Source organism: Pinus tabuliformis, chromosome 5_1, assembly GCF_031772625.1.
Source record: "Pinus tabuliformis cultivar Carrire ecotype Pingquan chromosome 5_1, CPIR1, whole genome shotgun sequence".
Taxonomy (NCBI): Eukaryota; Viridiplantae; Streptophyta; class Pinopsida; order Pinales; family Pinaceae; genus Pinus; species Pinus tabuliformis.
Window position 1 is genome coordinate 608925121 of NC_142305.1, and position 72089 is coordinate 608997209.

General features: G+C 40.2%; 1 protein-coding gene across 1 annotated transcript; it reads right to left on the minus strand.

Moving 5' to 3' along the window:
• Window positions 1-3235: 3235 nt before the first annotated feature.
• Window positions 3236-48674, minus strand: LOC149166405 (uncharacterized). The gene is made up of 5 exons (XM_089430154.1): window positions 48123-48674; window positions 47735-48036; window positions 42720-42852; window positions 3643-3758; window positions 3236-3498 (listed from the first exon to the last, which is right to left on the minus strand). Exons 1-5 carry the CDS (start codon window positions 48551-48553, stop codon window positions 3236-3238), a joined length of 1245 nt encoding a protein of 414 aa, XP_089286280.1. The 5' UTR covers window positions 48554-48674.
• Window positions 48675-72089: the final 23415 nt, after the last annotated feature.

Below are 72089 nucleotides of genomic sequence, written 5' to 3' on the forward strand. Positions count from 1 at the left end.
TAGATATTATTTTTTCCTAAAACATAATCCACCATGACTTTGGAATCTCCGAAGATTGAGACTGCCTGAATGTTAAGGAAAAAACAAAAATTTAGAAGGCCTGCAAGAGCCATCGCCTCAGCTTTGCTATTAGAGCCCATTCCCCCATTCCAATAGATGAGATATTGTACATTATAATTCACTATGATCTGTACTCCACAACCACAGGAACCATTTTGCGCAGCTCCATCGAAGTACGCTCTTGGAAGCCTTGATTGAGCTTGTGTATGCTCTTTAAGGCCATCCTTTTTTTGCTTGTGAGTCTTTTCCGGTAAAAAGTCATAGAGGGAAATGATATTAGGTAAAATTTCCATGAAAGGCTCTTTTCTATCATTGAATATAACATTGTTTCTCCATCTCCATATGCTCCAGAGAGTGATAATAACTATCGGCCTCCAGGACTCCTTCTGCTCGCTCCACCAAAGAATCGCTTCTTTTGTGGAAGCATGAGAAATATGTGGGATTCCATAAAGATTTTCCAGAGTTTGCCATAATTGCTGAGTTCTCTGGCAGTTTAAAAACATGTGACAGTTACTTTCCTCAGCAGATTTGCATATTAAACAAATACTTGGACCATGCCATCTCCTCTTTTTCAAATTTTCCCATGATAAATTTTTGTTGTGAAAGGCCAACCATGAAAAGTAAATCATTTTGGAAGGACATCCAGATTTCCAAAGAACTGTTGGGAATATAGGACTGGGAAGAGCATACTTTAAACCAATCATATTTAGATAAATGTCCTTTACATGAACCAGGTTAATCCCTTTTGAATCCTTCCAGATAAGAAAATCAGTTTCCGAAGAGCGGTATATGCCACAATTCCTCAGGCAGTCTCTTATGTTTCTCCACTTCCGAGCTAGAGCATCTGGCATCTCCATGTTGTCTGCCTCTTTCCATAGAGGGAATGGGCCCTGCCAATCTGAAATCAGTTTGTCCCAATAGAAAAAACCTTTCCTATGGAAAAAATTTAGCAGTGCTTCAGGCACAAAGATTTCCTCCTGACCGCTCAAAAAATGATCTATTCCGATAAGGATCTTGTTACCAGATTGGAAATTCTTCAAGAAATAACCTTCTATCTTGCGGAAGCTCAACCATATTGCTGACCCATATATGGAACCAATCCTTCCCATCCTGTACCAGTGTGATATATCCTTACTGCCCATATATTTCTTTTGAATTGTGATGCTCCATGGACCTTCTCCATAAATTCCTCTCCACAATGACTTACATAAAAGTGCACTTCCGAAAGTCCTCAAGTCTAGCAGACCCCATCCGCCAAGGTTCTTCGGCAAAGAGATATCAGATAATTTGGATAGATGAAATTTCCATTTTTTTGATTGACCGCCCCATATAAAATTTGCAGTTAACTTATTCATTTTTTGAATGATACTTGCAGGAAGAAAAAACAAATGAGCCTAGTATACTGCAAGTTGTGTTAGAACTGATTGAGCCAAGATCACTCTTCCTACCAATGATAGGCATTTGTATTCCCAATCTGATATCTTTTTATAGTACCTATCAAGTAACCACTGCCAGTCCATTTTGGAATATCCCTTCGCTTTTAACTGAAAACCTAAATATTTTATCCCATGCATGATGGGCTGCGCTTCTATCCCAAACAGAGAGGATAACCATTCTATTGTTTCCAAATTGACATCATTATGGTAGATCGCTGACTTTGATTTGTTTATTTGCAGTCCTGTGGCCTTTTGAAAGTTTTTTAGGATGTCATATAAACATAACCAGGTGAGTCTGCACAGCATTCCAAAAATGAGAATATCATCTACAAATAAGTTATGTGAGATGTAGTTATTTCTGCATAATTTCAATGGGCGACACTTGTTTTCACTGACTGCCTTATTGATGTGGAGGCTAAGAGAATTCATTGCCAAGATAAACAAAAGAGGAGACAGGGGGCAGCCTTGGCGAAGACCTCTGGAAGCAAGAAAGTAAGAAGATGGAATCCCATTTATAATGATAGCATAGTTCACCTTCTCAACACATGCCATGATTCAGTTTATCATATTGGCTCTCAATCTAGTCTTTGCGAGCAAGCATCTAATGAAATCCCAATCCAAGCAATCGTATGCCTTGTGGAGGTCGATTTTGAGAATAACAACTTCACTTTTTTTATTATGCATGGCAAACAGACTTTCTTGTGTGTTTGCAATTGCATCCAATATGTTTCTTCCCTTTAAAAAACCGTGCTGATCCTTTGTTATGAATCTTGATAGAGTTTCTTTAATTCTTTCCGCAATAATTTTCGAAATGATTTTGAAGGAAATGTTACATAGGGATATCGGCCTAAAGTCTTGGAAGGATTCTGCCTCCCATTCTTTTGGAATGAGAGCTATATGAGTGGAGGAAGTTCTCTGATGTATGCTACCTAATATTCTGGATCCTTCTACCATCCTTAGCAAATCAAATTTGATAAGATAAAAAAAGTGGATGAAAAATTCGATCGTCTAGCCATCTGGGCCTAGACATTTATCCCTCTTGAAAGGTTTCATTGTTTCTAACAGCTCTTCCTCAATTACTGGCTGGAAAAGGCGCTCATTCAGCTCCTCATCAAACATTTGAGGGAATAAATTGATGCCCCATAAAATGTCCTGAATCCTGCAATCCTCAGCTCTCTTGTACTGTTTTTAAAAATATCTCATAGCTTTGTTTGAGATGTCTTGTTGAGAGTATAGGAAACCCCCTTTTCCATCACTTATTTTGCATATAGAGTTCTTTTCACGCCTGGAGTTCGCAAACTTGTGGAAGAAATTTTTGTTCTTGTCCCCCTCCTTAAGCCAGATAGCCATACTCTTTAAACTCCAAAAAGCTTCCTCTTGCTCCAAAATTTTTAGTTTTTTCTTTTGAAGTTCCTTTATACGACATCTCATATTGAAAGTGAGTAGATGAGTAGCCAGGACTCCAAAGATGCTGTCCAGTTCCATTTGTATTTCTCGGAGGGTTGTTCTATTCATTTGCCTTTTCTTAAATTGCCAATCCTTAACAACCTTTTTAATGAAAGCAAGTTTGTCCCTAAAGGTCAAAAACGGGGGCATATTCTCTGTTGATGACAGCTCTTTCCATGATCTTATTATAACATCATTAAACTCTGGTTCTTCCAAACATGATCTGTTAAATTTGAATGAATAACCTTTTCTAAAACCCTTTTCTCTCCAACTTAGAAGTATCAGTCTATGATCTAAAATATGAATACATTCCCAATTGTTGAGAAAGGCATGCCCAGGCTATCGATTATACTAACATGAAGGATAAATCTATCAAGTCTTTTGGCTATATAGGCCTCTTCGATCCTTCCATTGTCCCAAGTCGAAAGCATTTTGGGAGGGATTATATCAACCAGGTTCCTGTTTAGAAGCTCATATCTGATGCGGTCTGCAAGGGGATCCTTTTTCCTTCTGTTGCCCCATGTTTCATCTGAGTTTAAAGTGACATTTAAATCTCCTGCAATCATCAAAGATTCGATGTCAAAAATTTCTGAAGCAAATAATTTCTCCTAGAATGGCAATTTGTTTTTGTAAGGAGCGTAAATATTCAGTATGTTGATCGGACAGTCTTTCCCCCTGATTTGTGTCGAGATGAGAATACCCGCCAAGCACCTATATGCCTTTGCTCTGATCCAATCAAGATCCCATAAAACCGCCAGGCCCCCAGAAAGGCCATTTGCTTCCGAAGCGGTTATATGCCAAGTGGGAAACATTTTCCTGAAGTAGGAAATAGATACAGTAGTGTTATGCATGGTTTCTTGGATTAAAATGATTTTAGGCTGTACTGAATAGAAAAGATTCTTTAATGCCAAAAAATTTTGGTCTACCCCTAGACCTCTTACATTCATGGATATGATGAATGTCATTGAGTAGTCTTTTTGGCCATGCTTGCTCTAAGGGGCCTTTCTTCTGACATATCAATGATAGGGACATCTATAAGAGAAAGATTACGTACTCCTCTACCTGCACCATCGACCCTTCCCCTGAAATGTCTACTACCCCTGTTATTTTTCCTTCTCAGCGTAATGTTTTTTGCAGAATTTGGGCTTATTTGAGGAGAGGATTGTTTCCTCGATTTATGAATAGTGAGGGGTCTAAGTTCAAGTGATTTCTTGTTTAGAAGATAGTCCAAGTCGCTGCCAATTGAATTTGTGGGAGAAGAGACTGGGGAGTTTAAAGGAGTAGCTGTAACCATAGGTTCCTTTCCTTTTCCAAATGGAGTCCCTTTCTTCTTCAAAAGGGAAATGCTCATTGCGAGCCTATGTTCTATTCTAAGAAGACCCTGAAGCCTGTCAAAACTATCCCCCCACCTGCGGCCATCAAGCTAGAAAGTACTTACCTGACGAACCACATTGCAAACCTCCATGAATATGCTCTAGTTGGCAGATGGCACTTTCTAGAGATGGATGACACCAAGATGAGAAATTGGCTCGAACTGCAAAGGAAACCTCTGATTGGCTATATGCCCATTGTGTCTAGACTGTTAAAAGAATGGTATTGCTTTCATTTTCTGAGTGCTAACGACTTGGAAGCCATTCAAAATCGCCCATGGGTTTATGGAAGGAGTTTTCTTGTGCTATATAAGTGGTATATTGGTTATAACCCGTTGAAGAATACTCCTACCAATAACTTGATATGGGTTAAGCTTCCCGGACTTTCCCTGGAGTTGTGGTCAAAGGAAACCTTAGCAGAAATAAGAAATTCCATAGGAAGATGTGTATATGTTGATCCTAGATGCCTGGGGGAAAAAGACAAACATGTAGCCTGGATACTCATAGAAAAAGCCTACAGAGGAGGGTTCCCTGACCATATTGAGATATTTTGGAGGGATTTAAAAATAAATTAGAGGTTGGATTTTTGGGGAGTACCCTTCAGAGGCTCAGCATGCCATAAGATGGGACACCTAATCAAAAATTTCCCTCGACAACCTATCCTAAAGAATAGAAAGCATCATGGATTTTCACAATTTGCAGCAAACATATACAGGACGAAGTCTCCATCCCCGGGAGTGGTGAAGCTAACACCATCTAAAATCTTGTCTCCATCAGAATCTGGTGATCAACAAAAGGTTATTAATCTTGAAGTATTTCCTCATCAAACTCCACCTTCATTTAAAAATCCAAATCCTTTGGATATAGTTTCTCCATCAATGCCTCCCCTGGAACCTACCTCTGATAATGAAATTCCCCTCCCTCCTCCAGTCCCTCGGCCCTTCAAAGATTCTAATATGGAGGCCCATATTACCTTTAATTATGGAATTTCACCCCCACATGTAAATAGACTATTTTTCCTATGTATAATGTAAATAGACTTTATTACAATACCATGGATTACTAATACTATATGTTCAAAAACCATAACTTGTTGATATGACATTTTTTTTAATTAATCAATTTAATTAAAATATTATGAAAGACTACTATTAAAATATTCTATAATATTTCATGAAAGTTAAATTTATATCAGCCACTTTAAAATAAATGATAATTAAATTAAAATTCTAAAATCCCTATTCCAAAATACAAAAATCTATCGACATAATTACAATTACATGAGCATTTAAAGTTTTTTTATAATAATAAAATAACATACATCAAAATAATTAAATAAAATGTAATTGATTATCATAAAAAAATTAATAAAATGTGACATAAGTCTATACTTTTTTACTTTTATTTTGTTGGTTTGACTGCATGGATTAAAACATTGACTCTCATGGTTTACATAGTACTTCATAACAAGGTGATTGCCAACTGAGCTGCCCCTATGAACAAGTCTATAAAAATAAAATAAAAAAACTATTTTTTTTTTTGGAAATCTTTAGGTAATAATCACATCAAAATGAAAGTTCTTGATGTGATTATTACCGAAATATTTCCTAACATTCATAATATGGATAACAAGTGCCTGCAAAAAAAAACCTACTTTTTTGTTAGGTAAAAAAAAACAATATTGTACAAGTTCCTAATTATTTAGTGTAACAATATTTTACAAGTTCCTAATTATTTAGTGTAACAATATTTTACAAGTTCCTAATTATTTAGTGTAACTACGTATATTAATGTATTAAACCTAGTGTAGATTTATTTTGACTACACATTTGTTATTTGTCAAGAGAAACCAAATCCTTTTAGGTGAAAATTTCATTTTAGGATGCAAAACTTAAGGAAATGTTTGCACTTCAAGGGATTTGATTCCTCTTGATGCACAGATCCGAGGTTCGATCTATTCAAGTTTAGTTGTAAGTAGCATTATGATTTTTTTAGATAATCATCATCATGTTTGAGATTAACATGATCCTAAGAATTTTACATGATTATGAACTAGATTAATAACAAAGTGAGATTTTTCAGGGAAGAAGACAATGAATACAAGCAAAAATGAATGATTTGGATATTGAATCCTTCTCAATCTACTCAATAAGGATTAATGGCATTCTATTTTCTTCAATTCTTAGTATATTGCAAAATTTTAGGATAAAAACTATGCTTGTGTGTCAGAGAGAGAGAGAGATTAATATCATCATTTTAAATTTACATAATTTCCTCTAAAAACATAGAAAGTATTATTTAGAACTATATTTCAAGAATTATACGAGAAATGAGTTGAATGAAAATAAATAAACAATGTTGAATGATGAAAAATTTATATTGAAATCAATACATGTGTATATAAATCAATGCATTGATTTTACTGTACACGTCAATTTCTATTTCTATTTTGTTTTCTAATACATGGATTTCAGTTTACATGTCACTTTCTATTTTTTAGTTAGTATAAATATACATAACTATTGATTTATGTAGAAATTTAATGTGTAGATTCAAAATTGCACTAGATCACAAGACTTGAAGCTATTCTACTCATTTACTGAAAGAAAATCACAATAAAAATCACAAATCATTAACATGCATTAAGATTCAACACACATACACAAAGATTTATCTAGGGGAAAGCAACTGCTCAAAACCCCTTACTATTTGTATTACATTAAACAAGAATAGAGAAGAAATATAATGCTTTCTCAAGCCTGAGCAACCTTTGCATTAGTAAAATCTATCTCACTACCTCACAGACTGACTCAAGCTAATACTTAGCCAATTTCTCAGCCCGTCAAGCTCCTATTTTCTTGCGTTGTTCCCTTGGGAATTAGGCCCCTATTAATTAGGAAATTCATCAATTTCTATTGCGCAAATCCTTTAGGCCCATTTTTTACTGCATGCACCACCTGTACAACTTGGAATAGTTTACAACTCATAGTACATTGCCCTTGAACTCCAATCTCAACTAGGTAAATTGAATTCTCTACATGCAGGAGTTAATTTAGGATGATTAATCATTTTAATTGGAATATTATCCAGTGTGAAAAAAGTTACACACCCTTGATTGAACCTCCACTAGTTCTACTAATAGTGAGAACTAGTTACACTGATAATAACTCAAGTTAAATGGAATAAATTGCTACAAATTAGCAATCAATCATATAGAACTAAACTCAAGTGTCTCCAACTCGAATTTACTAAGTTAACTAAGTGACAAGACCCAGGTCACCTTAGTTAAATACCTCCAAGTATTTTACTGAAGTTAAAATTTGAATTTCTCCTGATTTAATCAAGGAAAAAATAAATTATGATTTTATTGATGCATTTTCAACACTCCCTCTCAGCAAGAAAGGGATTATCAGATACCCCAATCCTGCTTCTATGGAACTCGAATTTTCCTCTTGAAAAAGCCTTTATCAAAATATCTACCTCATGTTCCTCTGTCGAAATGTACTGCAACAACATAATTTACCTCTGCACATAATCTCGTAGATGGTGATATTGGATGTTGATATGCTTGGATCGATCATGAAATACTAGATTTTCAGAGAGTTTGATACAACTCTAATTGTTACAGTAAATCACTATAGGATCCATCTTCTTACCAAATAACCCAACAAAAATATTTCTCATCCAGATAACCTCACATGTTGCTTGACTTGCAGCCATGTATTATGCTTCCACTGAGTTGAGTGCCACACATCTCTGCTTCATGTTGTACCAAGAAACTGTTGCTGACCCAAAACTGAAAATCCCTCCTGAAGTGCTCCTCCTGTTTAATAGACTCCCGACCCAATCTGCATCTATGAAGTCTTGTAGCTTCACCCCCTCTATCTATTTGTACCAAAGACCAAACTGAGTAGTGCCTTTGAGGTATCTCAACACATGCTTTGCTTCTTTCCAATACAGTTTGGTTGGCTTAACCATGGCTTGACTAAGTTGGTTAACTGCATAACACATGTCCGGTCGTGTGTTTACCAAATACATGAGCGAACCCACAATCTGCTTGTAGATGGTAGCCTCCACTTCCTCACCTGAAGTGGCATCCGCTTTCCTCTAGTTACTTGCTAGAGGAATGTCCATGGGTTTTCTACTCTCCATGCAGAACTTCTTTAATATCTCGTTGGCATACTTTCCTTGAGAGACAAAAAGTTCCCCATCTCCTTTCCATACTTCAAAAACAAGAAATAATGCACGTGTCCCATGTCCTTCATCTCAAACTCTCTTGCAAGGTCCTCTTTGCAAGATCTGATAAATTTCTCATCACCAGTAAGGATCAAGTCATCGACATATAAAACAATAATCATTAATTTACCTTCTACTACAATGTGATAAAGTTTTGCATCTGCTTCAATTTTGGTGAATCCCAAACCGGTGAGATAGATATCGATCCTGGTATACCAAGCATGAGGTGCTTACTTGAATCCATACAATGCTCGCTTGAGTTTGCACACATGTGATTCTGTGTCAAAGGTCTCAAACCCCTCTGGATGCTCAATATACACCTCCTACTCAATAAATCCATTTAGGAATGATGTATTCACATCCATCTGGTGGATCTTCCACCTCATCTATGCTAAAAGTGCTAGAATTGACTTAATGGATGAGTACCTTGCTACTGGAGCAAAGGTCTCCTCATAGATAGTTCCCTCCATTTGAGAGAACCCCTTGGCCACAAAATATGGCCTTGTATTTCTCTATGCTCCCATTTGTTTCATGTTTTACCTTGTAAAGCCATCTCAAACCAACCACTGTTTTGTCTGTTGGTCTTAAGACCACTTCCTAAACACTTTTCCCGATAATGGAATCATATTCCTCTACCATAACATCAACCAATACTAGTTGTTGCACTACTTCCTCGAATGAGGATGGTTTTGTGTAAACTAGCTCACTCATCAGAGCCATGTACCCAATGTACTGATCTAGTGACCTCCTCTTCCCGCATAGTGATGTGGGTGGTCTCACATTCTCTCTGGCATACTGCAATAATTTTTCAACTTCCCTAGTTCACTTCATTCCTTCTCTGGATGTCTTTGCTTGGGTGGATGTATCCACTCTCATCCTCTATTTGTGGCCGCTCCACAACTTATTCAGGTTCTTCCTTTGGAGCTAAAAGATCATGATTAGGCTTCAACTGAAGATCCCTCTCAAGAGAACATGACATTGCCTTCTCCTCATCAAACCTCACATCCCATCTGACCACTGTCATATTGAGGGATGAGAAGAACACCCGATAGTTGTGAGGTGTATAAGGATACCCCAAAAATATGCCCAACTTTGCTATCAGCTCTAGCTTTTTCCTTGCTTCCTTGGAAGCGTGATAGTAAACTGATGATCCAAAGATCTTGAAGTGTGACATATCTTGTTTCTTCCCTAAAATAGCTTCTTCTGGTGTACTCATGCCAAGAATATTGTGGGGACAGATATTATACAAATAAATCGTTGTGTTTCATACCTCAACCCAAAAGTGTAGATGTAGGTTTTGGTCATGGAACATCACCCGTGTTTCTTCTATGATACTTATGTTCTTCTTCTCAGCCACCCCATTATATTGTGGGTTATGAGGTGTTGTCAACTCCCTCAAATGCCTTCCTGTGCACATAAATTTTTAAACTCATTCGACACATACTCACCACCGTTATCGCTCCTTAGAGCTTTCACTTTCATGCTAGTATCTTTCTCAACAAGTGCCTTAAATTCAACAAATTTGACTATCGAATGATAGTCAAAATGGATGATCGACTGGGGATGGAAGTACCTGCATATGAAGGTAATTTGAACGTTGATGAATTAATCAATTTAGTTAAATTCCATGGCCAAGTAATTTGATTATGAAGAAGTAGATGGGGCAAAGAAAGTGAAGTTTGGTGTCACAAGACTGAAAGCACATGTAGCTCTGTTGTAACAACCCCAATTAAAAATCCATGTAATAAAGTTAATAAAGGAAAAATAATAACCAAGGTAATGGAACACATCTTCCAAGTTGAATGCTGGTAAAAAACATAGTGATGGGGATCATTTGTGATTAATTAATGGCCATGGAAAATGACAAAGGCAAAGTGGCATTAATTGACATTTTATTTATGAAAATAATGGAAATTAGGAGAAAAGGAAGGTAAAAGTTCTCAAAATTGCATGAGGAGGAGAACTGAAGGAAAATAGAGGAAAATGAAGAGAATAGAGGACTCAATGATAAAAAGGCTTATGAGGATCAGTTCCCAGCCTTTTCCAGTTTAATCTTTAGTTAGTACATTTTTTTTTAAGCTTAGAGCTCTATTCTATTCTCTCTCTCTCATACTCTTTCACACTTAGGATTTTCTTGGAGCACTCTTGGAGTATCTTTGGCATACTTGGATTTGGAGGAAGAAGATATAGAAAGAGCAGAAATTGCAAGGGGGCAATGGGATCAACAACTACAATAGGTTTTCTTTGTAGGTATTAAGTTGCATGTATGATTTCCTTGCTAGCTTTGGCAAGCATGGCATATGCATGTGGTTGTTTGGTTATATTATGTCATTAGCATGGAGGATTGCTTGGATTGACATTTGTTTGCCTAGCCTTGCGATTTCTTGGATAACCATGGTGTTGTGGATTTCCCACTTGAATGTTTCTAATTGGTGCTCAAGTTCCTTATGGTTGTGGGTTGAGTTATTAGTTCTTGGAGCCTTGATTCGACAAACGCTCTGGAATCCTTGGAAAAACTTGGGTTGAGTTACTATTCCTAAAAGCCTTGGTTGGACAAACGCTCTAGAGCCCTTGGTGGGTTGAGTTACTAGTCCTGAAGCCTTGGTTGGAAAAACACTTTGGAGCCCTGCGACAACTTTGGTTTGAGTTACTAGTCCTGGATCTGGGTTGAAACAAATGCTTTAGAGCCCTAGACAACTTGGGTAGAGATTGATCTAGTGATGATTAGTGATGTCCGACTGTGAAGTGGAATCACTGGTTGAGGGTTGAGGTGGTTTGGCCTCTGGAAGCTCTAGTTTGGTTTTGGTTGGTTTATTCCATGAGATCCCACATTCATGCTTGGAACATGGCACAGAGGTGATTGGCTGAAAGAGATATTTGGCTCAGCCCAATCTATGGTCAGGTGGTACGGGGAAGTCCCTGACTTGGTTGGTTTTGCATATGTTAATAATATCTCTTTTCCTCTTGTATTGGATGAGTATTTATACTGCTTATTATGTTTTTGTAATGGTTGTTCTATTATGGTTATTATTTTGGTTATAAGCATGGTTTTATGACAGACTGTAGCTATGGATCTCATCATTTTTTGATTAGTAAATGAATGGTTAATGAATGTATGACCTAATAGATGATAATGCAGCTATTGTGAGAGGGCATCATACCTTCTTGATGATTTTTAGATAAGTATGAGACCCCTATGTTCATATATGTAATTATGACATGTAGACTACATGTTCACTATGTGTTTGACAAAATGCTTGTCATGGTTAGACCTTGTTAGGTCAATTTCTTGTCTAATTTTTGCATTAATGGATTTTTCCTTGTGTCATTCATCATTCTAGAAAGTTATATCAAGTTCTGGGCAGAGGTTTGGATCCTAGCCCTGAAAAAGTGGCTCAGATCTGGGGGTTGCCTGCATATAACTGGGTAATTTAGATTGCAGTTGTTGGGAGGTAGGGTTACCCATGTGATTGGAGGCTTACAGTGATTGGCTTGCCTTGTTATGCAAGCGACTCGAAGTCTGGGCCAGTAAAAAATCAATTTAGCTCAGGGTTTGGGCACCTGGAGTGGTTGCTTGGCTCCCAGGGGTCCTGCAGCTCCTCAAGAAGGTCAAAAAGATTTTAGCTTATCGATTTCACTTCCTTAGGTGTACCTAGCTAGTTGAGTCACCCCATAGTAACTCTCTGTCACATATTTACCTTGGTGGACCGATGAACTTGGGTAAGTATGGGAGGAGGGTGTTACAGAGTGGTATCAAAGCTCTTAGGTTCAACACTTGGATTGGATGGGCGAAATGTGTTTTTCATGCATGCATGTCAGTTGTATATGTATTTTTTTATCCATTTTAGTGTCTATATGTTTGTTATGCATGCATTGTTATGGTTATGGTTGTTGTGCATGAGGTCATGGTATGTAGTTGACATTCTTATGCATGATGTCGGCATATAACAATGTAAACTTTGAAATGGAACTATAAACTCAAAACGAGAACTCTAGCCAAAAAACCCAAAAAAACATGAAAAACAGTGCTAAAAACGAAAAGTGTTGATGCTGGAATAACGCATTTTTTTTTTCTAGGGTAAATTTTCAACATGTTTTAAAAATGGCAGTGAAAACCAATTTTTTGTTCAAAAATTGTGCAAAAACACCCTCAAAACCAAAAGTGTTGATGTTGGAATAACATTTTTTTTTAACATGTTTTGAAAATAATAGTGAACACCAGACATTTGTGCAAAAAACACCCTCAAAACGAAAAGTGTGTTGAAAAGTGGGCAACAAGAAATGCTAAATTTAGAATGTGCTAAAAATAGAATGTCTAAAAATAGCATGTCTACAAATAGCAGTTTGGCCAGTGAGGTCATTGGCCACCTTGGGTGAGAGATGAAACTGCTAAAAATAGAAAGTTCTAAAAATAACATTTTTGGGTCCCTTCCTATTTATAGTAGTCCCTAGTCTATCTATAGGAAGTAAAATCCAATTTGGTCTTAACAACAATTTAAAATATTAACTGATTAATATCCATGAGTTAATTAGTTGGAAAAATTAAACTTGAAGTCTTTGTGAGAACATGCAAATTAGTTGTCCCACTGATTGAGGAATTTATCCTTTATTCTCTCCACTGATTGAGGAATTAAGTAAGACTTCTATAATTAGAGAATTAGTTGACCTAGTTCTAACTAGTCAAGTCTAGTTAGATTATTTTAACAAGTTGTTAAAATAATAAAATATAGTTTGTTAATGCTTGCATGCATGTGACAACTATTATTTTATATCACTGAGGATTCACTCATGGATAACTGTTGTATGTCAATTCTGTCAGAGACGCAGTTGAGATCAGATGAGGGACAATGTACTATTAGATTCTTGGATCTTCCCATGGAATATTCCTTACATGTAGGAGGAACTACTGTCCTCAAGGATTGCGTAGTTGGACCTATGGTTGATAGCAGGTATGATTTGGTGCCAATGCTCACATGTTATGAATTGGACCCCAATCAAAATTGCGCAAGGAAACAGGGGATTGGACGACTTGAGGCCTACATATTGAGGCATAGTGAGTCTATGATCTTCATCTTTTGATTGCAAAGAGTACATGATAGCTCTTGAGCTGATATTTTTGGTAACCAGAAGAGGATTTCCACTTGATTGATAATACAGTGTTGGGGGTTTTATGCTAGTGCTTTCCCCAGTGATATATATGTGTTATGTGTGATTATTTCTCGATCAGTTATATGTGTTTATGGTTGTTTTTTCTCATGAAATCGATTTTTCTTCTGCTTAATGTTTTGTAGAAGTAGATCACGTGTTTTGCTTTAGTACATTGCATTACCAGTTTGATCTATAGGTGAAATTTCTACATGGTATCAGAGCACAATTAATCAAGCAAGAGAAAGAAAGTTGAATTTTATTATTCGGGATATAGATATCTAGTTCTCATCACAGTTCAGATTTCATCCAGATGGCCTTCACTGGGTTGAGGCTTGAGTATGCCCTTGATGGCAGCTCAAACTACATAGCTTGGAAGGATCGCATGGAGGTAGTATTGGATGATAATGGCATTAAGGACTTCATTGATTAAGATGTCCCCAAGCCTACTGATGCTACTCAGGGTGCAGACTAGAAGAAGAATGTGGCTAGAGCTAGGAGAAGCATCCTAGAGGGAGTTCGAGATCACATAGTCTCGAGCCTCCATGGGAAGGAGACTTTGTTTGCAATGTGGAAAACATTGAAAGATTTATATCAAAATAGCAGTGATCAGAGGAAGTTGGCATTGAGGGACAAGCTTCGAAAGATTAAGTGTGAGAAGGGCGATATGATCACTACATTCCTGAACAAGCTCACCAACTGCAGAGATGAGCTTGCAAGCATAGGCGTCACTACCGTTGATGATGATATGGTGAGTCTAACACTCCTTGGCCTTCCTAAGAGCTGGCATAGCTACCAGGACTCAGTGAATGGAAGGGACAAACTGCCAGATTGGCAACGACTGTGGTCGGATTTGATGCAGGAGAAGATTAGATGGAACACCAGAGATGGAGCTTCTTCATCAAAGAATGATGATGAAGAGAACTTGGCTTTAGCATCTAAAGCTAAGAAAGGGAAAGAGAAGGCATCCCAATCCAAGTCTTCTCAAGGAGGGAAGAATTTTGACAATTCGAAGGTGAGATGCTTTCATTATCATGAGTTGGGTCACTATGCTACTAGTTGCCCAAAGAGGAAGAAGTCCAAGAAAGGTTCCTCCAAGGAATCTGATGGGGATGCTCTAGCTTCACAATTTGAGATGGATTTCTCACTTATTGCATGCATGGTTTCATCCAACATGGGATGTGTTTAGTACTTGGACAGTGGAGCTTCTTTCCACATGTCAAGTGCCAAGACTATTTTCAGCACTTTGGAGGAGAAGGATCTCTAGATACGGATCGAGATGGGCGATGACGGAAAGTACTGTGTCTCAGGTGAAGGTACGGTTTTGTTTTAGAGGGAGCATGGTTCTCCCCTCTCTCTTTCTAATGTTATGTATGTACCAAGGTTGAAAAATAATCTTGTGTCCATTGCTTTGCTTAAGGATAAAGGCTATGATGTAGTCTTTAGTTTGGGAAAGGTTTTCCTAAGGCATATAGGCACTGGACAGACCAAATAGATAGGGATTCGAGTGAAGAATCTCTATAAGTTACAGGTAGAAGACTGTGCTACTTTGAGTTCCAAAGTAGAGGTGATGCATGGCCAAGATATTGGTGAGTTATGGCATAGGAGACTAGGCCACTTGCATCATGGGGCCTTGAAGATCATGCAGCAAATTTCTACCAGATTACCCAAGTGCAAGCTGGAGAAAGTGAGCACATGCAAAGGTTGCACTTTGGGTAAGTATGCAAAATCTTCTTTTCATGATCAGGATGGTAGAGTAGGAGCAGTTCTGGAGCGAGTTCATTCAGATGTATGCGGGCCCTTCTCTACAGCCTCCATCGAAAAGCAAAGGTATTATGTTATTTTTGTTGATGATTTTTCTCGTAGATGTTGGATCTACTTCATGCAAAAGAAGGATCAAACCTTCTTGAAGTTTTGTGAGTTCAAAGCTTTGGCAGAGAAAGAATCAGGGATGAAAGTAAAGGCCTTGCGAAGTGATAACGGTGGAGAGTATATTTCCCAGTAGTTTAAGGACTTCTATGCTTTAGAAGGAATTAAAAGGGAACTCACGACACTTCATAACCCACAACAAAATGGGGTGGCTAAAAGGAGGAACAGATCTATTGTGGGCGCGGCTCAATCGATGTTGCATGACCAAGGCCTACCACTTCATCTGTGGGCTGAGGCATGCAATACAACATTATATCTTCAAAACAAAAGTCCTCATCATATTTTGGGGATGAAGACACCTATGGAGGATTTTTTGGGGAAGAGACCAAATGTGAGTCACTTCCGCATCTTTGGATCACCAGTCTTCTGTCATGTGACCAAAGATGCTCGGAAGAAGCTAGACCCAACAGCTGAGTTGGGAATACTTGTGGGGTACATGGATACACCTCACAACTATTGTGTGTTTCTGCCTGCCAGTCAGAGGACTGTAGTGCGCAGGGATTTGAAGTTCGATGAGTAGTGAGTCATGCGAGTATCACTTGAGAGGGAGCTCAAGTTACATGGTGGTGATGAGGAACTATTAGTTCCTAAGGAGGAGGAGCCTCCTAATGATGCGGAGCAGCCGCATGCAGAGATTCCAGTTATGGAGATCACCACTACTGGAGAGTCTTCCAGAGAGGGGCAGAAACACTCTTGGGAAGCTGACAAATTGATGCAGGATGCGAGAGAGAATGTGGGGCAGCCATCCTCTTAGCACAGACATAGGATATCTCTTGATAGATACACTGGCTACATGGCCCTGGTTGGGGAATGTGTAGCGACCGAACCTTCTTCTGAGGAGGAGGCAGTGCAACAGCCAGTTTGGGTGGATGTGATGGTAGAGGAGTATGATACTATCATGCGGAACAGTGTATGGGATGTTGTTCCTAGACCGGGGGGCATGTCAGTGGTTACTTCTCGATGGCTTTACAAGGTAAAGCAAACAATTGATGGTAGTATTGAGAAACACAAGGCAAGGTTTGTTGCCTGTGGTTTCTCATAGGTTGAGGGGATTGACTATGATGAGACCTTTGCTCCTGTTGCAAGGTACTCATCGATTAGATCGATTCTAGCACTATCAGCATAGATGGGTTGGCAGATCCATTAGATGGATGTGAAGACAACATTCCTCAATGGGGAGATTGAGGAAGAGGTATACATAGAGCAGCCAGAGGGATTCGAGACCTTCGATCGCGGGTCACATGTGTGTTGGCTCAAGTGAGCACTGTATGGGCTAAAGCAAGTACCTCGTGCTTGGTATACTAGGATCAACATCTATTTCACCAGGTTGGGCTTCACCAAGAGTGAAGCGGATGCGAACCTCTACCACATCATGGTAGAAGGTAAGCTATTGATTATTGTACTTTATGTTGATGATCTGATTTTGACAGGTGATGATCAGTTGATCAAGTCTTGCAAGGAGGATCTTGCAAGAGAGTTTGAGATGAATGACATGGGCCTCATGCACTACTTTCTAGGCATGGAGGTGTGGCAGAGAGATGGGGAAGTATTTGTGTCTCAGGGCAAGTATGCCAATGAGATACTGAGGCGCTTCCACATGGAGATGTGCAAGCCCATGGAGACTCCTCTAGCAGGTAACTGGAGGAAGGAGGGTGCTACTTCAAGTGAGGTAGTAGCTGCTACTGTTTATAGGCAACTTGTGGGTTCACTCATGTATTTGGTGAACACACGACCAAATTTGTGCTTTGCAGTGAACCAATTGAGTCAAGCTATGGTTCAGCCAACAAATTTATTTTGGAAGGCGGCAAAGCATGTGCTGAGATATCTCAGAGGCACCACACAGTATGGATTATGGTACAGGCGGATAGAGGGAGTGAAGCTCCAAGGCTTCATGAATGCAAATTGGGCAGGTAGTCCATCAGACAGGAAGAGCACTTCTGGAGGAATCTTCAACCTTGGGTTAGCTGCAGTTTCTTGGTATAGCAGGAAATAAAGATCATTTGCACTTAGCACAGTGGAGGCAGAGTACATGGCAGCTAGTCAGGCTGCATGTGAGGCCATCTGGATGTGGAAGATTCTAGTGGGATTGTTTGGTCAGATGATGGATCCTACAGTGATATATTGTGATAATCAGAGTTACATTAAACTCTCTGAGAATCCAGTGTTTCATGACAGGTCCAAGCATATAGATATCCGCTATCATCATCTACAGGATTGTGTGCTCAAGAGGATCATGATGTTGCACTACATTTCGACCGAGGAACAGGATCCAGATATTTTGACAAAGGCATTTTCAAAAGGCAAGTTTGAGTTCCACAGAGACAGGATCGGGGTTGCTGATAATCCCTTTCTTGTTGAGAGGGAGTGTTGAAAAGTGGGCAATAAGAAATGCTAAATTTAGAATGTGCTAAAAATATAATGTCAAAAAATAGCATGTCTAAAAATAGCAGTTTGGCCAGTGAGGTCATTGACCACCTTGGGTGAGAGGTGAAACTGCTAAAAATAGAAAGTTCTAAAAATAGCATTTCTGGGTCCCTTCCTATTTATAGCAGTCCCTGGTCTATCTATAGGAAGTAAAATCGAATTTGGTCTTAACAACAGTTTAAAATATTAATTGATTAATCTCCATGAGCTAATTAGTTGGAAAAATTAAATTTGAAGTCTTTGTGAGAAAATGCACATTGGTTGTCCCACTGATTGAGGAATTTATCCTTTATTCTCTCCATTGATTGAGGAATTAAGTATGAGTTCTATAATGAGAGAATCAGTTGACTTAGTTTTAACTAGTCAAGTCCAGTTAGATTATTTTAACAAGTTGTTAAAATAATAAAATATAGTTTGTTAATGCTTGCATGCATGTGACAACTATTATTTTAGATAACTGAGGATTCACTCATGGACAACTGTTGCATGTCAGTTCTGTCAGAGACCTAGTTGAGATTAGATGAGGGACAATGTACTATCAGATGCTTGGATCTTCCCATGGAATATTCCTTGCATGCAGGAGGAACTACTGTCCTCAAGGATTGCGTAGTTGGACCTATGGTTGATAGCAGGTATGATTTGGGGTCAATGCTCACATGTTATGAATTGGACCCCAATCAAAATTGCGCAAGGAAATAGGGGATTGGAAGACTTGAGGCCTACATATTAAGGCATAGTGAGTCTATGATCTTCATCTTTTGATTGCAGAGAGTACAGGATAGCTATTGAGCTGATATTTTTTGTAACCAGAAGAGGATTTCCACTTGATTGATAATACAGTGTTGGGGGTTTTATGCTACTGCTTTCCCTAGTGATATATTTGTGTTATGTGTGATTATTTCTCTTGATCAGTTATATGTGTTTATGGTTGATGTTACTCATGAAATCGATTTTGCTTCTGCTGAATGTTTTGTAGAAGTAGATCATGTGTTTTGCTTTAGTACATTGCATTACCAATTTGATCTACAGGTGAAATTTCTACAAAGTGTTGATTCTGGAATAACACTCTTTTTTTTTTTAGGGTAAATTTTCAACATGTTTTAAAAATGGCAGTGAACACCCTCAAAAAACAAAACAAAAAATAACAAAACTTTAATAAAAATATCTATTAAAAAAATCAAATATACAAAAAAGACAAAAAAAAATTAAACATAAAAAAAATAAATTAAAAAACTAATATATATATATATATATATATATATATATATATAAAGAAATAAATAATAAGAAAAACATATTTTCAAAAAAATGTTATTGTTTTTTAATTTCCTAAACAATAAAAATTTGGAAAATATATATATATGAGATAAGTAAAAATATATATTTTTAAAAAACATTAAAAAAAAATAAAAAAAACTAGATTAAAAATAAATAAAAAATTAACAACAACAAAAAAAACTACTAAAATTAAGATTTACATTTAAAAAAAAACCCAACAAAAACAAAAATATACTAAAATAAAAAGAAAAAAAACAAAAACAAAAAACAATTAAAATTTAAAAAAATATACATAATTTCAAATTTCAAATTAAAAGAAAAATAAAAACAAATAAAAAAATATATATATTTTTCTTAAAAAAAAAAAAAACATTTAAAATTTTTTTGTAACTATATATTTCGAGTATATATATATATATATATATATATTTTTAAAATTTAAAAAAGCTATATATATTTAAAAATATTTAAAAATAATTTTTTTTAAATATATAAAAAATATTTAAAAATATATATTTTTATTTTAAAAAAGAAACAAAGTAATTGGTTGCCGCCGCCCGACCGCCTATGGGGTCACGGCCCTGGGCGGTGAAGCTGAATGCAGCTCTGCCCCCCAGGGCGCGCCCCCACAGGAGGTCGGGCGACGGCTAGCCAATTCCAGTAGCTCCACCACCCAGGGCTGCGCCCCCATGAGCGACCAAGCGGGGCAAATTGATTCCTTTGTTTCTTTTTTTTAAATAAAAATATTAAAAAAAAAGAATTTAATGTATTTAAAAAAAATTAAATGTTTTTTATATATATATATATATATGTATGGAAAAGATATGTGTTTTTTTTTAATATTTTTTATTTATTAAAAAGGTAAGTTTTAATTTTAATTTTTATTTTTATTTTTCGATAATATATATATATATATGTTTTTTTTTTTTAAATCCTAAATATATGTTTCTTTTTAAATTTAAATGTTTTTTATTTTTTTTTTTCCAGTGGAAAAATCTGTAACCTTTTATTAAAAAATTAAAAGTTACAATTGCAGATGCATTAAGCATTTCCATAAGCTGCCACAAGGGCTCGAGTGCTTTCGCACCCCTCGTAACGTTAGAGGACTAACGTGCACAAAGAATAAGAAAAGAGAAAGAGAGGAGAGAGAAAGAAAGGGCAAAAAAAAACTGAATTCCGGCTGTAAGTAAAACTCACGCTTCAAGTTTTTCTCCACTTCTTCTTTTCAACCTTGCGCCACTCTCCTTGAGTGGGCTCGATCGAAGCAATGACTAACTGTGTTTCTGCATTCTGTGGGCCTGTTTCTTTGTCTGAGTCTATATTATTTAAAATTTAAAATGTTTTTTGTATATATATATATATATATATATATATATATATATAATTTTAATTGTTTTTTGGTTTTATATTTTATTTTATTTTAATCTAGTTTGTTTTTATTTTTAGTTTTTTAATGCTTTTTAAAATTTTTCTATTTTAAGTTACTTAATTTTATAGTTTTCTTGTTATTATTATTATTTTTTTCCAAATTTTTTTATGGTTTACGAGATAATTTATTTTTTTACATTTTCATGTTTATTTTTGTCTATATATATATATATATATTTTTTTTTTTTTTTTTGTCAAAATTTTTTTGACATAAAAATTTTTAATGTGTAAAAAATGTAACATTTAAAAAAATATCCACAGCTAATACATTAAAAAATTTAAAGTGTCAAAAATAAGCTCTCTAAAAAAAAAGGTTGATGTTGCATCAACACATTTCAAAATCAGCATGAAAATCACTAACATTTAAAATAAATAAATAAAATATATAATATAATATATATATATATATATATATATATATATATTTGATACATAAGAAAATTTAAAGTTTCAAAAATATGCTTCGAAAAAAAAGGGTGTATTCTGCATTGCTAGTTTTCAAAATCGGGTCACTTTTTTTTCTACCTCTATGAAATGGGTAATCGTATCAGTTCCCATTTCAAAGTTTACATTGTTATATTGATATGATTATGTATATACATATGTATCATACTAATCTAGATTGATCTTGCATACTAGATAGCCTCCCTGAACTTAACTGAGGTATGTCAATTATGTTGTATTTGGTTTATTTGACACAGTATGGTTTCAGGAAGTAGAGGATTAAAGATTACAAGAAAAATGGTGGACTATAGTTCACATGATTCTTCATATAGATTAGATGAGAAGCATGGTGATGAGTACTCCCCTCACATAGCAGACACGTTGAGGAGTTTGAAAACAAAGGTTAGTAGTTGTAAGGTAGATAATGATATGATCATTCAATCACAGGAAAGACTTGCTTGGGCATAGGAGAAACAAGTAAAGGGGAGCAATAGATGCCAGGCCTGAGATCTCGACCGACCTGGTATGATCAATTGTTCCATTGGCTCTTGCTCGAAACACCTACTCATGTCATTTCGACCAGTGATTCCAGTCATTCATGAGAGATTTCCTTGCCCCCCGGAGGGACAAGCGGCTTCGCACCTTGCTCAGGTCTTGCCTTGTAGGGTGGCCTTCAAGGGGGAGCAAGCGAAGGCCGACCAAATTTGAAGGGACGTAGTCGCTTGTCCGCACCGGGCAAGGGGGAGAAAGCTCAGGTTGTATGGCGGCCCAGCATCCCATCCTTTTTCTTATCAGTAAGGCCCGACGCGCTTTGATCAATCGATGGCGTTGGTCGAGAGTTCGACAGGCTCACGATGGCGGCCTTAGCAGTCGAGCCGATGGCGGCCTTGCCCTATATTATTTAGGGGCGAGTGTGCTTACGCACCCTGTCGGTCCTCACCCTGCCGGACCTTATGGTCGAGCGGCCTTACGGCTCCTTGTTATGGTGGTAGTTATATATGAGCATGTGGTAGTTTAGGTTCAGTCAGTTTCGTGTCTCCTTGACTATAAGGTAAGACCCCAATGACCCCAAACAGATATTGCTGCTCTGCGAAGGCAGAATGACATATCTCGAATGACGTAATTACGTATATAATGAGAGTGATTTCCTAGCTAGGCAGCCTTGAGCAATATATAAACCCCCCAAAGAAAGAAAAGAGAGATAGATCGAGTAAGTGAATCGGTCTACATTGAATTATATATGTCATTATGCATCAAAACCTCCGCCCACGGTAAAAGGGCCAATCTCGTAGGGAGAAAGTCCTAAACCGCCGCGGGAAAAGTAAAGTGCCTTGGTTAGTTCAAACGACGCCCAAAGTACTTCTACGCGAGGTATGTAGTTATCCTTCAGAGTTTGTCAGACTTGTAGGGAAAATGACCGCTTAGGATTAGTCATGGACAAGAGGATAGGACTAATGGAGCATATGGTAGAAGGTCTCATGGTGGGAACAATTTGGATAGAGATGACATGGTCAGAGATGGAAGATTCTTGGATACACTTGATAGGGGAGGCAGTGGACATGGGATTTACTCTAGTTCTAGTTTAGACATCATGGTCATCATCACTATAACCCGTACAAGAGGAGTGACAAGGGATATTTTTTGGATGACTTCAAGAAATCAAATCCACCTACATTTTTGATGGAGAAATGAAGAATTCACATGATGCATAAGCGTGGTTTCTTGGGTTGAATAAGTTCTTCCAGTTGCATGATTACTTAGAGGACATGAAAACCAGGATAACTACCTTCAGTCTGAAAGATAAAGTAGACATTTGGTGGGAAGATGTGAAGAATGTCAGAGGAATTCGGGAAGAGGAGTTGGCTTGGAGTGAGTTTGAAAGAATTTTTAGGAAGAATTATCTATCTAAGAGATATTATGATGACAATACAAAGGAATTCTATGAGTTGAAGACGATATCTATGACCGATGATGAATATACTAGAATATTCTTGGAGTTGTTGAGATATGTATCTTATCTTAAGGGGGAGAAAGAAATTATTCAAAGATTCATCAGTGGGTTTCTGGTAGCGTTCAAAGACATGATTGAGTTTGTTGAGCCTACATCATTGGAAGAAGCCATCAGAAAGTTGAAGCATTGTTATGAGAAATCAAAGAGCATGTCTAAATCTAAACATGATTGGAAAGATAATGATTGCACTAAGGGAAAATGGGATAAGAAGCGACGAAGACTACAAGACACGGGTAATAAATAAATTGCAGCGCTCCACAAGAAGTTCAATGCATATGACAGAGGAGAGGGATTTTAGTCTAAGGAATAGAACAAGGGTGACAATAGGAAGCCTTTACAGTGTTGGACTTATGGGAAGGATCACTGCAGGAGAGCTTTTCCACAGTATCAGGGTGGTAGACTGCAGATTTATAGTGCTTAGAAGGCACATACTGTGGGGGATGTTGGACATAGTATTCCTTAGATTTATGCGGCGTTGGATAATAGGTAGGTGAATCACCAGTCATATATTATTGAGATGGATAGTAAGCTTTTTGATAAAATTATTTCTATTTTTATTGACCTTGTATTATAGTTATGTTAATCCTAACCTAGTGGATAAGTGTGGTTTGATTAAACAAGTGCATGCAGAATCTTTGTTAGTGAAGTATGCCTCATGTACTAAGAAAAGAGTTCATCATTGGGTAAGAGCTTGTGCAATTGAGTTGAATGGTGTGTCTACATCAACGCATCTGGATGTACTTCCATTGAGATCATACATTATGATTTTGGGTATGGATTAGTTGTATCTTCACAGGACTAAGGTGGATTGTTATGAAAAGGATACTGAGTGCTTGGATGACAATGGAGAACATAGAATCTTACAGGGTAAGAATAAGGTGACATCAGTTAGGATGGTTACAACTATGCAGGAAATGCGTAGTCATAGGAAATGGTGTATATTGTTTACAGTGCATATTTCTAGTGATAAATGTAAGGATGTTGATGAAATTGAGGTCTTGAAGAGGGATCCTATTTTGCAGCAGTTTCAAGATGTATTCCCTGTAGAGATTTCAGTGTTACCGCCTCATAGGGAAGTGGAATTTTCTATTGAGATTGTACCAAGGGTAGCACCAACATTAAAGGCACCTTACAAGATGAGCACTCAAGAGTTAGTAGAACTGAATTTGTAGTTGAAGGAAATGTTGGAAAAGGGATACATTAGGCCAAGTGTGTCTCCTTGGGGTGCACTAGTGTTGTTTGTAAAGAAAAATGATAGTACTCTCAGGTTATGCATTGATTACATGCAGTTGAACAAGATGAAGATTAATAACATGTACCCTTTGCCGAGGCTTGATGACTTGTTTGAACAGTTGAAGGGAGCGAAAATGTTCTTGAAGATTGATTTGAGATTAGGATATCATCATGTACGCATCAAAGAAGAGGACATCTACAAGATTTCCTTCTAGACCAAGTATGGGTACTATGAGTTTGTTGCGGTTTCATTTGGTTTGACTAATGCTCCAGTTACTTTTATGTGTGTGATGAATAGTGTGTTGCATCCTATCTAGACAATTTTTTGTTTGTATTCATTGATAATATATTGATATATTCTAAGAATGAGTAAGAGCATTACAATCACTTAGAAATAGTCAGGCAACAATATTGAGGTTTCTAAGAGAGAATCAATTGTATGCCAAGCTTAGTAAATGCAGCTTCTTTCAAATAGAGGTACTTTACTTGGGACATGTCATTTCCAAGGAAGTTATAGCAGTGGATCCATAAAAGATCATAACTATCATGGAATGGGAAATTCCCGGGAATGTGGATGAGTTCAAATCATTCATGGGGTTAGCAAGTTACTATAGGAGGTTTATCAAGAGCTTCTCATATATTTCCTATCATATTACATCATTGCAGAGAAAAGGAAATAAATTTGAATGGATAGAGGAATGTGCAATGAGTTTTGAGTTGTTGAAAAAGTTACTTACGAATGCTCCAGTTCTAAAGATTACAGATCCGGATAAAGAGTTTTTGGTGTGTACAGATGCTTGTAAAAGAGGACTTGGTGGAGTCCTAATGCAGGAGGGATAGGTGGTATGTTATGAATCAAGGAAACTGAATGAGCATGAGTAGAACTATGTGACACATGATCTTGAGTTGGCAACGATCATTCATGCATTGAAGATGTGGAGGCACTATCTTCTTGGTAGGAGATTTGTGTTGATGAGTGATCACAATGGATTGAGATATTTATTTGACCAACCGAATCTGAATGCCAGGAAAACTAGATGGTTGGCTATGATTATTGAGTTTGACTTTGATAATCGGGTACATTAAAGGAAAAGAGAACATGGTTGCAGATGCTCTTAACAAAAGCGCACAGGTAAATCACATAGCAACTATGAATTCATATGCTAAAAATTTATAGGATCATATCTTGCAGGAAAGACAACAAGATGAAAAGTACCAACATCTTAATCTCAAGTTACAACAATAGGGTATAGGTGAACATGATGTGGACTATCATCTCATGACATATGGTTTGGTTAGATTTAGGGACAAGATCTATGTGTTGAACAACAGTGAGCTCAAGAAGCTTATTGTTGGGTGTGACTTTTTACCTGTTTTCTGCACCTTCTTTCCTCAATTTTGACCCTCTTATCCTCTAGGCCCATGAAAATTTACATGATTAACCACCCTTGTTATCACTTATACAACATGTTCCACTATCATGTTATTTTGCCATGTTTTGCTAAATAATACGATACTTTTTTCCTTTCTGTGGCTAACTGGGGTGAGTATTGGAGGAGTATTTAAGAAGCTATTCTCTTTTTCAGGTGTTTCTCACGGAAACAAAGTTATGGAGTAAATAGGTAGTGCTGATCAGTTTTAGAGCAAGGTAGAGCAGTTCGTTGTTACACCCTGTATGTTGTTACAGTTTGTTGTTATACATTGAATGTTGTTACAGGCTGCTGTTGCACCACATGCTGATACAAAGGATCACTATTACACCAAGGGTTCTGTCGCCAATGATTGTCGTTACATCCCGAACCTATTCACTCACAGGATGCTGTTGCACTGGAGCTGGCAAGTTGTGGGTATTATTCCACATAACAGTTGTCAGGTGTTAGGAATTGTTTATTTTAGAAGCAATAGACCCAAGTGGTTGCAATATTAACCAATATATCTGAGAACAATTTGTATTTAGAAATAGGTTGTAACTACTTTTATTTTATGATCAGCATGAGAATCATGAGATTCTCATGACTGATCTATTCCTAATTTCGGGAATGTAATAATTATAAAAGAAACTCGATTTCCTATGTACAAGGACGACATATAGAAAATCATTGTTACTCTGCTCTTGTAACTCTGAATTATTTTTAATATTAAAATCACTATGGTGATGATGTTACTGCTCTTCATATGATTTGTTAACTAATCTTGTGTTATTCTTGCGCCCTTGCTAGGGAGGAAGGGCCCTCCTCTTTAGCAGGGACTGCAGCGGTAGAAGTAGTGTACATTATTGTTTCTTTTATTGTCATATGGTTTTCTGTTGTTGTTGTACAAATTGTGAAATACATTCGCTTCTGTTCCAGATTATATTATGTTGTTACATTGGTTTGATTAAACATAATGATAGTGACCAGCTGGTGTAGTCATTAGTTTACTGTGTGGCGCACCCTTACTCTGGTAATTGCGAAGTGTGATTTCAATTCTGTGGAGTGTTTTAATTTCTACATGAATGATTTGATTTTTGCAATTGATTCAGCGACATATTTTACTCTTCTTTCCATTTTTCATCCTTGGTTGTAGTGTATCAGCACAGACAGTGCGAACTCCATTGAAACAGTAACACTTACCCTGGGTTGACAATTAAATGTTGCAGGCTTGGTCAATTAGGATTGATTAAAACAAATCTACATTTTGGTGTCGTTACCGGGGATGGAAGTTGACGATACAGTCAGCTAAGTTGTTTTTTTAATGATAGAGTGTTCCTAGTCCATAATCGTTGGGCGGTAAGATGAGAGGTAAGAACCTGCACATCACTCTAACATACCTGGGTGGGCTCATCATTGTGATCACTAGGGCAATTAGGGTGTGGAATTTTGGTGTTTTGTTTAACATGTCTTCAACACTTTAGTTGTTGGGCAACAAGACGAGAGGTAAGAACCTACGCATCGCTCTAACATACCTGGGCGGGCTCACCATTGTCGAAGACTGAGACACTTAGAGTGTGAATCAATACACATAGGGTCCATGTATGCAACTATAGGAACTGTATAAATACCAAAACTACCCCCACTCTAATTAGTCACGGGAAAAACGGGTCGTAAAAAGGAAAGAAAGAGTGTAGATTTGGGAAGGAAAACATTTATCCAAGAACTAATCTCTAACTTGGAAGAAAAAGAACAATCAAGATCTCAAAGGGACACAAGGAAAACAGGGCCACAAAAAGCTGTTACTCCAATAACAAGGATAGAAACCTCTAATTCCTCTATCTCGGGGCCATATCATTCTAAAGCTAGCACCGACACTCCCAAGATTAAGAATCCAATTCAGGATTAGCAGGGGGAAGCTAGTAGCCAGAACTTTAGGACCAAGGGACAGGGGAAAACTGACGGGGATATCAAACACCTGAGATGAGAGAGCACCTATTGGTTTATCAATATCCATATTCAGGTAGTGTGGTGAAACAACCAACCCTGGAGTTACCCAAGCCACCAAATACACTTGTAAGACCATCACAAAAGCAATTTGAAGAATGTCTGTTACAAAAAGGGTTAGAAGGATTAACCATGGGGGACAACAATGACAACAACACTAAAATAGATGCTGTTGTCACCACCTTTGAGTTCCCAATTGGGGATATCAAAGGCGAAGCTCCTATAAAAAATATTCCTCTATCATCCTTACCATCCTTCCGAGGGATGACTATAGAAGACCTGGACACCTTCTTATTTGAATTTGATGTCTTATGCAAGAGTTATGACTATATCTCAAATGCTCAGAAACTTAAATTATTTCTTGCTACTTTGAAAGGGGCAGCCTTGAGATGGTTCATGGGATTGGGCTCCGCTTCTATTTGAACATGGAGCGATATGAAGGAGACATTCTTATCAAAGTACCAAGACTATTGCAGAACTAGGGACTTAAGGGAGGAAGTATTCAGAATGACACAGAAGGAGGATGAGAGCCTGGAAGACTATGTAGAGCGGTTCCACTATAATCTGTAGAGGTCTAAACACAGCGATTTAGACCATGAGATCTTGAAGACCATATTTATTAGAGGAATGAGGGACGACTACCTTGACACATTGAACCTACTAGGAAAAGGGGATATATTTTAGGAAAAATTCGTTGAAATTGTAAATATCTATCTAAGATTCTCTAGAGGATCGTCTAAGGGGAGAAGCACAATTCGAGATGCCTCTACCCGAATACAAAAATCTACAGGTGGGGGAGTAACCAGAGTAGAGATCTGTAGTTTGTTCAAAAATTTCAAGACCGATATCCTTAATACTCTATCTGCCCAGATAACAACAACGCAGATCAAGAAAACATAAGCAGAAGTAGATACACCTCTGGTTGTGTTCTGTTCGAATTGCTGGAAGAAACATCCCTTGAGGGAATGTGAATTGAACAACATCAGCTTGTGCAATATTTGTGAGCGGGAACATTCAACAAGTCAATGTCTGTAGCTTCCTAGATTGAAGGCAGTACTTAGAGAGTCAAGCGAAGAGGTGGAATCCTCTTATTTCATTGCACCAAGGAGACCATGGTAGCCATGACCTCCAGGTATGTTTCAAGATTTTTCCTTTTTCAATTCATGGAACAATGCATATAATACTCAACAATATCCATGGTAATACCCTGCTCCTTCTTTGGCACAATTTCCTTCATCTTAGAACCAGTGGTCTCCATCTCCCTCTATCCAATATCCTCCATCTCAACCATACCCTTGGAACCAAAACTGGAGAGGAAATGCCCATAATACAGATTTACCTGGATTACCAATACAACAACAACTACAATTACCTCCTTTCCAAACTATTGCTCCTACACTGCCTGTGCGACCCCAACTACCTGTGCAACCTGACCCAAACCCAAACAATAAGGCAGCTCAGAGCATAGAGGCTCTGCCTACCTTCCAGACCTATGTTATTACCTCGTGGGACTTAATGAAATTCAATTGTGATCGGGTAAGGTAATTAAACCAAATCACTCCCCTATCATTACTGAGGAGGAATGTGAACCTTCCAGAGGAGATACTGTAGGCTCTGAGGCGGTTGTTGCACCTATAAAAACTGACACAGAGTAGACTATTACATCTTTAATAGCCAACTCGTGAAGGATTGTTACTCCTGTAACAACCAACTCGAGAAAGGCTGATACACCTATAACAACTGACTCGACTGCTATAACTCAGAATCCTCCGTATCCTCGGATATTGACTGAGCTTGGAATGACCTCATAGCTCGAATCTGATTTTCGTAGGGAGTTGTAAAATTTGCATGTATGAATTCCTCTACTGCAATCTCTTAAAGAAGTACCTATTTATGCTAAAAAAGTACTCGACTTGTGCATTAAGAAACCTGGGAGGAAGCTGGAAGACCCTGTTACCATACATGTGATGGGGAAATTATCCGAATTAATGTATGGTCAACCTCTTCTAACTAAGTGTAATGATCCAGGAAACCCTACCGTTACTGTATACATTAATGATCATCCCATAACTAACACATTGATTAATATTGGGGTTGCCATTAATGTGATGACAAAGGACCTCTTTACCACCCTAGGGCTACATGGGCTTAGACACACTCCTACTATACTTGAATTAGTAGACAGATCCCATGTTAAACCCGAGGGGTGTTAGAGGACATAGTAATTACAATAGCCTCCTCGAGGTATTTGGCTAACTTTCTTATCTTACAACCCAAATCCAACTTGGGTGGATATCCTTTGATCTTAGGGAGACGTTGGCTGGCTACTGCAGATGCATTTATAGGTTGTAGATCTAGATCTATGGTGATCTCAGATGTCCAAGCTACAAAGAATCTTAATCTTTACCCCCCAAAACCAAATGTGGATTTATATAACTATTGGTGGGATGAGTTTGAGCCTAAATCGGAACTTTCCCTACCGCTCCTCACTCTGGGGAAAGCCCAATATTTCAAGGATGAGACAAAAGATGACATCATTAATGGTTTCATTAGTAACTCATTTTCTGTCGCTTCCATTAAAAATTTGAATGAGGAAGACGAGGTAGAATACATATATTTTGAACAAATGAGAACCACTCTGAATACTGACAACAGTCCAATTAAGATAGAACTAGGAAAGTTTTTGAATATTAACTCCAACCTGACTGCTGAGCAAAACCAACTGATGTTACAACTGTTACAAAAATACAAAAAGGTATTTGCATGGGACTATATCGATATGAGAGGGATCCACCCTAACTTGTGCACTCACCGTATTTATTTTAAGGATGGTTGCAAACCAGTCAGACAACCGCGCCACCGCATGAACCCTGCACTGAAGGAGGTGGTGAAGGAAGAATTACAAAAACTCCTTAGTGCTAATTTTATTTATCCGATATCTTACAATCAGTGGGTGTCTCCGCTTGTCATCGTTCCTAAGAAGAATGAAAAGTGGAGGGTCTGTGTGGATTACAGAGAACTCAATAAGGCCACTCAAAAGGACCATTTTCCTTTACCATTTATAGATTAGGTCCTTGACACCCTTTCTGGAAAAAAATTATTTTCATTTCTAGACGGGTTTAGTGGCTACAACCAAATACAGATTGCCCCAAAGGATCAAGAGAAAAAAATCTTTACTTTCCCTTAGGGAACTTTCGCATACAAAGTACTCCCTTTTGAACTCTACAATGCGCTAGCAACCTTTCAAAGGGAAATACTGGGAATTTTTTTCTGATTTGTTGAATGAATGCCTTGAAATCTTCATGGACGATTTTACACCTTATGGAGATGCTTTTGAAACAGCATTAGCTAATCTAGAAAAATTGTTGGAACGTTGTGTACAAACTAATGTTGCTTTGAGCACTGAAAAATGTCACATGATGATGACTGAAGGGATTGTGCTAGGACACTACATTTATGCTGACGGGATCAAGGTAGACCCTACAAAAATATAGGTAATTCTGAAAATTCCAACTCCCAAGATGCAAAAAGAGGTACGTAGTTTCTTGGGGCATGCAGGGTATTACATGAGATTTATAGAAAAAAATTCAAAAATTGCATCATCATTATTTTCCTTGCTCATGAAGCATGTTGAATTTTTGTGGACACGAAAGTGTGAGCAAGCCTTTTTGAAGCTGAAATGTTGTGTATCAGCAACTCTGGTTTTACGATGACCTAATTTGGAACTGTCGTTTCACATAGCTACAGATGCATCTAATATTGATGTAGGTGTTTTTTGGGCCAATTGGAGGACAAGAAACCTTATGTTATTTACAACAAAAGCAAAAATTTAACTCCGTTGAGCTCAATTATACAGTGACTGAGAAGGAATTCTTAGCAGTCGTGCATGCCATCAATAAATTCTGACATCATATCACCGGGTATCAAATATTTGTACACACTGACCACTCTGCCATTCGTTTCTTAATGAATAATCCAATTACCAATGGTATAATTACACGTTGTTATTGTTGTTACAAGAATTTGGTATCACAATTGTCGATAAACCTGGAAAGTATAATGTAGTAGCTAATTTCCTTTCTAGGTTAACTATTGATGACAATTTCATTCCTACCGAGGATTCTTTCCCTAATGAATATCTCTTTGTTATTTCTACCTACTCACCTTGGTATGCAGATATAACCAATTATCTTGCTGTAGGGAAGTTTCCACAGTATTTGTCCTCCAACGAGAAGAGAAAGATCATACAGCAAAGTGCTACCTATACCTGGATAGATGGGAATATTTATCACATTGGACCAGATTTCCAGATCATACATTGTGTTAGAGAAGATGAGATCTTTGACATCCTTAAGGCCTGTCATGAGGAACCTTGTGGAGGGCACTTCGCAGACAAGCAGATAGGGTAGAAAGTCCTTTCGACATGGTATTATTGGCCAACAATCTTTCAGGCTACCAAGAAGTTTGTGAAAGGATGTGATAGTTTCCAAAGGATGGCCCAACCACTACAATCAGATTAGATGTCGTTACAACCCCAAATCGTCTTAGAACCTTTTGAGAAGTGGACCCCAGATTTTGTGGTACCAATTAATCCTTCATCTAGACAGAAATCTTACATCTTGGTTTGCACTTACTATGTCACAAAATGGGCTGAGGCAAAGGCACTAACGAGAGCCACAGAGCAGGTTGTTTCAAACTTTCTATTTGAAGGCATCTTTATCCAATTTGGTATATCCAGGGAGATAGTCACATATGGAGGGCCCCAGTTTACATCCCATATGATCCAGAATTTGGTTGAAAAATATAAAATCCATCATAAAATCATAACACCTTATCATCCACAAGCAAATGGCCAAGTGGAAAGCACTAACCAAGTCATTGAGGGGATCCTTACCAAGACCGTAGCCAGTCACCAAAGGAATTGGGCCAAAAAAATTCCAGAAGTGATGTGGGCATATAGGAATACATGGAGGAATACCACAGGGTTCTCCCCATATGAACTTGTGTATGGTAAAAATCCCTTTTTCCCTATTGAGTTCGAAATCAAGACATTGAGAACAAAATTGCAGGTAAATTTGGATATGGCTACAGCACAAAAGCAGAGATTGAACCAGCTCAATGAATTAGAGGAGAAACGGCTCACTGCTATCCAGCAAACAAAGATTATCCAACAACAGAGAGTTAAGTGGCATGACATATTCATCAAGAAGAAGAAGTCCCAGAAAGGAGATTAGGCTCTCTTATATGACTCGAGATTCAAAGACTTCAAGGGTAAGCTCTGCACCAGATGGCTAGGTCCCTATGAAGTAGATGTAGTCTTTGACAATGGGATTGTAAATTTTGTTACCATTGACAGTGCGAGGACACCATTGCTTGAAAATGGGAACCGTCTTTGGTTATATCACAAACCTGCTTCAAGGGATTCATTTGTCAACATTGTCACAAATTCAGATCTTCAGATTACAAGAACAAGGGAAAGTCCCCTTGTGCTGCCAAAATTCTAATTTTTCAATAAGTGTAACAGTTGAAAACCAACCGCTGTTGGCAGCTGTTACACCTTCAAACTTCAAATAGTAGTAGTAGTAATAATAATAATAATAATAATAATAAAACAATCTGGCTATGAAAACCTTTTTCGAGCGCAGATAGACAATTTCTGTAGCAGTTGAAAACCACTTTGTGGCGGTTGTTACACACTTTGTAACAACATTTGTTATTTCAAGCATACTCTACAATAATGTTGTTACACGATCTTTTTCTTTTTTTTTATCTTTTGTGAAAATTAATAATACATAATAGTCGTCTTGGTTGTTACATCTGTAACAGCCGATGACTTTTAGAGATAATTCAAGTAATTATTTATTGCAATAGACAACGGGCATCATCGTGGTTTGGAAAACAGTTGTCGTGACCGCCGGAGTTAATTCCGCACGCCTCACCACCAACGTCTTCTCCCCACATCACCCAAGTATGTCATACAAAGGTAATATCATTATACACTTTTATTAAGTAATTTTGGCAATTTAACACGATATCGCTTTTGATGGCCGAGGTTGGCTGCCACATTTAGGTTGGGGAGGGGGGGTGAACTATATTGCGACATGACCTTTGCATGACCTGTGAATATTTAAAAAACCGCAATTAAAGCATGGTGATTTGGTACTCATTGTCACTTAATGACCGATCTTACCAAAAAAGGGAATTGTACCTCTCACTAGATCTCCCATAACCTAGCATTAATAAGGTAACATTACTGTGCAGTACGAACCATGATTGAAAATATTAATTTGAAATTCTCACCTACGCCACCCTACCATTTACCCTTGCTGGAGCATTTCATCCCCATTTAGAGTGCTCAGAGAAGTGGAAAAGAACAGTTGTAAGCTGAAACAGATAAGTAGTGTGCCAAATACTCTGGAACTTCTAAAGGAGGGAAAAGGAAGGAGAACAACGTTGAATTTGTGTAGCAATGGGTGGAGCAGCAATTCAGCATGAACTGGGGTCAACAGAGGCTTTGAGAATTTGCCCAAAGCATGTCAAATTTTTTAGGATGCAAGTTGGTTTGAGTTCTTTCAGAGGCTGGAGAGATGAGATGGGGGAGTTGTCATGGAATTCGTGAAGAATTTAGAGAGAAATCAGACAGAGGTTAGGGGTTTGAATCTGGAGGTCACAAAAGAGGTGATTGCCCAAGTAACAACATTACCTGGAAGGAAAAAAGGTCGTTTTACAGGAAAATTAATGACCCCTCCTTAAAGGAGGATTTCCTCCAAGAGGAGGAACAACTGGTGAAGAAAGGGAGGGGGATTAACAGTTTATCACTTCCCCAGCCATGGGCTGATGTTTCCCTTTACCTCATCAAGTACATCACCTGTGAGGAAAGGGAAATAATCATGTTCAATTACCACTTTTTGTTGCTAAACCATCTTTGACTTCGACAACTGATAAATCTTCCCTACTGCTTGATGGGAAACTTCAAGCATATGGTTGCAGCCATCAAAACTACTGCGCATCCAAAAACATGCATCACCAACCATGGCCTCATCAAACTCATTGTGTTAGACACCTTAAGCTTCCAGGGCAGGATTTGGGAGGAATTCATAAGGAAGAAGGCTTGAACTACCCGCAGGAAACAAACTTGGACATTTGAGGAAGCTCTAGTGGCAACAAAGTAGTAGCCCTAGCCTTCGAAAGTAAGGGTTGGTAAAAGGCCAGTTAACAAACCAATTGGTGATAGGTGGCCAAAGTAGAGAATAAGGGTTAGTGGGCACCCAAAGTCCCCATCCATGTCCAAGAAGAACGAGGAGGCAGTGAAGTAGAAGGACGAGGAGCAAGCTCAGTAGGAGGAACCTTCCTCACCTGGTAAGAGTGAAACTCAATCCTTGCTGTTAAAAATTGAAAAATTTAGAAAAAGAGAATAGAGAGCTAAGGGAACAACTAGCATAGGGGAAGGTAGCGACAAGAGCCCCAGGGTTAGACACTTTGGCCCAGGTCGTAGACAGGGCCAGGAAGGGAGATGTCCGAGGTGCTGTGTGTAGGACCTATGCTGAGAAGCTAGTGGCAACGGGTTTTAGAGTTTGTGCAATGGACACCATCTCGAGGGAAACACAAATCGAATACTGGGAGCTTGACACACAAAAACACGTTGAAGACGTTGTTGTTACACAAGAACCAACAACTAAGATGGCACAATCCACAGAAAGTAATTTGGTAGGGGATACAAAGGAGCCCTTGGTTGACAATGTTGTTACACAAGAACCAACAATGGGGATGAAAGCCTACCAAGGGAAAAATGACATACAAAAACTAGTGGATGACACTGCCGCTACACAAGAACCAGTAGTGGAAATGGAAGCTGACCAAGGAGAGAAAGAAACTGCTACACATAAATCCATTGATGGCGCTGCTGTTACATAAGAACCAATAGTTGAAATGGAGCAGTTTCACCCTCAGGAGGCTATTACACCCTCGATTGTTAATGAATGTGGGAGAACACTGGGTCTTGACAAAGGATGGTGTTATGAAAAGATGTTGTTGTTACCAAAGCTACAAAAATGGAAGTAGCAGGTTATCTGCTACAAAAATGGAAGTAGCAGGTTATCTCTCTACAAGAGGAGGTGATCTCGCTCAAGGAACACAAAAGGATGATGGATTCCCTCAGGGAAAAGTGGTTAAAGGAAGAATGGGAGAGAGAATGGGAAGCACAGACACATAAGGAAGCCATGAAGAAAAAGGATGAACAAATGCATCTGTTACAACGGTAGGTCCTGGATGTGATGAATGACAAGAAAAAGCTTCGTGATCTTGCCTTGAACCTGCTAGCATGCAGGCAGTCGTCCCCATCGTATCCAATGTTCCTCTCGGAATGATATTATTTATTTCAATTAAAAGCAGTTTTTGAGAATAGGTATTATTTAGGTTCCTTTACTTGAACTTTTCTTGATATTTTTCACACTTGCGATTTTGATGAACAGAGCTTGCTTTGCAAGCTATTTTTGCATAAAATCATGTGTGAGTATGTCAACACAAAAATGGTAGCAAGTGTTTTCTCCTATATGGGAGATTTTTAGTTGCGGGTCTTTCTTTCATTTATGAGAAACCAAATCGAATGGCATATGGCCATGAAATCAGTCAAAAGCAATGAAGCAAGGACAACGTTATGGGTCAGAGCAAAACCAGGGATGGTTTATGAACTCAAGCATGAGTTTAAGTTGTTCCTGAGCACCCCAGAGATCAGGGAACAATCAGCCATCTATAGGAAGAGGATTGTGAGGATTTGCCTCAATTTGCATGCATAGATGAAAATTCGAGCACTAGCATGATGCGTTAGATGCACCAAAGCCTGTAGCGTTGAGTTGCAAGAAGGGGATCCTTTTGAATATAGAAATTTCGTGGCTGTTGTTACATGGGTGCCTGAATATGCTCGGATCGTGAAGACATTGGGGGAATTTTGGGTCGGGCTTAGATTTAAATTTCCTTTGATTTGGTTACTAGTAGAAGAGTATCAGTCAGACTACCACCTATGTGATTATGAGGAAGAATCTTTGCCATGACAGATGAAGGCCACTCAGGGGTATAGAGCTCCACGTGAAGACATTGCTAGTGCTTACATTTTTACAGACTTGCATCGGGGGTATAAAAAGAGAAGCTAAGGTTCTGCATGGGGAGATGTAGTTGCTTCAGTTGGGTGGAGATGTCGGGTGTGAATTTTTACCTATTTTATGCACCTTCTTTCCCCAGTTTTGATCCTGTTATCGTCCAGGCCCATGAATCTTTACATGATTAATCACCCTTTTTCTCACTTATACAGCCTGTTCCACTATCATGTTATTTTTCCATGTTTTTCTGAATAATATGATACTATATTCCTTTTTGTGGCTAACTGGGGTGAGCATTGGAGGAGTATTTTGGAAGCTCTTCTCTTTTTCAGGTGTTTCTCGCGGGAACAAGGTTATGGATTAAATAGGAAACGTTGATCGATTTTAGAGTAGAGTAGAGTCGTTCACTATTACACCATGTATGTTGTTACAGGTTGTTGTTACACATTAAATGCTGTTATAGGTTGCTGTTACACCACGTGATGATACAGAGGACCGTTGTTACACCAAGGTTGTTGTCTCCAATGATTTTCATTACACCCTGAATCGTTATTCATTCGCAGGATGTTGTTGCACCGGAGCTGGCAAGTTGTGGGCACTATTCCACATAGCAGTTGTCGGGTGTTAGGAATTGTTTATTTTCGAAGCAACAAACCCAAATGGTTGCAATCTTAACCAATGTATCTGAGAAGAATTTGTATATAGAAATAGGTTGTAACTACTTTTATTTTATGATTAGCATGAGAATTGTGAGATTCTCATGACTGTTCTATTCCTAATTTCGGGCATGTAATAATTAGAAAAGAAACTCGATTTCCTATGTACAAGGACAACATATAGAAAAGCATTGTTACTCTGCTCTTGTAACTCTGAATTATTTTTAATATTAAAATCACTACGGTGATGTTGTTACTACTCTTCATCTGATTTGTTAACTAATCTTGTGTTATTCTTGTGCCCCTGCTAGGGAGGAAAGGCCCTCCTCTTTAGCAGGGACTGCAGCGGTAGAAGTAGTGTACATTATTGTTTCTTTTATTGTCATATGGTTTTCTGATGTTGTTGTACAAATTGTGAAATACATTTTCTTATGTTCCAGATTGTATTATGTTGTTACACTGGTTTGATTAAACATAATGATAGTGACCAGCTGGTGTAATCATTAGTTTACTGTGTGGCACGCCCTTACTCTGGTAATTGGGAAGTGTGATTTCAATTATGTGGAGTGTTTTAATTTCTGCATGAATGATTTGATTTTTGCAATTGATTCAATGACATATTTTATTGCTCTTTCCATTTTTTTCATCCTTAGTTGTATTGTATTGGCACAGACAGTGCGAACTCCATTGAAACAACAAGACCTACCCTAGGTTGACAATTAAATGTTGCAGTCTCGGTCAATTAGGATTTATTAAAATATCACTACACTTGTCTTGAGGGAATTTCATGCTAAGTCATATTCAGGTCACCTAAGGTATCATAAGACATTGACAACGGTTAAGAAGTTCTACCATTGGCCGAATGTGAAGAAACATGTGACAGAGTTTGTTGCGAGATGTTTGGATTCTCAAAAGGTAAAAGCAAAGTGTAAGCATTGAGGTGGGTTATTATAACCGATTTGGATTCTAGAGTGGAAATGGCTAGTCATTTCCATGGAATTCATTACAGATTTGCTAAGGACATCTTGACAACATGATTCTATTATGGTCATGGTTGACAAATTGACAAAGGTAGCTGACTTCATTCTAATAAATACTATGAATTCAACTAGTGAAGTAGCACAAGTATTCATTAGAGATATAGCGAGGTTGCATAGTGTTCTAAAGAATATTGTGTCAGACAGAGATGCCAAGTTCACTTATGGGTTTTTGAAGGAGTTATTTGTAGGGTTGGGTACAAAATTAGCCTTCGGTACAACTTATCATATGTAGACAGATGGACAGACAGAGAGGGTCAACAAGATTTCGGAGGACATGTTGAGAATGTATGTTATGCATCAACAACGAAAGTGGGAAGAGTATCTTCCACTGGTGGAGTTTGCGTATAACAATGGGTAGTAGGAGACTTTGAAGATAAGTCTATTTGAGGCAGTTTACGGGCAAAGTTGTAATATTCCTATCAGTTAGAGTGATCCAATGAACATCGTATTGATTGGAATGGACATGTTGAAAGAGATGGTATAGGAAATGTAGGGAAACAAGAAGAATATAAAGGTACCACATGACATCCAGAAGAGCTATGCAAATCAACATAAGGTGTTTAAGGAGTTTTAGGTTAGGGAAAAAGTGTACTTGTACATCAAGACCAAGAAGAGCTCCTTGAGGATTGGATCATGTGCTAAGATAGCACCTCAGTATTGCAGGGCTTTCAATATTCTTGAGAGGATTGGACTAGTAGCCTACCGACTTGCACTGCCTCTAACATTGAAAGTCCATGATATTTTCCATGTGTCATTTCTTAAGCAGTATGTGAAACATGTTGATCATGTGATTTCATGGTTTGTATTGCAAGTGGAACTAGAAGGATAATTCCATCTAGAATCCAGAATCGAGCAATCGAGCAAGTTAAAGTGCAATGGAATCAATTTGCTCCTGATGAAGCTACATGGGAGATGGATGATTAGATGCAGGATATGTATCCTTCTCTATTTTCTAGATGAGCAGATGTATTTTGGTATATGTTTTGATGTTGTGTTTTGGTTATGTCTATATATGCATATGTATGTAAAAACCACATCGAGTTGTTTTATAAAGCTCCAATAAGAGATATGGTGTTCATGATATGTTGCTTATGTTTTCAGTAGATGGATATGATGTAAATGTTGCATCGAGTTGTGTTATAAATCTCCATAGGAAATATGTGTTTGTTGGTTTATAAGTGTCATTGAACACCGAGGATGGTGTTCGCACAAGGGGGAGGGTTTTGTAACAACCCCAGTTAAAAATCCATGTAATAAAGTTAATAAAGGAAAAATAATAACCAAGTTCATTGGACATGTATTCAAAGTTGAATGTTTGGCAAAAACATAGCGATGGGGATCACTTGTGATTAATTAATGGCTATGGAAATTGGCAAAGGAAAAGTGGCATTAATTGGGATTTTATTTATGAAAATAATGGAAATTAAAAGAAAAGGACGGTGAAAGGTCACATAATGCGCGAGGAAAATTGAATGAAAATAGAGGGAAATGAAGAAAATAGAGGCTTCAATGATAAAAAGGTTTTTGAGGACTAGTTCCTAGCTTTTTTCAGTGTAAGCTTTTTTTAGTACAATTTTTCATTTATTTATTTATTATTATTTATTTATTTATTTATTTATTTTTTTTTTTAGCGTTGAGCTCTATTCTATTTTCTCTCTCTCATACTCTTCCACGCTTAGAGTTTTCTTGGAGCACTCTTGGAGGATTTTTGGCATACCTGGATATGGAGAAAGAAGGAAAAGGAAGAGCTGGAAAGTGTAAGGGGACACTGGTATCGACAAATATAGTGGGTTTGCTTTGCAAGTATCGAGTTGCAGATATGATTTCCTCGCTAGTTTTGGCATGCACGACATATGCATATAGTTGTTTGGTTATGATCTGTAATTGGCATGGAGGATTGCCTAGATTGAAAGTGGTTTTCCTAGCCTTGTCATTCCTGGATAGCCATAGTGTTGTGGGTTTCCCACTTGATTGTTTTTGATTGGTGCTTATGTTCCTTATGGTTGTCGGTTGGGTTATTAGTTCCCGGAGCCTTGGTTGGACAAATGCTTTGGAATCCCTTGAACAACTTGGGTTGAATTACTAGTCGTGGAAGCCTTGGACAAACGCTCTAGAGCCCTTGGTGGGTTGAGTCACTAGTTCTGGAGCATTGGTTGGACAAACACTTTGGAGCCCTGCGACATCTATTTGTTTAGTTAATATTCCTAGAGCTGGGTTGGAAAAAAATTTCTGGAGCCCTGGATAACTTTGGTAGATACCAATCTGGTGATGGTTAGTCATGTCTAGCCGTGAGGTTGAATCATTGGTAAAGGGTTGAGGTGGTTTGGCCTCTATAATACTTGGTTTGGTTTTGGTTGGTTTATTCCATGGGATCCCACACCATTCTTGGAATATGGAATGGGGATGATTTGTTGAAAGAAAGATTTGGTTCAGCCCAATCTAGGTCGAGTGGTACATGGAAGTCCCTGACTTGGTTGGTTTTGAATATGTTAATAAGAGCTCTTTTCCTCTTGTATTTCATGAGTATTCATACTTGTTATTATGTTCCTTTGATGTTTGTTTTATCATTGTTATTATTCTAGTTATATGTTGGTTATAAGCATGGTTTTATGACATAATTTAGTTATGAATCTCATCATGTTTTAATTGGTAAATGAACAGTTTATGAATGTATGACCTAATAGATGATAATGCCACTGTTGTGAGAGGGAATCAAACCTTCTTAATGATTCGTGTTGGCTTAATGGGGCCTGACCTAAGTTCAGAAATGTTTAGCCAAACAAATCCCGACACTAACGACCCTTTCGGAAATAGTCCGCGGAGCGCGGACTGAAGTCTCACTTGAGGTAGTATGGGAGGATGCTGGAACCAGGTTTCCACACCCTAGGGATGTCTTGATGTGGTCTGGGTTTGCACGGAGTGATCCTACGCGTTGTGTTGCTTCCGCGCAGCTGTCTTCTCGGAGCAACTACCTTAGTCAAGCGCGAATGCAATTTACCTTTTCTTTACTTAATATTATTATAGATCTTTTGTTACTTACGAAGGTATAGATATTTCAGTTATTATTTAACATAAACAGACATACACATAATCATAAATTAGGAACAGGTGCATAACCCAAAATCTAGAACAGATACACGATATTTCAAAATCAACTTATCTTTATTAAGGCCTTTGTCCAGTTACTATCCACTTCCTGCCCTGCGCACACAGCTGTAGGGGTCCGTGCACACAACTGCGGACTCTAACCAGGCCTTCGCGCACACAGCTGCAGAGCCTCTATCTCCTATTACAACCCAAACTTGCACTTACAGACTCAGATCTACTATCACTTTTAGACACCCATATTACTTCTATTACCAAAAAGCTGCCTTTTACACTTAGAGCCTTGCTCTTATTTATACATTCCCATGGTCCGCAGACCATGGGTAGGCCGACACATTCTAGATTAATTTATAATATTTTAGGGTGGACTACCCTTAGACTTGACCCATTACAATTCGCGCTCTGCGCACTTCGCAGAGCTTTTACAATACAATACCCAAAAATGTGGGCTTCAAGCCCCAAAACCGTTACGCGGGGGATCCGCTGCCCAACAGGCCCCCAACACAATCATCATGACTCGTCCCAAGTCACTCGTTTGTGCAGCAAGACGCGTTGCCAAGGCTTTGCAGTTCACCATCCCTGTGAGTGATGTACTACACTTCGTTGTTCCCTCCTTACTTCTTGCAACACTTCGTCATGCTCCTGCTCCATTTCCCTTACTAGTTCGCCTAACCGATGATGCTCATTCTGCTTTGCTCGGTTAACAAAAAGCGGCTCCTCATAGGATTTTAACTCTAGTTGAGATGCCAAAGCCATGAACTCTTTGTGCAAGTGCAGTAAGTTTGCAATCTCTGGTCCCGTATACTCAATATCTGCTGCAGCTTGTGTTGCATTTTTGCAAGAGAGATGTTGTTGTCCGCGAGGTCCCAATCTTCAAGGTTTATCGTAGGCACATAGCCCAAGGTTGCACTTGTCCACGATATCCCAAGATTCACCATCTCGCCCTTATCTTTTATAAATCGCTTACCCGACCACAAGTTTCGCAGTGATATCCGGACCAGTCCTGCTATTTGTCTGGGAATTTGTGGTATGTCTCTTACCATTGGTGTTGAGCTCGGCATGGTGACTTCGGCCGTCGGCATTACGCTGTCCCAAAGGTCCTGCAAATCATCGAAGTTGGACGGGTCCATATCTATCAGGTAACTCAATAACTTAAGTCTCATAGTGCCATGGTTTGTCTGGTAGATGACCAGCTGTGATTTATAAGCCAGCCAATATTCAAATTCGACCGTTCCCTCCTTTTTTGGTTAATTAATGCGATACATACTGGAGATCGTTTCAAATCCAATACTGACTTCACGTCTGCTCCTTGTTGCCTCAGATTGACCATCTTGTCATGAACAGTGACCTCAATGGTCACTTTCCTGCCTTTCTATGCAGCAACGCAACCCTCTATGTGCGACTGCACTTCTTTTAATAAACGCTTCTTACGCGGAACCCTGTTTCCACGCAGCTTTCCTGCAGACTCGTTTATAGTCCCGCGCCTTCTTTCAACTGCTTGAAGTGCTGAGACTATACTTTGGTTGGTTAGTCAGGCAGCCGACCCACTCGTGTAGAGCTTCAGGTGACTGCCATTTACCTTTCCTGGGAAGGGCTCTCCATTAAGCTTGCCGAGCTGGACCGCGCCCCCATCGGTGACCTCTTTGACTACATATGGTCCCAACCAATGCATTCAGAGTTTTCTAGGGAATTTCTCGAACTTGCTTTCATACAGTAATACCAAATCGTTGACTTTGAACATGCACAATGTGATGTGGCGATCCTGCCAAGCTTTCTCGCACTGTTTTTGTACTTGTTGATGGATGCCTACTAGAAATCGTTCTTCCTCTAGTTCTTCTAGTTGCGCGAGCCTCTCTTCCAAGGCTTCGTGGTTGGCCATGCCTATCATCACTATTATCCACAAATTGGGTACAATATATTCCATTGGCATGACTGCTTTTGTGCCGTAGACTAACTTGAACAGTGTCTGCCCTGTCAATTTTTTGGATGTTGTTCTGTATGCCCATAACATGGCAGGTATGAGTAAATCCCAATTAGTTCGTTGCATGTTACATACTTTGGTCAACACAGTCTCCAGAATCTTGTTGAATGCTTCTACGGTCCCGTTTGCTTGTGGATGGTACGGCGTGCTTCGCTGATGATACACATAAAATTCTTCAGTGAGTGTGTTGATAGTTTCATTTAGGAAGTGTGTTCTGTGGTAACTCATTATAATTTTTGGGCATCCAAACCACGTCAAGATGTTGTCAAATAAAAATTTTGCAGATGTGCAGTCCTTAACCGACTGTGCTTCCACCCATCTGGTTAAATATTCTATCGCAGTGATGATATAGTGCGCACCTATCTTCCCTTGAGTGGTGATAGGCCCCACAAAGTCTATGGCCCATTTTTCAAATGGTTGTAGCATCATCTATGGATTGAGTGGCATCTCATCCCTTCGCAATGGTTTCCCAGTCCACTAACATACGTCACAGGCCCGACAGTACGCTTTTGAGTCTTGATGTAGGGTTGGCCACCATAGTCTGGTGTGAAGAATCTTCTGTGTTGTCGCCCATCCCACAAACTGTCCTCCTGCAACCCCCCCCCCCCCATGCGCTTCTGCGAGGATCTGTCTCGTCCAAATTCAAGTACATATCTTTGTAATATTTCGTCATTTCCCATTTTGTAGAGGTGCCTCGCGATAATAGTAAAATCCGCCGCGCGTACCACCAATTCTTTCTTTTGCTGAACTGAATACCCCTGTGACGCAGTCCCTGTGGTTAAGAAGTGGATTATATCCTCGAAGTGTCCATCCGTGACACGCACTGCATAGAGTTGTGCATCAGGTAGTCCTTCCTCCAAATTTGTTGGCTTCTCGCTGTTCTCAATTCGGGACAGGTGATTTAGGCCTGCGTTTAGGCATCCCGTCTTTACAATGACCTCGAAATCATATTCCTGAAATAGTAACAACCATCTACAAATGCGCCCCCCCAACACAGGCTTTTTCACCAGGTATTTCAATGCAGAGTGATCGGTATACATTTTAAAGTGCCTACCGAGTAGATAGTGGTGGTATTTCTGGAGCACATATACCATCGCCAACTCCTCACACTCAGTAGTGGAGTAGTTCTTTTTTGCTTTAGACAATCGTCAACTTGCGAAAGCGATCGGGTGATCAATGCCTTCCGCTCCTTCCTGCGTGAGTACAGTGCCCAGCGCGATACACTACGCATCAACATGTACATAAAATTCAATGTCCCATTTTGGGAAAACCAAAATTGGGGCAGATGCCATCTTTTCCTTTAGAATCTCCAGACTCTTCTTACAGTCATCATTCCAAAAATACGTAGCATCCTTTTTCAATAATTGTTCCATTGGTGCCGTGATTTGTGCGTAGCCCTTAATAAACTTTCTATAGTAGCCAGTGTGTCCCAACGTGGTACGAAGTTTTTTGACACTGCGCAGCGCTTGCAAATTGAGTATGACAACAATCTTCGTAGGGTCCACCATCAAGCCTTGTCTGCAGACTACATGGCTAAGCTAGTTTCCAAAAGGGATGAGGAATGTACACTTTTTAAGATTTAGTTCAATCTGGTGTCGTCAACACGTATCCAACATCAATCGTAAGCTCGCTACATGTTTCTTGACTAGCCCAAATACAGTCCAATCGTCAAAATAAACCTCCAAAAACTTATGAATGAATTCTTTGAACGCGACCACTACTACGCGCGAAAATATCGCTAGCGCATTCTTCAAACCGAAGGGCATAATAGTGTACTGGAAACATCCCCATTCAGTCGCAAAGGCGGTTTTGCTCCTATCTTCCTGCTCAATCTTGATCCGATGGTACCCCGAGAACCCATCTGTGAATGAGTATGCTTCCTGTCCACCAACATTCTCCAGGAATTCATCTATAAACGGGGTCAAGAATGGGTCATGAACACAAGCATCATTCAATTTTAAGAGGTCCACGTAGATTCAAATTTCGCCCTTCTATTTTTTCTCCTGCACTATCATAGGACTCACCCAATCAGACTCTTCCACAGGTTCAATAATTCCTACTGCAAGAATTTTGTCTAATTCTTCGCAGACTTTTTCCTTATACTTCAGATTCAAATGGTAAGGACGCTACTTAACTGGCTTCACTTCCAGTTTCAGAGTTATCTTCATCATCCCCAGGTCACCGAGAGTCCCATTTAACTCTGTTATTTTGGTCGAGAATAAGTCTTGATATTCGCACAATAAATTGACGACCTTATCCACCGTGGCATCATCCCAATACTTCCCCAGGGTCGCGTACTTCGGCTCCTCATTTGTACCAATGTTCACCTGTTTCGTTTTTAGTGGCGCTGTGATGTCAGGGTCCTCAATCGACGATCCTCGAATTTTACAACTCCCTTCTATTTCCGGAATGTTAATGTTTCGGGGGTCATCATCATCATCCTCCACTTGCATGTTGTAACATTCTAGGGCATGGCTTAACTGATGTGACCATTCTGGTTGAAATATTTCTTCTGGTTCCTGTGGTATTTTGAAGATAGCGACTTTCACAATTTGTAGCGCATCGTCAATAGTATCCATCCATTGGTCTTCAAATAAGAATGTTAATAAAAACCCTTCGCATAAGATATCCCATTCGCCAGTACCATGTCGGAGTTCTATCTCAATATACCAGTTTCTAGGGATAACAATGTAAACTTTGAAACGGGAACTGATACTGTTACCCGTTTTGTAGAGGTGGCAAAAAAATGACCCGATTTTCAAAAGTGTTGATGCAGAATACACATGTTTTTTTAAGAACATGCTTTTTGGAACTTTAATTTTTTTCATGTGCATTAAGTGGGTGAGGCTCGGTGAATGGTAGTGATTTTCATCCTGATTTTAAAAAGTGTGTATTCTGCATCACACCCTTTTTTTAAAAGACCTATTTTTTGACTTTAAATTTTCTAGTGTGTGAAATGTAAAAAATTATTTTCTAAATTTGATAGTTTTTGAAGTCGTCATTGTATTCATATTTTCTTGTTCTCTATCTTAATTTTTTTTTTTTTTAGTGGGCTTTTTATTGTTTTGCGTTTTTAAATTATAAAGTCGATAGTTTGAATTTTAGATAATCTACATATTTAGACATCTTTTCAACCCCCTTAATTAATTTTTCAATCGACATGAAATAATTGTTTCTAAAAAACAACATTTTTTAACAATGGACATAAAAAAATAACCATTTTTAACATAAATATAACAAAAAAACTAAACGTTTTGATAATTTTTTGCTAGAATTAACATGTCAAAATCACAATTTTTATACAAAAATATTAACTAAAAATGGTCAAATAATAGTTTTTTTTATGAATTTCATGTCAAAAGGATAATAATAACTACTTTTAAAAAAAAAAAATGATTAACTTAAAAATCAATGCAAAAATCACATATTACCAATATTGAACGTATAACAACCCTAATTGAGTGTTTATTCTTCTCATAAAATGTCAAAGTCAAAACATTGCAAAGCTTGAGTTACAAGCATAACTTAAATTTAATCAAGAATGTCACGTAATCCAAACTCTTCGTCCTCTAGAGTTTCATCATTGTCCTCTTCCACAATATTTTCTGTTTCATTTTGCTCATTTTGCTCATTTTCCTCTTCTAATGGGTCTTTCATGTCTGCAAATCCCCCAATATGTGTCTTTCCATACATTCCATGTAATGGTGGTTGGGGTTCCTTTGCCTTTTTTGCCATACGTGATTCACTAAAGTCCCCTTTCTTCAACCCAATTTCTTGCATTGCATCTGGAAGAAATTGAAGAGCATTAATTCTTTGCTGAATGAAATTGCATTGTAATGGATCTTTCTCAATTGCAATGCAATTTCTTCCTTTTTGAAGGCAGCATGCTAGTGTTGTACCTAATTATCAAGCACAAAAAAATAATGAAGTAAATTAGTACAATGACATATTAATTAAAAAAAAGAACATATTGAAATTCAATTCCATGTGGCAAAACGTACCTGAGCCAGAAAATAAATCCAGAACCCAATCTCCTTCATTTGAACATATGTCTATAAGATAGTTAATCAATAATTGTGGTTTCTGATAAATGTTAACTATCTCTCCTTTCATTTCTTTGTCTTCATATGTTAGTTTTCTCACAACAGCATCATAAGTCAGTATTTGGCTATGACTCTTTTTGTCCACCCGATTAAAAATCATAGACATATGGCTATCATCTTTTGCCCAACTATCAATATGAATGAACTCACAGTCATTTATAAATTGTTGATCTTCATTGTCAAGAAGATTTGACTTTTGCCTGTAACATAAAATAGTAAAATTTCAATTAACTTGTACATAAATTAATTTTTCAACATTAATCAAATATACCTTTAAACATCTTACCATGTAAGCTGCATCCTTGAATTTGTTTTCCCCTTGAAGCTTGACAATAACATTGCCAACTGTGTGTCTGAATGAAATGTCACAAATCTCCATAATGGTGATGACGTCACTTCCTTAAATCCCGCCACCACTTTATTAAAAGCTTGATAAGTATAAGGGTCATTATCATAGCAAATGTTTGGAATATTGAAACCATGGGGAATATCTGCAATAACGAGGGCATAATCCCTTTTTGGTATGAGTTTCGCAATGTCTTCACAGTCGCCTTGTATTACTTGATATTGAATAGTGTCTAGCCCATTCCAAATGAAATGATTAAGAGTTGGATCAAGTTCAACATTCTTAATACGTTGCTTTCTCAGTCTTTCAATCTTTATTTTTTCAATAAAAGTCTTGAAACTGTCTGGTGCTCCATTATCTTCTTTCTTCATCTTTTACCAAACAAACAAATGTATGTGTAAGTTTTAATTTAAATTAAAAATAGTACACAGATGATTAAAACTGAATGTATAAATCAAGTTACCTTTTTAAATGCAAGATAAAAAGCTTTCAATGTTGATGTAGAACTTGAATCTGGATAGTTGCGTACAACATCATCCCAACTATCTTCATTCAACAATTTAACCATTTGTTCCTGAATTTTCATGTAAACTTTGTGACTGCATAGATAAAGTAAGAAAAAGTTAATATACTGATATGTATAACAAATACTACCAATAACAACATGTTTTAGTTAAAAGATAACTATAATCCTGGAAATAAGTAAAAATAATTCAGCAAACTTACTTTTGAAATTCTTCAGACATTTCTTCCAATGATAATTCCCCCGACTTCACACGAGATAATATTGTTTTGACAATTTTTTCATCTTTCACTCCTTGCATCGCCCTCCAAGGCGTGATGGTCATATCGTCTGGAAGTTGCTTCAGTTCAGGCGCTGATTTATTGTTGCTACATATCAATGGCTTAGACTTTCTGACCTTCTGGTTTTTAATGCCAATGTCTTCCCACATGCTAAAAATGTCATCAATCAAATTCCAAATATCTCCAGTTCTAAATGCCAATTGGAAAATGTTATCAACACCTCTGAATAAATCGCTAGATCTGTTGTCTTTTCCATTTTTTGAATTGCCTTTATCTTCAATTTGATAGCCTATTTCCATACAACATTCCTTTCGGAAATCTGTAGTAATATTGATCTTATCCCCACCACATTTTTCTAGGAATTCACTATGAATAAATCTAACCTTTTGGACCAAAGTCATAGACATCCTATATTCATTATCTGAATTATGATCCCATGCCACTAGCTTTGCTTCTGTTTCATTTAAACCAGCATAAATGATACATTTCATCGTTTCAAAACGTGGGTTATTAGGATATTCCTCCATCAATTGTCTTTGAGCTTCAACAGAATGGTTCCCCCCAAGCACATAATAATTGTATTCAAAACATTTTGACTTATCAAATGCTTCTTTGTTGGGAACTTGAAGTGGATCAACAAGAAGCACATAACTAACCACATGAGCATATGGATTGTACCTCATCAATGTCTTCAAGTTGTGAACATGCAGATGGTGCGGCTTTCTGACTTGATATTGGCATTGTCCTTCACTTGCCTTATAGGTTTGTGTCACATTTAACTGAAATGTACGACCACCATCAACTAGGTTTCTCTTTGTCAAATTCTGTCGAATGGCATTTTGTTTTGTTTTGATAATGCCATCACCTAAATCAGCTCCTGGTGTAATGATTTCTCTGCTTTCTTTTGAAGTTTCACTAGGTTCTTGACTGCTGGTAATGACTACTTCAAGATCTTCAACTCTACTTTTTTTCGTCTTAACATTCTGAAGAGATCTATTCTTGGCCATTGTTACTTTTGGTCTTTTACGACCTTCCACAATTTCAATGTCATCTTCAGTAATGGCAACATATGCTTCATTGTCAACTTCATCGTCCTCAAAAGTAACTTGTTTACCCTTGCTAGATTTATCCACCAGAGGCCTTTTTTTTCTGATTCTTTGGATGTAGTTTTGTAGCATCATCAATTACTACATTTTCCATGTTTTGCATATCTTCCTCTGACACTGAGTAAAAATGGCTGACAACGTTCATGATATACTTCTCTATGTAATGAATGCCTCCCACCATAATTGAACAGCTTTCAACAAAATTCTGCCAAACAAAATATCATATGTTAATATAATCAAAGTTAAAAAATATAGCGAGACATTTTCAAAACGCAAAATAAAAATACAAATAACAATACTTACCGTGTTTTGTGTCATATCATTTACGATTTGTTTACACAACTTTGTAGATACCTCTCTCCTATCATATAATGAATATGATAGTCGGTATTTAATCCTTTCATGTGACTTGGCAGTTTTTGTAAGTACGTAAACAACTTCAGTGTTTGGTACCGAACACATATCTATGACTTTTCCCATCACCTCCAAATTTTCAGTATTATTGCGTGTATCAATGTATAGATATATATTCACAGTTGTGCTCTCTCTTTCTTTCACATACCAGGCTCTTGATGGAAATTTCACCTCTTTTGAACTTTTCCAATCTGAGATTAGCTTCTTATCACTTAAAACAGTTGACATATTTGTAGGTATGAGCTCAGGTGGAGTTCGTTCACCAACGTTTTTTGTAGGTATGAGCTCAGGTGGAGTTCGTTCACCAACGCTTTTTGAAGATACACCTTTAAGACTCCTTGCTCCAGAAAGATTCACAGAAATTTTTCTTGATGCCATTTTCCTAAAAAAAAAACACATAAATTAGTAAATAAAAAAATTGTTGGGCGGGGCTGGGCGGGGCGGGCGGGTGGGCGGGGCGGGGGGGTGGGCGGGCGGGCCGGGTGGGCTGGGCGGGGCGGGCGTGGCTGGGCGGGGGCGGGCCGGGCGGGCGAGGTGGCTGGGCGGGTGGGCGGGTTGGCTGGGCGGGGTGGGCTGGGAGGGGCGGGCGGGGGGGGTGGGTGGGCTGGGCGGGGCGGGCGGGGCGGGCCGGGTGGGGGGGCGGGGGGTGGGTGGGCGGGCCGGGCGGGGTGGGCGGGCCGGGTGGGCCGGGCGGGTGGGATGGGCGGGGCGGGCGGGGCGGGGGGCGGGTGGGGTGGGCGGGGCGGGCGGGCGGGATGGGCGGGGCGGGCGGGGGCGGGTGGGATGGGCGGGGCGGGGGGTGGGGCGCGGTGGGATGGGCGGGGCGGGGGCGGGTGGGATGGGCGGGCGGGCGGGTGGGATGGGCGGGGCGGGGTGGGGGGCGGGCGGGTGGGATGGGCGGGGGGGGCGGGCGGGGGTGGGCTGGGCGGGTGGGATGGGCGGGGGGCGGGCGGGTGGGGTGGGCGGGGCGGGCGGGTGGGCTGGGCGGGGTGGGCGGGTGGGATGGGCGGGGCGGGTGGGATGGGCGGGGCGGGCGCGGGCGGGTGGGCTGGGCGGGGTGGGCGGGTGGGATGGGCGGGGCGGGCAGGGTGGTCCGCCCGCCCCGCCCATCCCACCACCACCCCGCCCGCCCCGCCCATCCCACCCGCCCACCCCGCCCAGCCCACCCGCCCGCCCGCCCCGCCCATCCCACCCGCCCGCCCCGCCCGCCCCGCCCATCCCACCCGCCCATCCCACCCGGCCCGCCCGCCCCGCCCATCCCACCCGCCCGCCCCGCCCATCCCACCCGGCCCGCCCGCCCCGCCCATCCCACCCCACCCGCCCGCCCGCCCCGCCCATCCCACCCCCACCCGGCCCGCCCGCCCGGCCCGCCCATCCCACCCGCCCACCCGCCCACCCCACCCGCCCGCCCCGCCCAGCCCACCCGCCCGCCCGCCCCACCCCGCCCGCCCAGCCCGCCCGCCCACCCGCCCAGCCCACCCCGCCCGCACAGGGCCACCCCCGGGCCGCCCCGCCCCGCCCGAGGGCGGAGCGGGGCGGCCCGGGGGTGGCGCTACGCGGGCGGCGCGAATCGACGCTCCGCCCTCGGGCGGGGCGGGGCGGGGCCGCCCAGGGGTGGCGCTGCGCCGGCGGCGCCGCGATTCCCGGAATCCCCGCCCCGCCCCGGGCGGGGCGGGGCAGCCGGGGGTGGGGGCGGGCGGGTGGGGGGCGGGGCGGGCGGGCGGGTGGGCTGGGCGGGGCGGGCGGGCGGGGTGGGCTGGGCGGGCGGGGTGGGGCGGGCCGGGTGGGCGGGGGGGGTGGGCGGGGCGGGGCGGGGTGGGCCGGGTGGGCGGGGCGGGCGGGTGGGCCGGGGGATGGGCGGGGCGGGGCGGGCGGGGGGCGGGTGGGGCGGGTGGGCGGGCGGGGTGGGCGGGGTGGGCGGGCCGGGTGGGCGGGCGGGTGGGATGGGGGGGTGGGCGGGCGGGGGGATGGGCTGGGTGGGCGGGCGGGTGGGATGGGCGGGGTGGGCGGGGCGGGCGGGTGGGCGGGGTGGGCGGGCCGGGTGGGCGGGGTGGGCGGGTGGGGGGTGGGCGGGGTGGGCGGGCCGGGTGGGCGGGCGGGCAGGATGGGCGGGTGGGCGGGCGGGTGGGATGGGCGGGGTGGGCGGGCCGGGTGGGCGGGGCGGGTGGGGTGGGCGGGTGGGATGGGCGGGGCGGGGCGGGCGGGTGGGATGGGCGGGGTGGGCGGGTGGGCAGGGCGGGGCGGGCGGGTGGGATGGGCGGGGCGGGCAGGGTGGTCCCACCCCAGACCACCCCGCCCGCCCCGCCCATCCCACCCGCCCGCCCCGCCCAGCCCACCCGCCCGCCCCGCCCAGCCCCCCACCCACCCCGCCCATCCCACCCGCCCGCCCGCCCCGCCCCGCCCATCCCACCCGCCCGCCCCGCCCCGCCCACCCGCCCAGACCACCCCGCCCATCCCACCCGCCCGCCCGCCCGCCCCGCCCATCCCACCTGCCCGCCCGCCCCGCCCCGCCCACCCCAGACCACCCCGCCCGCCCCGCCCATCCCACCCGCCCGCCCCGCCTAGCCCACCCGCCCACCCCGCCCATCCCACCCGCCCGCCCCGCCCCCCCCCGCCCCCCGCCCACCCGGCCCGCCCGCCCGGCCCGCCCAGCCCACCCGGCCCGCCGCCTGCCCGGCCCGCCCAGCCCACCCGGCCCGCCCGCCCCGCCCAGCCCGATTCACAGTTACCGATTCACCATGTGGTATAAAAAAAAAAGATTGGCTTGGAAAATTTTTTAATTTAAAAAAATATATATTTTTCATTAACGTAATTTAATATGAAAATTTCGAAAAAATAATTGTACTTGCCTTTCAATTGCGACAATTCTTCGTTGTATATATTGTTGATAGCAATATCACTGCTCCACAAATTCACGAGTCTTTCAAGGAATTTCAGAAAACCTAGATGTGAGGCGAGTAATAGTGATAGCGAAATTTATTATATAAGTGAAATTACGAAGATGTTTTTCCATACGATTAATGTGGGATAATTTGTTTTACATTATTATAGAGAGAATATTGTAGAGTTGTTTTACAACGGATTGAATGTGGGATTAATATGTTTGAGAATATATTATAAAAATTAGAAAAAAAGAAATTGTTAAGTAAATATGATATACTTTAACTATTAGAATAATTAATGTACAAGTTGTGATTTACAATTTGAATTTTAGTGATTTATTTCATAAAAATAAATTAGTTTATGTTTTTCAATCAATTGTAGAATAAAATAATAAAGGTAAATAAATCTAACAAACTTTTGGAGGGAAATATTTTCGCGAAAATTTTTGGAGGGAAATATTTTGAAATATTTTCGCGAAAATTTTTGGAGGGAATAACTTTGGAGGGAATATTTCATTCTTTAAGCTATATAATACTCTCAGGAGACTCCATTTGTGTCATTCAACATTTTCTATTTGAAAGTGATGGATTGCTCTGATGGTGAAGTTTCGGTTTATACACCATCAACATCTTCATCGCGTAACAACTCTATTCATATTGATGAATATAGTGGGAATCCTTCCACTATGAATAGAAAGTCAATTCTTCCACTTAGTCCCGATTCTAAGGACTACGAGAGCAACACTGATGAAAGAGGGGATGGAGAATTTAAAGAGTCACAGATTCCACTTAGTCCAAATTCTAAGGACTATGAAAGCAGCGGTGATGAGGAGCATGATGGTGAAGTTCAAAAGAATGGGGTGTCACAATGTCCACTTAGTCCTAATTCTGAGGACTATGAGAGTAGCAGTTTTGAAGAATGTGATGGTGAAGTTCAAAAGAATGGAGGGTCACGATGTCCACTTAGTCCTAATTCTGAAGACTATGAGAGCAGCAGTTTTGAGGTGCATGATGGAAAATTTCAAAATAATGGAGTGTCAAAGTGTCCACTTAGTCCTAATTCTAAGGACTATGAGAGCAGCAGTGATGATGAGCATGATGATGAATTTCTAAAGTATGGATTGTCACAGTGTCCAGTTAGTCCTGATTCTAAGGACTATGAGAGCAGCGGTGATGAAGCGCGGGATGATAATTTTCAAAAGATTGGAGTATCACAATGTCCTCTTAGTCCTAATTCTATGGACTATGAGAGCAGCGGTGATGAAGCGCGGGATGATGATTTTCAAAAGATTGGAGTATCACAATGTCCTCTTACTCCTAATTCTAAGGACTATGAGAGCAGCGGTGATGAAGCGCGGGATGATAATTTTCAAAAGATTGGAGTATCACAATGTCCTCTTAGTCCTAATTCTATGGACTATGAGAGCAGCGGTGATGAAGCGCGGGATGATGATTTTCAAAAGATTGGAGTATCACAATGTCCTCTTACTCCTAATTCTAAGGACTATGAGAGCAGCGGTGATGAAGCGCGAGATGATGATTTTCAAAAGATTGGAGTATCACAATGTCCTCTTAGTCCTAATTCTAAGGACTATGAGAGCAGCGGTGATGAAGCACGGGATGATGATTTTCAAAAGATTGGATTATCACAATGTCCTCTTAGTCCTAATTCTAAGGACTATGAGAGCAGCGGTGATGAAGCACGGGATGATGATTTTCAAAAGATTGGAGTATCACAATGTCCTCTTAGTCCTGATTCTAAGGACTATGAGAGCAGCGGTGATGAAGCGCAGGATGATGATTCTCAAAACATTGGAGTATCACAATGTCCTCTTAGTCCTGATTCTAAGGACTATGAGAGCAACAATGATGAAGAACAGGATGATGCAGTTTGTCCTAATTCTAATCAGTATAAAGGTAGCAGTGACAAAGGACAGGATGTAGCATCTTCAATAAGTAAACAGCCACATTTTCAACATAGTCCTAATTCTATGGACTATGAGAGAAGCACTGACAATGTACATGAGGAAGAATATCCATTAAACATCGAGTCAGATTTTCCATTTAGTCTGAATTCTAAGGACTATGATAGTAGCACTGAAGAAGGGGAAGATGAAGGGTATCCTCTCAGTCAAAATTTGAAAATCAGAGCAGATCATAGTGTGGATAACGTTCCTCTTAATGATGAAAGTCCTTATAAAAATGAAGATCCAATGATGGAGATGTTGCCAAGAAATATTGTATCAAGGAGTAGGAGTAGACCTTTTCGTATCAATGCAAGCTATTCTAGTTATACAAGGGGTAGAGCAGAATATCTGACGAGAAGAAGTTCTATCAGCGCTCTCATTTCAAGTGAATGTTGCCAAAAAAATTGCTTGAAACGTATGGATTTCACATTTGCATTAGAAAGCAGGAAGAGATATTTGTCAATGAATAAAAGCATGCAAAACTCATATTTAGTTGGCTGCATGCAATCTACATTGTCAGGTTATGATTATCATATTAGGAATTTTTTATTGTGTAGAAAAGCTTTCAAAATGTTTCATTCACTTGGGAATTTTCGTCTCTCGAGAATTCAAGAAAATTTGGAAAAGGATCCCACATTTTATTCAGAAGTACGTTATAAAAGACAGTTTGGGCCATTATCAAATACTGCAATGTCATGGATGAAAGATTTCTTTTCAAAGCATGGAGAGTGTATGCCAAATAGAGAGACAATACATATTCCAGATAATTTTTCAAGACGAGAAATCTACAACTTATACAAAGAATATGCAGAAAGTGCTGAGGGACAGGGCCACTTTATTACATATCAATATTTTGTGAAGCTATGGAAGAAAGAATTCAATAATGTTCGTATTCCTAAGAAGACAAGGATGGGGATTTGCAGTACATGTGCTTCTCTTAAATCAAAAAGGGACAAATGTGAAGGCTCAGAAAGAGGTAAGTGTTCATAACTTTTACTTTTAAAATTGTATAGTCATCAACTATGAAAACATATTTCTTAATGAATTTCTTTTATGTTGTGTAGATTTAATTGTCAAAGAACTTCAGGAGCATCGCGAACAACAAACAAATGAAAGGAAGAAGTTGTACAAGCATCGAAAGAAGTGTTATGATAATCCAAATAAATATTTGGGTTTGATAATTGATGGTATGGACCAGAAGAAAACACTTTTACCACATTTTGTTCGCACACCCAAAAATCTACAAGAGGAAAATTTTATTCAGTTTCACTTGGTCGGTTGTATGGTCTTCAATGGGAAAATGTTGCCAAGGGTGTACTTCACAGCTCCAAATATTCATAATGATGCAAATCTGACCATAACCATAATTCATGATGTCATTTCTCATTGGTCTGGTAATCTTCCTGAAGTTTTGTATCTACAATTGGACAACACTTGCCGTGAAAACAAAAATCAGATTGTTTTTGGGTATCTGAACATGCTTGTTGAATTGAGAATTTTTCAAAAGGTAAAGGTTGGTTTCCTTCTTGTTGGGCACACTCATGACCATATTGATCAGATGTTCAGTCGTTTTTCAGTCACATTGAGGAGGAAGGAAGTTGGGAGCTTGCCATCACTAATTGAATGTATTAAGAAATCATACATGCCAGAGCCTGCTTTTAAAGTGTTGGAAGAAACTGTTGACATGCGAAGGTTTATTCTGGGATCATATGGTGAGGGGAAATGCATTGAACAACTTAATGACATTAGCTTCCAACATCAATTTCGTATCAAAAAAATTGATGGGAAAACACTAATATGGGGCAAGAAGTATTCAACTACTACAGAGTGGGCACCGTCATCAGGATTGCAATTTTTGAAGTTCATTCCAGATCATCCAATATTTGCATCAAAAATATTGTCATTACAATCAGTTGGTGAAGTTCAGAATGCACGTAGACAGAACAGGGCTATAAATTATTCTGATTGCCTGGAAGAAATTAAAAAATGTATTAGATATACATATGAGTACTTTGACATTGCTGATTCAGTTTGGTGGGAGTCGTTTTTCAATAATCAAAGTTATCTCATTTCGACAACAATAAATGAAGATATACCTTTGAAAAATCCATTTATTTGGCCACAAAATGTGTCGAATGAACATGAGGAAGTAAACATTGTTGAACAACAACAATCTCAGGGTATTATTAATTCTTCACAGGCAGAGGAAAGAGAGATGTATATAGGTTCCAGAAGATCTCGTGCACAACGTGAAGCCATGGAAGACCTTTATAGGGGTTCAGTACAGGATATTAAGGAGGGTTGCATGATTGCAGTGCTAGCAGATGGAGATCCTAATGGCTATCCATTTTGGGTTGCTAAAGTTTTAAAGGTCTTTACAGAAAATGAGGATGTTACAGGTGTTGAAGTACATTGGTATGCCACAAATACACACCCATTCAATGGTGTGTATAAGCCAGAGATGGTAGTTGACAAAAAAAATGGTGGAAAAAGAAAAAGAAAGGGTACAAATATAAATCGCCGCCGCACAGACATATTACAATTGAAGGATGTTGACATACTTGTTTATGACTTCAATTTAACAAAGAGAGGAACTCTTCGCTTCAAGACGACAGAGATTCTGAAAAGGTTGTTACCAGAAGGAACAGTGTTGACATGGGACTCTGCTGAAACCAGTCGTAGATCTAGAAGACTTTTGAAACCTGGAATCTTGGGCATGCATGTGGACTCAGATGGGGCACTAGTTGATGACAGAGAAGAATATGGAACATCTTCGTCAGCATCCAGTCACTCATCTGAAGATGTGAATTCTGATGGTGTGCAAGAAAATATGAGTGATTTTGAATAATTGTTTAAGACAGTTTATATAACTGATGTATGCATCGTATCTTCAAATAAAATGGATGTTTTCCATATTTTGTTAAATGAGAAGTTATGAAGCATTTTTATGTTGTTGGATTATGTCTTAAGTATGATAAATCTTATTGTTTAAATATCTACAATGCAATATCAAATTAGAGATATAATGTCTCTTTTATTCAGTGTACAAATAAAGACTTTTGAATTCATTCAGTGAAATAATTTGTTCATAATGTCATGTTTTTTTAGTTTTGTGGTTGAAAACATGTTAAATTTATACTTAAGAAAGAAAAATGATATTCTACCAGAAACATTAATGTGTTTTTCCTTAAAAGTTAACTTTGTTTGAGACATAAAAAATTGGTTTTATTAGCATTGTTTAAAAAGTATGAAAATTGACCCCTAAAAAAAAAATCATTATTCCAGTATCAACACTTTTTTTCTGAAGCTATATTTTGCAGGAAAATTTCGTAGAAAATTTCGTAGTCGCTGCCATTTTTAAAACAACCGCAAAATTGACACCTAAAAAAAAAAAACATCGTTCCAGTATACACACTTTTCGTTTTGAGCACTGTTTTTGTGGTTTTTTTGGGGTTTTTGGGCCAGAGTTCTCGTTTTGAGTTTATAGTTCCCGTTTCAAAGTTTACATTGTTGGATGACATCCAGGGTATGATAGAATAAGTTACCCATTCAGGTTGGGGCTCTTCGCCATAGGCTTTGGTCCATTTTGTGAGGTGTATGCATGGGTTATCGCATCCATCATATTTCTCGGTTATTCGTAGCTTCGGCTTCCCAAACCTTAGCTACATCATCCTTTTGCAATCATGCCAGTTTTCAAAATTTCCTTCATGTGTTCCCCACCAACGTGCAGGTGTTGCATGCAACACCCACTTTAATGCATCGAACCTCTAGTGTTCTGGTATTGCACTCTCAAACTTGCTCAAGAATTCATCCACTGTTGTTAGTCCATCATAGGTTGGTATATCTTGAGCCTGGGCGGTTACGCAACGCAGTGATTTGGTCATCATATTACAATTTAGCGTCATCACTTCACTCAACCGATTGTGCCATCACTCATCTTCTTCGTCAGACTCTGACAGGCAGGATTCTGCGTGCTCCCACAGGGTCCTTTCATCTGTAGTCAGATTTAGCCAATCCTGGTTTCGTGCGGTTATTTTATAGATACAATCTAACTCCTCGTCACTTCCATCATCATGCACGGGTTCTGTGTAATGCTTTCCTTCGGCAGGATCCAGTGGAACTATCACACGTAGGGACTTTTTCTCGAAAATCATTTTCCGCTTCTTTAGGTTGATGACTCCATTCATATCTATTGCCCAGTCTATTCCGAGTAATGCGAGGTAAGGGTTACTGTCATCTACAATCTCTATTACCTCGAAATATGTTTGTGTGCTTGCACCATTGATATCCACTGTTACTCCTATCAATCTTCCCATGGGCAAGATATTTTGTTGCTTCACCATCCGCAATTGAATGGGAGACCACTGTAGTGCGGGCCTGCCCATGCGTTCCCAAGTTTGCTTTGGTAATACGTTCGTGTCCAAACCCAGGTCTAAGATTACTTGATCCATCTCATATTCACCAATTTTCACTGTCAACCACATTTCCCTTCCAGTGTGCAGAGCATGCTTCCCCATTTTTCGAACTACGTGTGGCTCCCCTGACCCTGCACACCTAGTGATCAGCTCTTGGAGTCCTTTAACTACCTTATTGTCTTGTAGAAGCTTCATGCATGTCTCTAAAATGGTAGTGAGCATAGACGGATCCATTCCTGGTTCTGGTTGATCCTTACTTCCTGAAGTAGAGACCTCTGTGAAGCTCTTCTTAGCTTCCATAAATGTTTCTTTTGCGCGGTTCAAGTCAAACTCAGGTTCCTTTGCAGGAGCCTTACGTACCCAGGTATCCTCTTTGTAGGAATTTACAGGGTAAGTTCCTCAGAAAGAACACCAAAAGGACACCGCTCACAACCAGATCACAGATCAATACACCAGTATTTTTGACGTGGTTAAAACCCTCAAAGAGGGAAACAGTCCACGGCCTGCGCCAACGTGGCTACTACAGGCAATTTATTAATCAAAGAATGAAAATTTACATAAGATTCTCTCATGCACGGATTTCCCGAACAATGACCCTCCATGCGCTTTAAATAGAACTCATGGACCAATCGGGTGTCAAGCCACGGATCAAGTGTCGGTAATACCGAGGAGAGAATGAACCGTCGGATCACTACATATCGTGACCGTCGGATTGTAAGTTACAAAATGTACAACGGTAAAGAAACACACTTTACCTAACTCTATACCTAACTCTATACTAGACCAAGTTGAACTTAACTATTTCCTATGTGTCGGAATAGCCTAACATCCCCCCTTAAGAACAACTTGGGATAGGATTGAAGGATTTACAAATATGACACAATAGGAGAAGGAAGGAGGCACTAGAGCCTATCCCCCCTTAGTGACAACTTCCTGAACTCCAAGCATATATCGAAGTTTAGTGAACTTCGCCTCTGTGAGAGCCTTTGTGAAGATGTCTGCAACCTGATCATCTGTTGAACAATATTGCACTTCAAGAACATGGTCATGAATGAGCTTTCGGATGAAGTGCATGTGTAGTTCAATGTGTTTGCTGTGCTGATGGTGGACTGGATCTTTGCATAGCTGAATGGCACTTTGATTATCACACCAAAGTGTGGTTGGATGCTGCTGCTCAAAGCCAAACTCTGATAGGATCTGACGAAGCCACAAGGCTTCCTTACTAGCTTCCACGGCACCACGATACTCTGCTTCTGCTGACGAAAGAGAAATGGCAGCCTGTTTCTTACAAGCCCATGTAATAGGTCCTGAACCAAGAGTGAAGACATAACCGGCAGTAGACTTCCGATCATCAGGGTCACCAGCCCAATCAGAATCAGTGAAACCAACTAATAGAGGAGCTGCTTTGGCACTGTAATGAATCCCAAACTGTACTGTACCTCGAACATAACGAAGTATTCTTTTAGCTGCTTTCCAATGACTTTCACGGGGGTTTTGCATAAAATGAGCAACAAGGCCAACAGCAAAGGAAAGGTCAGGACGAGTATGGGTTAAATACAAGAGTTTTCCTACAAGTTGACGATATAAGGTAGCATCAACTTCAGGAGAAGTACAAGAGACTGAAAGTTTGACTCCAGACTGAAAGGGAGAAGGGGCTGGCTTACAGTCTTCCATGTGAAAATGACTAAGAATATCACAAGCATACTTGGACTGGGAAAGGAAAAAACCCTCCTTGGATTGCAAGACTTGAAGACCGAGAAAATAGTGTAAGTGTCCTAAGTCTGTCATTTCAAATTTCTTTTTAATTATATAATTTGCACAATTAATTGCTTCGGCCCAAAAACTAAGACTGAGTCCTTTAGATTGCAGCATACAATTAGCCATTTCCTTTAAGGTGCGATTTTTCCTTTCAGCTACACCATTTTGTTGTGGAGTGTATGGAACAGTATGTTGCATTTGAATTCCATTTTCTATGCAAAAGTTGATGAATGTGTTTTTAACATATTCTCCACCATTATCAGTTCTTAGCTTAAGAATTTGATGTCCAGATTGTTTTTCAACAAAGGCTTTGAAGGCCAAAAATGTGTTAAATACTTCGCTCTTGAGTTTTAAGAAGTATACCCAAGTGCGTCTGGAGAAATCATCAATGAAAGTTAAGAAGTACTTGCAGCCAGAGAATGAAGCAACAGGAAGAGGACCACATAAATCACTGGGCACAAGCTGTAAAGGGGCTGAGGCGTGCCAAGAGGCACGTTTGTCAAAACTGTCCCGATGATGTTTTCCGAGTACACATCCGGAACAAACACCATCTCTACAAGATACCATAGGAAGACCTGTCACCATATTTTCTTTACATAGATGCTGAAGGGAGCGATAGTTTAAGTGACCAAATCGCTCATGCCAAAGTTTGCTCACTTCATCATTATGAGCAACAAATACTGAGGGAAGATTTGATGACCCAAAGTTGTGAAACTTATACAACCTTGTGGAATCATCAGAAAGAACAGTAGCTAGAATCTGTTTAGGATCTTTTAGATCCTTGATTACAACATCATGAGGTGAAAATTCAACAATTTTACCTTCACCTGAATGAGTTATCTAATAGACAGATAGAAGGTTGCAGGATAAGGTTGGAACACATAATACATCATTAAACTGACCATTGTCTAGATGAACAGTTCCAGTCCCTACTACATTAAGAGATCTATCATCACCAACATATATATTTTTGGTGTTGCAATCATTTAAAGAAGAAAACATGGCTTGGTTTTTGGCCATGTGATAAGAGGCTCCAGAATCAATGAGCCACTCATGAGAATGAGAAGAAGAAGAAGATACATTTAATGCATAACCAGACTGAGATGATTGACAACGACATGCAGAAAGTGCCATTCCGGAAGTTGAAGTTGAAGTAGGCTCCACATGGATGTTATGTTTCTTCATTGCGGCTTCCAAGGCTTCCATCTTCTTAAAGCATTTAGATTCTAAGTGGCCATCTCGATTACAAAAGTGACAATGTCTATCAGTCTTCTTCCATTTGTTTTTATTGGTCTTATCATTTTGCTGAAATGATCTTTCATTTTGAGGCTGAGTTGATTTAGGACCATTCTTTTGAGGATATGACTTCTTAGGATTCTTTGAATTTGGTTGCTGTTGGGCGGCTAACGCTTTCGTGGAAGAGTTTCCAAGATTAAGAAGACCAAGGTGTAAGAGTTTTTCTTGTTCTCTTATTAAGGAATCACAAAAGGAGTCAAAGGAAGGGGCCTTGTAGTCTTTTCCTTGACAAATGAAAGCTTCCCTTGTAGAATGGAAAGTGGAAACAAATACAGAGTAGGCTGGTCCTAACTTAGTAAGGATGGAATAAATAAGGTTACCATCTTCTTTCTTAACTTTAACACCTTCCAAGAGATATCTAAGGGTCTTGAATTTGGACAAGAAATCTTCAATGCAAGAAAAATTATTAGGATCCAAAGTAAGCAACTCATTTTCAAGTTGATGGGCTCTAATTTCATTTTTAATCCCAAAAACTTTAGCGAGTTTTTCTAATGCTTCATGAGGAGTCTCAAGTTCTACAATGTGGAATCTAAGATCAGGAGAAATAAACATCCCTATCAAACCACGTGCTTGATCTTGTCTAATTAGTAATAATAAAAATGATTTATTTTCTTATTTTTTGTTTTTTCAAGAAATATACATTGATACAAGTATAAAGGTCATTATGAAGACAAAACCTAGTTACATTTTCAACACTCCCTATTAACTAGGGAGGTATTCATAATTATACAATCGATGCAAGGATTCTTCTTAAATTTAAATATTCTCATAAGAAGAGACGGATTGATAATCCATCTTTAAGCATCAACATCATAACCAGCATTGTCAAATAGAAACATAGAAAGGTCGTGACTAACGAGACTGTAACTCTCCATAAGATTAGAGCAAAATGTTAGGAGTCATACATATGGACACCATCACCATAGCCTCTCAAGGCACATACCCCATGTTGGGCGCGGGATCCCCCAAGGGCAGTTTTGGGGCTAAAAGCCCATATTTTGGTCCAATTTTGTAATCCAAATGTAAAGACTCCGCATTTTGTGGTCACGGAGCACGTAGGTGTTAAAGAGTCATAGGGTTGTCCGCCCTTATTTTGGAAATTTAATGCTGGGTTTAAAAGATCTACCCATGGTCCGTGGACAATGGGAAAGATCGAACATGTATGAGAGATAGCTCTGAAGTAGAAGTCTAAGTCTTGGGTTGTAGCATTGGTAGAGGCTCTGCAGCTGAGTGCACAGAGGCCTAGAAGTCCATGGTTGAGTGCACGGACCCTTGCAGCTGAGTGCGCAGGGTGGGTCAAGTCTGTTATCAATAAAGAGAAGGATTCTATAATTTCTACGTCTTTATTTCTTGTTTATGCATCTGTTATATGAATTTATCTTACAATGATTTTATGATGCGCGAATGTATGTAAATGTGTTGGTTAAGAAAACACAAGTAAAACCATCTGTTTACGTGAAGATAACTAAGATATGTTAATAAGATAAGTAAGACACTTAGCCTGGTTTGGGGAATATCACAGTTCGCTACCCTAGTAGCACGAAAGGACTTCAGCCCCTGGTTAGGGATGCACAGAAGCCGATTTCAACCTTTCGTGAAGCTACTGAAGGGTGGAACAAAGGGTTAAGCGACTTGCGCAAAGGCAGTTCTAGCTAAAATAAACCGACATCACGTCCATCTCAAGGGTTCGGAAACTTGGTTCCAGCATCCCCCCATACTGCTTCGGATGAGACTTCGGTTCGCTCTCCGCGGGCTGATGCTAAAAGGGACAGTAGTGTAGGGATTTGTTTGGCTAACTAACATTGAACCTCGGTTAGACCCCCTCAAGCCAATAAATGGTTTTGTTGCCGGGATCAGAATCTGCATAAGAGATGTGTGATGTTGTATCACTGGAATCCAACTAAGAAATAAATCGAAGGTCGGTTGGACAGAAGGATTCACAAGTTAGCAGCATAAGAAAACAGAAACTCGCGACTATCAAAAGAACAGTGGTTGGACCGATACCTATATATGGAGATCCATGAAATATTTTTCGCCTCCTTTCCTACTGAGCTATACGAGTGGATCACGAAGCTAGCAGATAGCCAAGGAAGGTGGAAACTTGACAATCCTATTGTGTGGACCCCGGAGCTAGTGCGAAGGTTGGAAGCGTCAAAAGATAAGATCGCCCGCACTGTCGATCATTTTCTTGATCGCACCATAGGAGGACTTGTGATTGAATTCGTGGTCGACACCTCAATCAGCTATAGCAAGGCAGAGTGACACTTTTTCAAAGTACTGCAAGGTAAGTACGTAAAATCTTTGAATACTTGGATTAAGATTATGTTGTACGAAAAATGGGTTATGCAACTACCTTGATGTTTAGGACTATGTGAAGCGGAAGATTTTACAAAAACGAAGTAAATAAGAGTCCAGAGCATAGCCCCTTGATTTCACCTCTGTGAGGGGATGAAGAAGGGATGGCGAAGGTCTCTCCGCAAAGTGCTATTCAATTGATAAAACAAGGATCCTCCAACTTCACCTGTACCCCCTCCACCTCCACCGCAATTCATTATGGCAAACACAGTGAAGTTTCCTTTGTTCAAAGGCTTGGGAAATGAGCACCCGGACTAATTCTGGTTCGTTGTGAGGGCTGTAAGGGAAGCTCAAGGTGTTACAGATGACCATATAAAGAAAGCGACACTGGTTAGCCTTCTGTAGGATCGCGCACTGACCTGGTATATTAAGTACTCCAACGATAAGCCGAATGCTAGAGTAGCAGACATCCAAGCAGCACTAAATAGGGACTTTAGCAGGCCTAATTATGAAGCATAGTCAATTGTGGGATTCAAGGATATCACGATGCAACCAAGGGAGACGCCTTAGGAACTGGATCAGAGGCTGAAATGTACAATTCGCGAAACCAGCATGAACTTGACAGATGGACAGCATCGCGAGTGGTTTGTGGCTTCGCTACTACCACACTTAAGGAGTGCACTGTCGCAACAAAAGATAACAACTCAGGCAAAGGCCTTGGAGATTTCAATGAGATTACATGAGACTCTGATGTAGGATCCTAATCTAGGTGTCCAACAAATCCATGCCCAGCTGAAAATTTTGTGCCTTGAGATGCAAAGTCTGAAGCAGGACAAAACGGTTCGACCAGAGGTACATGAAGAGGTATGGTGCTTGAAATGCAAGAGTCAGGGTCATGACAAAAACCACTACTCAATCATCACAAATTACCTTGCGGGAGGAGGAATGATGCCTTTAAGTTTGGAAGCTCAAGTCGGACCTAGTGCGGTGCCTGCTTTATGGTGCGTTATCTATCAGGTAGGCAGAAAACATGTTATGGATAATTGTCACTTGCTACAGAAGTATGTGCAAACACCACAACACTTGTTCTGCAACTTTTGTAGGTTGGTAGGACATGATGAGCGTACTTTCAGGAGCTATGAATTGATGATGGATAGAAATCCTACCTACAAGGTTTAGGCCGAAACTGTTGGGTTGTGTTATTTGACCCTATATTAGGTTGGGCAAACCTACCTATGGTTTTGTGCATGATTTTCACACATGGTTTTGGACGCGATGGTTTTCGGTCCATGGTATTAGATGCTTCGGCATGTATAAATATGTATTATAACATTGAAAGGAACATAATGAAAAATCAAGCTGGTAGTCTCGGTTTTGGGATCCAGGGGAAAATCTTTGTGTATATGTGTTTTAAGTGTTATACTTTTGCATTGTTTATTTTTTGTGTTTTAGAATTCGTATGCAGATAATTTCTGTACGGGGTTAAAATCTTCAGAAATGCAACCCCTTTACCAGAATGTAAGGATAGCGCGGACAGGATTTTAGGGGCACGGACGAGGCCGAGGCGGAGGACCTGATAAAGGTCGAGGACAATTGATGTCCTACAATTGCGGAGGGCCAGGACACTATGCTCATGATTTCACTAATCCAAGGCACCCGTCGTGCAAGTATTGCACACTGTTTGATCATGAAACAGAAGATTTTCCTACGCTGATAGCTAGGATATGTGACAAAGGGGCGCTACCACCTCCCCCAACTCAGAACCTATAGATGATGAGGTCTGAGTCACGCGAGAAAGATCTGAATGTAAATATAGTGCTTCGAAGTGGAATCGTGACAGGAGATGACAAGGGGAAATAGTCGGGAGATAGTACATGTGTTCGTAAAGCCCCAACAAAAGAGGCTGAGTTTGATTTGGAGCGCGCTCGTGAAGATTTCATTAAAGCTAAGAAGAGCCTCGCTGAGGCCTCCAACTCAGGAAGCAAGGATAAACCGAAGCTCGAGATGGACCCCTCTATGCTCACAAATTTCCTGGAAACCTGTATGAAGTTACTGCGCGACAGTAAGGCTGTGAAAGGGTTACAAGAACTCATCAATAGATGTGCTAGGACTGCACCAGGTGAACCACACGTAGTCCGAAAGATCGGTAAGCATAGGACAAGGACGGGGCGTGAAATGAGACTCACTGCGCATATTGGAGAATACGAAATGGGTCAAGTCATTCTGGATTTGGGATCAGATGCGAGTGTTCTACTGAAATAGACATGGAAGCAAATGGGGAGACCTATGCTACAATGGTCTCCAATTCAGCTGAGGATGGTGAATCAACAAAAAATCATACCCATGGGGTGGCTGTAGGGAGTGACCGTGGATATTGAGGGATCGAACACACTGGCAGACTTTGAAGTAATAGAGATTTTTGATAACAACAATCCCTGCCCTGCACTCCTGGGAATTAACTAGGCTACTAATATGAATGGGGTAATCAATCTAAAGAAGCGAAAGATGATCTTTGAGAAGAAATCACTGCGCATAATAATACCCCTAGACCGTGTTGAAGGATCGCGCTATACGGAACCAATCCGCGACTATGAGAGTGATGATGATTTGGACTACATCTATAAGTTAATAGCACGAGAACAAGACTTGGTGAATCCCACTGCGGATGGACAGATTACATGGGAGCACGAGAGTTCTTGCACTTTGGACTCTGACAAAGAAATAGAATGCTGGCAGAAACACTTACACGAAGTAACTACGCTGAATTGCAACATGGTGACCCGGTCGCTACACTATGTGTCGTTAGAGGAAAGAAATCTGCCTACCTATGATGGTCTATATGAGGTAGATATCTTTTTGGATGCATTTGAAAGGGAAGTGCCAGAAAAGTAATGCTTCTAGGCATTGGACTAGGCACTACACACTACGCCCGCAAGATGGTGGGTACGCACAAGGGAAGTTTAGATGATTGGCGTGAATGTAGGAGGATGATGCGAGCATGGTTTGGGAAGCCTAAGATGTGACTGAAAAACAAGTACAATGGGTAGAATGATCCACGCGTGCATCTAGCCAAATGGACACAGGTTTATGGAGAAAAGCCTCAACCTGAGTGGGTGCACCTATTTTGTCATACCCTAGATGTTATCCCAATGAATTGGTATATAGAAACAGAGATTCGCCATGGGAAAGGTGAATGGGATATCCTGTGCGGAGGATTCATGATGACATTTAGTTTTGAGGATGGATTTAACAGTATTGATGAAGTGCTACAAGAGGTGAAAGCAGTCATATTTAGGATACCACAAGATACTTTAGACCTGATTCAGCCTGAATGGGCTACTCAGCTGACTTGCGTGCTAGAATGTTATAATGTAACTGTTGAAGAAGAGGACAAAGACCCAAAAAAGATTAACATTCCCAAAACAAAAGGCCACAATGAGGTTCAAGGGCCACAGATTGAGAACCCTGATATAACTGCGCCGGTGAAAACTAAACAAGTGAACATTGGTACGGAGGCAGAACCCAAATTCGCAAAGATTGGAGACTATTGGGACAACGCAACGGTGGATAATTTCACTGAATTACTCCATGAATATCAGGACTTATTCCCGACCAAGTTTACGGATTTGAAAGGAATAATCGGAGATCTAGGAGTGATGAAGATCACATTAAAGCCCGACACGAAGCCAGTCAAGTAGAGGCCTTACCGCCTAAACCTGAAATACAAGGAGAAGGTCTGCTTAGAGCTAGATAAAATTCTAGCAACAGGCATCATTGAGCCTATGGAGGAATCCGATTGGGTAAGCCCAATGGTGGTGCAAGAGAAGAAGCAGAAGGATGAGATAAGGATATGCGTGGATCTCAGAAAACTGAATGACACTTGTGTGCATGATCCTTTCCCAACTCCGTTCACGGATGAAGTGTTGGACACTGTAGGTGATCAGAAAGCATATTCTTTCACTGATGGGTTCTCTGGGTGCCAACAAATCAAAATCGCACCGGAGGATAGGAGCAAGACAACCTTCACGACTAAGTGGGGTTTTTTTCAATATAATGTAATGTCATTTGGATTGAAGAATGCGCCTGCTATCTTTTCATGCGTGGTTGTTACGGCATTCAAGGAATTTATCCATAAGTTCTTGGAGGTCTATTTTGATGACTGGACTGTATTTGGGCTGGTTAAGCGCCATGTAGCGAGCTTGCGCTTGATGCTGGATACCTGTCGAAGATACCAGATCACGCTCAACCTCAAGAAGTATCTATTTTGCATTCCTTTTGGGAACCTATTGGGGCATGTGGTTTACAGACAAGGGTTGATGGATCACAGTGATTCTGAACTTGGAAGTGCCAAGCAGTGTGAAACAACTGCGTGCTACTCTAGGACATATGGGATATTACAGAAAGTTTATCAAGGGCCATGCCTAGATCACCATGCCAATGGAAAAATTGTTGAAGAAGGATGTCATGTTTTGCTAGAATGATGACTGTAAGAAAATCTTGGATATATTGAAAGAAAAGATGGTTACCGCATCGATTCTAGTCTTCCCGAACTGGAAGAAAGAGTTTCATGTACATGTCGATGCGTCTTGTATAGCGTTGGGGAAAGTACTAACACAGGATGGTGGAGAAGGCTTGGACCACCCTATCCCATTCGCAAGCCACAAATTATCCAAAGCAGAGAAGAAATATTCTACCACTAAACACAAGGGGCTAGCTATGGTGTACATGCTCCAGAAGTACCCACACTACTTGCTAGGAGGCCACTTTAAGACGTATATGGACCACTCCACGCTGAAGTACCTGGTCAATAAGCCTATGTTGGGGGGGAGAATTGCAGATGGGTCTTATTGTTCCAAGAGTATGATTTTTAAGTTGTTGTGAAGCTTGGACAATTGAATGCGGGACCATACCCTCTTTCGCTCATCGAAACAGGGGAGGAACCTACAAATTTGGAGGAAGGATTACCTAACGTGCAACTCTTTGCTATGAGTGTCGCAGATGGAAATTTCGAGGATATAATACACTTTCTAACAACTGGAACTACGCCGGAAGGATACTCTGTCCAAAAAAACAAGGAATTAGTGGTGTGCACCATAGACTTCTCTGTCATTGTTGGGCATCTATACAAGATGGGGAATGATGAAATACTACGAAGGTATGTACCTGAGTTTGAACGAAGCAGCATCCTCGCGGATGCTCATGGGGGCGCCGTGGGAGGACATTATGCAGGGAGAGAAACCGCGCAAAAGATTCTATGCACAAGGTTATGGTGGCCAATACTTCATCAGGATTCAAAAGCATATTGCAAGGCATGTGATGTATGCCAAAGAACAGGCAGGCCATTATGGAGGGATGAAATGCCTTTGAATCCACAAATGACATTGCAACCTTTTAAAAAGTGGGAAATAAATTTTGTAGGACCCATTCAGCCTTAAGGGAAGAAAGGCACAAGGTACATTATCACTATGACTGAGTATTTGAATCATTGGGCAGAAGCGTAGCTGGTGAAGGATTGCATGGGCGCGAATGCCATGAAGTTCCTATTTGAGCATGTAATGACACAATTTGGATGTCCAAGGATCTTTATGAGCGATCGGGGTATGCACTTCTTGAATGAGACGATCAGCACACTAACAGAGGAATTTCAGGTGTATCACCAAAATAACACACCTTATCACCCACATGCTAATGGGCAGTGGAGGTGTTCAACAAAGTTTTTGAAAATGCGTTGACCAAGGTATGCAATTCTCAGCGAAGTGATTGGGACCTACGCATACCTTCAATATTATGGGCTTATCAGATGACGTGCAAGAAGTTAACGGGACAGCCACCCTTTAGGCTGGTATACGGGGTTGAAGCTATAATTCCTATGGAATACATCGTGCCTAGTCTGCGCATAGCAGTGCTCACAGGTATGAAAGATCACGGAGCCCTGGAAGACAGGCTCCCGTAGTTGGACGAAATCGAAGAAGAGAGATTTTTGGCTGGATTTCATTAACAGGTCCAAAAGCAACACTAAAAAGCATGGCATGACCAACATATTAAATTGTGCACCGTTATGGTGAATGACTTGGTGCTATTTTATGATAGTAAGTTTTATAAATTTCCAGGGAAATTCAAAATGCATTGGCTGGGGCCCTATATTATTAAGGATATTACCGATGGTGGCGCAGTCCAGTTGGTTAAGTTAAATGGAGAACCCTTCCCAGGAAAGGTGAATGGCAGTCACTTGAAGCCATACACTGGCGATCCGGCCATGTGACCATATGAAAGTAGCATAGTCTTAGCACTCCAGGCAGCTGAAAGGAGGTGCGAGACTATAAACTACACTGCCTAGGTTAGGGAGCTGCGCGAAGCAACGAAGTGTCACAAGGTCCACGACAACACGAAGATAGTTGTGCTAGTGCCAGATCCACCAGAAAGTGACTGTGAAAGTCACTATTCATGATTTGATGGTTGGTTTGAGGCCAAATGGAGTAGGCGGCATGCATTTAAGGAAACATTTATGGGTTAAATTCTTTAAAATTTGCCACCAATCTAGCATTAATGGGTCAAATGTGGGGGGAATGGTCGAATTTGTATTCAAAAATCCCTATAAATTACAAGCGATTGTCCAGCGAAAAACACTTGGCATTTTAAAAATTCAGTTGTTGCGCTATCGGTTGTGTATGGACCTTTCGAACTTTGAGGCTTTGAGAGCAAGTTTAGTGTTTGAAAGATTGCCAAAGGAGATGCAGGACCTCCTGACCAGAATGATGTCGACACCCGAGGAAGTCGAGCAGGAAATTGCGGTAGAAGAAGCCCTAGAGATTTTCAGAGTAATAGTTGAAGTCCCTAAATCCCCCAGAACACCAAGACCTAAGAAGGATAAGTAGGCTATGATTCTAGTGCCTGTCTCACCAAGAAACCCATAGAAGACCAAGCTCACCCTGCAGGAAAAGGGGAAGACCATTAATCTAGAGGTCGACGA

What these genes read in the sequence shown, in the direction of transcription:
- LOC149166405 (XM_089430154.1), bottom strand. Translation starts at nt 48,553, where the DNA reads ATGAAGAAAGAAGATAATGGAGCACCAGACAGTTTCAAGACTTTTATT. An exon ending in TCAAGGATGCAGCTTACATG is followed by an intron (nt 48,037 to 48,122) that starts GTAAGATGTTTA and finishes TTTATGTTACAG; the next exon opens with GCAAAAGTCAAATCTTCTTG. An exon ending in GGATTTATTTTCTGGCTCAG is followed by an intron (nt 42,853 to 47,734) that starts GTACGTTTTGCC and finishes GATGATTTGCAG; the next exon opens with GACCTTTGGGACAGCGTAAT.